General features: G+C 42.2%; 1 protein-coding gene across 1 annotated transcript; it reads left to right on the top strand.

Moving 5' to 3' along the window:
- Positions 1–12,227: 12,227 nt before the first annotated feature.
- Positions 12,228–41,922, top strand: LOC126263243 (luciferin sulfotransferase-like). Its single transcript, XM_049960328.1, has 7 exons — positions 12,228–12,268; positions 13,461–13,663; positions 13,773–13,872; positions 19,620–19,758; positions 23,033–23,153; positions 41,051–41,145; positions 41,644–41,922. The coding sequence occupies exons 2-7, from the start codon at positions 13,462–13,464 to the stop codon at positions 41,920–41,922; spliced, it is 936 nt and encodes a 311-aa protein (XP_049816285.1). The 5' UTR covers positions 12,228–12,268; position 13,461.
- Positions 41,923–72,089: the final 30,167 nt, after the last annotated feature.

Here is a 72,089-nt window from a genome sequence, read left to right as displayed (position 1 = left end):
GCAATCTAAATGGTGCAAAGTATGCTGATTTCCTACGTAATGTTCTACCTATGTAACTACAAGATGTTTTACTGCATGACAGAATGGCGATGTACTTCCAACATGATGGATGTCCGGCCCATAGGCTCGCTTGCGGTTGAAGCGATATTGAATAGCATATTTCATGACAGGTGGATTGGTCGTCGAAGCACCGTACCATGACCAGCACGTTCACTGGACCTGACGTCGTTGGATTTCTTTCTGTGGGTAAGTTGAAGGATATTTGCTATCGTAACCCACCGACAACGCCTGACATCATGCGTCAGGTTACCCCCTTGAAGCTAGACAAGTTTCGTTCTTTGTAGATTTTTCGTTTGACGCTTAATTCGTGAAATATTTGGCCCGGTCACCATCAGTGGACCACCCTGTATGTGCGAACATTACGGAAGGCGAACTACTCGCTGTTGAGAGGAATGTCATTACACGTATTGCCAAACGCATTGAGGTTGACGGACATCATTTTGATCATTTATTGCATTAATATAGTATTTGCATGTAATCACGCTGTAACAGTTTTCGTTCTCAGAAATGATAAGTTTACAGAGGTACATGTATCATATTGGAACAACGGAAATAAAATATTAAAACGTTCCTACGTTCTGTATTTTAATTTAAGAAACCTACCTGTTACCAACTGTTCGTCTAAAATTGTGAGCCATATATTTGTGACTATTATAGCGCCATCTGTCACAAAGCAAAAAAAGTGGTCCAACTAAAACATTCGTATTTCTGTACGTACTACACGAACATATAATAAAGAAATAGGGGTACCTATTTAAAAAACGCAGTTGATATCCGTTTGACCTACGGCAGCGCCATCTAGCGGGCCAACCATAGCGCCATCTGGCTCCCCCCCTTCAAGCTAGACAAGTTTCGTACTTTGTAGATTTTTCGTTTGACGCTTATTTCATGAAATATTTGCCCCGGTCACGATCAATGGACCACCCTGTATATAAGACACCGACAAGAGAAGGGACAAGTTGACAGACACTAGGGGATAATTTTCATGGTACTAGAGGGAAGTGTAGAAGGTGCAAACTGTAGAGAAAGGCTGACATTGGAACATTTGCAGCAAATAATTCAGGACATACGACTGTTGCATGGAAAGGCTGACACAGGAGAACATTCATGGCGGGCCGCGTCAAACCACTCAAAATACCGGTAACTAATAAAAAATAAATACATAGAAAATTTAAAGAAATAGACAGTTCAATTTACGTAATCTACATCCGGGGTTCAGATGGTGTAATTTTGGTTGCCTATCTTAAAGTGCACGAAATATTTTCTGGGTAAGTTTTATTGTGATCACTGTGTATGAAAAATTATCGGTTGTCTTGCCGCGTGAAATGTGAGTAAATGCTTGAGCTTTCGATGATTACCTGTATCGTACGAAGCAAATGACAGCGACGAGGGAGTTGGTATAATTATTCTCTAGTTTTTACTCGTATTCGACGCAAAGAAAACTGAGAGTATTTCATACGTTCTACGTCATTACTTGTGACAGTATCAAGTGAATCTATTTTTTTTTTTTGCCGTTAGCGTACAGAATCGGATGCTCAGCCATTTTGTTTTCTGCGATTCTGCTTGACAGTATTAAATATTGTTGTCTAATTATGTCTAGTTGGAATGAGAGTGCTTCAAATACACTCCTGGAAATTGAAATAAGAACACCGTGAATTCATGGTCCCAGGAAGGGGAAACTTTATTGACACATTCCTGGGGTCAGATACATCACATGATCACACTGACAGAACCACAGGCACATAGACACAGGCAACAGAGCATGCACAATGTCGGCACTAGTACAGTGTATATCCACCTTTCGCAGCAATGCAGGCTGCTATTCTCCCATGGAGACGATCGTAGAGATGCTGGATGTAGTCCTGTGGAACGGCTTGCCATGCCATTTCCACCTGGCGCCTCAGTTGGACCAGCGTTCGTGCTGGACGTGCAGACCGCGTGAGACGACGCTTCATCCAGTCCCAAACATGCTCAGTGGGGGACACATCCGGAGATCTTGCTGGCCAGGGTAGTTGACTTACACCTTCTAGAGCACGTTGGGTGGCACGGGATACATGCGGACGTGCATTGTCCTGTTGGAACAGCAAGTTCCCTTGCCGGTCTAGGAATGGTAGAACGATGGGTTCGATGACGGTTTGGATGTACCGTGCACTATTCAGTGTCCCCTCGACGATCACCAGTGGTGTACGGCCAGTGTAGGAGATCGCTCCCCACACCATGATGCCGGGTGTTGGCCCTGTGTGCCTCGGTCGTATGCAGTCCTGATTGTGGCGCTCACCTGCACGGCGCCAAACACGCATACGACCATCATTGGCACCAAGGCAGAAGCGACTCTCATCGCTGAAGACGACACGTCTCCATTCGTCCCTCCATTCACGCCTGTCGCGACACCACTGGAGGCGGGCTGCACGATGTTGGGGCGTGAGCGGAAGACGGCCTAACGGTGTGCGGGACCGTAGCCCAGCTTCATGGAGACGGTTGCGAATGGTCCTCGCCGATACCCCAGGAGCAACAGTGTCCCTAATTTGCTGGGAAATGGCGGTGCGGTCTCCTACGGCACTGCGTAGGATCCTACGGTCTTGGCGTGCATCCGTGCGTCGCTGCGGTCCGGTCCCAGGTCGACGGGCACGTGCACCTTCCGCCGACCACTGGCGACAACATCGATGTACTGTGGAGACCTCACGCCCCACGTGTTGAGCAATTCGGCGGTACGTCCACCCGGCCTCCCGCATGCCCACTATACGCCCTCGCTCAAAGTCCGTCAACTGCACATACGGTTCACGTCCACGCTGTCGCGGCATGCTACCAGTGTTAAAGACTGCGATGGAGCTCCGTATGCCACGGCAAACTGGCTGACACTGACGGCGGCGGTGCACAAATGCTGCGCAGCTAGCGCCATTCTACGGCCAACACCGCGGTTCCTGGTGTGTCCGCTGTGCCGTGCGTGTGATCATTGCTTGTACAGCCCTCTCGCAGTGTCCGGAGCAAGTATGGTGGGTCTGACACACCGGTGTCAATGTGTTCTTTTTTCCATTTCCAGGAGTGTATAATAAATTTGCTGATGAAGAACGTTTGTTACTGGTAGAAGAGATTCTGAGGCCACGAAGTTATACAAAGCACATTATATGATTTTATAAATCTTACAACAGTACAAGCGGAAAGAAAGAGGATATTGAACCCAGAAACGGAGGATCGCTGGAAGAAATTTTGTGAGGGCCTCAATGGTCATTCACCGGTTTCAATATTTTCAGGAAACGTAAGATGATTAGGTGACCAGAACCTCAACATTACTCTTTTTTTCTCTCTGTCCGTGAAGACCTCACCGAAGAGCTTTATGAACGAATTGCCACTGATTCAGCGGAGATACTAGGTTCTACATAGTAAGACACATTGTACGTAGATTTCAGAAAATGTTAAGTGGTATTCGGGCGATTATTTTCCTTAACTGTGGCGCAGAAGAGACTACATATGTGAACATATATAGAGCAGTGGTGGCGTACACACTTAGGTTATGTGTGCCTTTGGTTAGGGTCCTTGGCACATAAACTACTAGACGGACTGTGTCTGTACCAATATGAAGCTATTAGAATTTGAATTGGAGCTGTGGCATACACACCAACTAAAGCACTTCATGCTGAAACGAACCAATCTCCATTACATCCGAGATGGAAACACCTTAGTTAGACTAAGACTATTCCTTGTGATACCGCAGCGAATTTCCCACTCAAGTAGGTGGAAGATTTATACGAACTCGTACATGGGAACCTGACGGAATTAACACCCCACCATGTGCCATCTGTGGATCTCAACAAAAGCTCTATATGATGAATTTAACAACAACATGTTGTTCTTGGAATAAGACATGTCACTGCATTTGAGATGGTACCCCTCTGCAAGCTGTTAACCAAGGCCCGAGAAAGCGGAATAAGTTTCCAGATATGTGAGTGCCTCGAAAACTTCCTACGTAATAGAACCCAATTGGCTAAACTCAAAAAAGTGTTCATCAGAGAAAAGGATACCGTCAGGAATGCCACAGGGAATCATAATGGGACCGTTCTTGTTCTCTGCAGAAATTAAAGATCTGACGGATAGGGTGAGGAGTAAATTGCGACTGTTTTCTGATGAGGCTGTAGTGTGCGGGAATGTATCGTCATTGCTTGACTGTAGAAGGTCACAGACTGACTAGACAGATTTTCTCTTTGATCTGAGGAACAGCAGCTTGCCCTAAATTGAAGAAGGAGCAGATGCGTAAGAAAAATAATTCTGTAATGTTCGAGTATAGTAGTCGTCATGTGGTATTGACACAGACATATCGATTAAGTATGTAGTCATATGGTTGCAAAATTATATGAAATGGAACGAACACGTAAGGACGATAGTAGGGAAGACGAATGCTTGACTTTCGCTTATTGGGAGAATTTTAAAACTGTGTGGCTCAGTTATAAAGGAGATTGCGTACAGATCACTAGGGCGACCCATTGTCCATTACTACTAAAGTGTTTAGGTTCCCCACCAAGTCGGTTTAAAGGAATACGCTGAAACAATTCAGAGTTGTACTTATAGATTTATTATCGGTGGATGAGTTACATTTTCTTAAAATTCTTCCTATGAATTCTACTTTGCATCTGCTTTTGCTTCTACATGTTTGTGTAGTCTATCCACTTAAGGTCGCTATAGTGTTTCCAGCAATTTATCATCAACATTGCAGTTGTACTGCAGCTGGTATCATTTCATATGTACGCTCAATAAGCTTCATTTTTCTACGTTCATTGTCAACTGCCAGAGCCAGCATCATTCACTTATCCTCAGTAGGTCATCGATGTTGTCTACTGGTGTTGCTACTTTCTTATAGACAGCCGCACCATCTGCGAACAGTCTTAAAGAGCTTCCGACACTTTCTATTAGGTCGTTTATATACGATGTAAACAGCAACGATCCTATCACATTTCCTTGGGAACTCCGGATATTACGATTAGTATTGAATGAAAGAAAAAGTTTTGTGTTACAAGTCACTGTTTATTTATACCCACAACACATTTAAACAGTTTAAATCTGGGTGCTCAGGTTGATTCAGACCTGTTAATAAGACCTGTGTTATATATTACGACTTTGGGGTAACCTGTGGTCTCTCTAGAGGAGAATCGAACACTGATATGCGATCTGAAGTTTACCCGGCGTATTTCCAATTTGACCAGTTCTCGGGTATTCGACCGCGTAGCTTCGTAATTTCTCCCCAATTTTCGGCAGACGTACACGCTACCATCTTCAGGTGGTTCCTCACGAATGCTGTGCTGTTTCTCTCGGCGCCCTATGTATATTAGCCGTTACCCCCTCCACCGTTCCTCCCCCGTGTCTTTGGTGCGGCCGGCGCGGCGGCTACTGGTGGTGGTGGGGGAAGCGGCGCCTGGGTCTCAACTGGGGTCTGCAGTCTCCCTGCTGCCGCCGGCGGGGGCGGTCCTCGATCTCTGGGACCGCATCTTTCTCTCCAGGCTGAGTGCAGGGTTCCAAGCTTGACTAAGTTGAACGCTGCTGTCTGCGTTAACTAGATGGTCCTGTAGTCGGATTTCGATGGCCTTTTTAGCAACGCACTCCCAGAAGTAGGAGGATTGACAGAGTATTTTTGATTTTTCATGGTCCATAGTATGGCCAGTCTTTATACAATGGTCACCATGGCTGATTTAGTGGCCTGGCGTAAGTCAGTATGGCGCTTGTGTTCGCGGCACCTCTCTTCTACAGTGCGGACTGTCTCCCCGATGTATGTTTTTCCGCACAGACAGGGAATTGGATAAACGCCTGGTTTCGAAGGCCTAGGTCATCTTTCACTGAATGCAGTAGAGTCAAGGCTTTTGCAGGGGGTCGGAATGCACATTTGACATTGTGTTTCCCCAGGGTTCTGCCGAATTTTCTTGAGGTGTTTCCGACAAACGGAATGCACGCCAACGACTTGTGTTCTTCTCTTTCTTCTCCTTGTTCTCTTGGTGCAGTCTGTCTGAGTGCGTGGCTTATTTGTTTCTGGTTGTAACCATTTTTTCCGAAATGTTGTCTCTAGGTGCTGCAGTTTTGCTGGAAGGCTCTCCTGATCCCAGGTCGATCGTGCCCTGTGAACAAATGTGCGCAAAACGCCTTCACGCTGGGAGCTGTGGTGGCAACTGAAGGCATTAAGGGACAAATCGGTGTGTGTAGGTTTCCTGTATACACTGTTTCCCAGCTTGCTGTCAGGTTTCCGTTTCACCAGGACGTCAAGAAACGGTAGGGCACCATCCTGCTCCACCTCCATCGTGAACTGTATGTTGGGGTGCAGCGAGTTGAGGTGTTCGAGAAATTCATTTAAGCTGTCCCGTCCATGTGGCCAAACAGCGAACGTGTCATCCACGTAGCGGGAGAAACAAGTTGGTTTTTGTTTGTCTTGTTCTAATGCCTTCTCCTCGAAATTCTCCATAAAAAAGTTGGCTACAACAGGAGAAAGCTGGCATTCCATAGCGACGCCATCTGTCTGTTCATAACAATTTCCGTCGAACAGGAAGTATGTTGAGGTGAGCACGAACTCGAAGAGCCTTGTTAGGTTGTTGTCGAATTTCTTGCTTATCAGATCGACGGAGTCTTTCAGTGGTACCCTAGTGAAGAGGGACACTACGTCGAAGCTTACTAACAAGTCGCTATCCTGGAGCCGAAGTTCTTGTATACGTTGCTCAAAGTGGATGGAATTACGGATGTGGTGTTCGCATTTTCCCACAAATGGACTAAGGAGACCCGTCAGGTGTTGGGCCAGTTCATAGGTTGCTGCTCCTATGTTGATGACTATTGGACGCATGTGTCCCATCCTTGTGGACCTTTGGTAGCCCATACAGTCGTGGCGGTGCAGCCGCTCGCGGTCGAAGTTTCTTGACAGTTTTTCCATCAAAGGTCCTGCGAAGAAGTTCAACGGTTCTTCTTTGAACAGCATTCGTCAGGAACCACCTGAAGATGGCAGCGTGTACGTCTGCCGAAATATTGTGGAGAAATTACGACGCTACCCGGTCGGATACCCGAGAACTGTTGAAATTAGAAACAAACACTGTTTTCAGCTGGTTACTGGCATAATATCTGAAGCAGTGTGGATGCGTCAATAAAAGTACTTGATACATAGGCAGCTGCCTCGCTCTGAAGCTACTTGTTATTCTATTTTATCTCCACGTCCCACTTGTACTGCCCTGGCCCACTGCCACCTCACGTTGCACCACAGGGCACTATAGAATTTTAGTTTCCACCAGAGCCATATTGTATTCTGCAATACAATGCTAACTTTCTCTTCTTTTTAACTTACCTAGTACATTCCCATACCATGTCTTCTGAACATTTGTTCTTACTAGTTATTATTCTCAGTCTGTTTAAAGCAAAAAAGTTATGTCTAACCTCCTTCAATCCCAAAAAAGTACCAAGATATTTTAACAATTAACTACTAAATAGTAAATATAATAATATAGATGGCTGTATGGGTAGAGACTTAAAAGTCAATAAATAAAAAATGTCAAACATGTTCTTTTGATGGGCTTATAAAGACACAGATGGTGACAGTGTGGCAATACTATGAGGCTGATGATCATACAACTTCCTGCAAGTCAATATCAGTTCCCAACAAGTGCCGAAAAAGAGTGTGGATGGATGAAGAAGAATATGGGTTGATCACTAAGTTTGGGAACTAAGAGCATGATTCCGGGTGTGGAGGTGTCTTATGTAAGAGTAGGGTTTTAACAGAAAGTGGTGGCGATAGCGCTATGCAGGTCAGGAGAAGGTGTATGATATTATGGCCTTAAACTAAAAAAAAAGTATTTGAGGGCTAAGGCTGTAGCTAGAGTGACGGGAAAATTCCAGCAGGGAGTATAGGGTTCTGAAGATAGAGCCTGTTGTCTTTTCTTTGGATAGAATGTGAAGGATAGTTAAAGAGCCACCAACTGACAAACGTGTACTATCTGTATTAGGTTTTGGAATACAGTCGGCTTTTGATCTTCAGACGTGCAAGTGGAACATGATTTACAAAACTGTAACAGGGGTAGGGAATTGTATTAGCTGTTACAGGGTTACAGTTTGAGAGGGAAGGCTAAAGACGTTGTGAAATGTATTGATACGGTATACAAACTATGGTGGTGGTGGTGGTTAGTGTTTAACGTCCCGTCGACAACGAGGTCATTAGAGACGGAGCGGAAGCTCGGGTTAGGGAAGGGTTGGGAAGGAAATCGGCCGTGCCCTCTCAAAGGAACCATCCCGGCATTTGCCTGAAACGATTTAGGGAAATCACGGAAAACCTAAATCAGGATGGCTGGAGACGGGATTGAACCGTCGTCCTCCCGAATGCGAGTCCAGTGTGCTAACCACTGCGCCACCTCGCTCGGTTACAAACTATGAGAATTGTAAATACATCTGTCAGAATCAAAGAACTCATCCATTCACACAGGCAGCTACCAGACGTTACAGTCTAGGAGAACACGACAACGTTTCATGTAACTTTATATATGTACAACACGTAGAGCAATGTCTTGCAGCGTAGTTAACTCGCCATACGTGTTACAACGACCCCTCAGATCTCGACGCACTGACGTCAGCTCCATCTCCACTTCATCCTTGTCACTGTTGTTATTCATCAAGGGCAGAGAAATAGTGCAAGGCAGGTTAGCTTGCTGGAACAGCAAACGCAGTGTCACTGTACCGACTGGTGCAGCAGGGGACATCGCCAAGTCGCCGCTAGACGCGATCTGCCGCGAGGATGACCCTGCACAAGTTGCTCCGTCTGTCGCCGCACATTCCCACCGGCGTTACGGAGTGAAAAGCGTTCTCCTTGAATGGCAGCTAACGAGGCCGCACATCGGCTGCTAAATTGCTCCCGTCGAGAGATAAAAGCGTCAGAACTACAAAAACTGGGAGAGGGGAAGGGAAATCGCCGTATTTCCGCCCTCCGATGACCCTGACTGAAGGCTTAACACGAGTTTCCTACGGTTCCCTGAGGTCACCACACCCTCCAGAATGGCCAACATGGCAAGCCAAGGGTACAAAGCTAACGTGCTCGTGGATATATTTTATTCTCCTATACTTTACACCACACGACATGAACTCAGTTTATGGCTGCATCTCACGAGCTGCAAACGATGAGGATATATCGGAGAGGATACTGCTGGAATTTGTGCTTTCGCGTATGTTTTCCTGCACTTGTTAATCCACTGCGCACCGCAGTGACGAAGAACTGTGTAGCAGTGTTCAAATGGACCAGGTAGACGAGAGACATAGCTAAGAACGTTACCACAGTACTATGTGATAAAATTTTTCTTTCCTACATCGGTGTCAACGGCCTTGCCTCAGTGGTAACACCGGTTCCCGTCAGATCACCGAAGATAAGTGCTGTCAGGCTGGGAAAGCACTTGAGTGGGTCTGCTGAGCGCTGTTGGCCAGGGGGTTGCACTCAGCCCTTGTGAGGCAAGCTGAGGAACTACTTGATAGCGAAGTAGCGGCTCATGTCTCGTAAACTGACGTACGGCCGGGCGAGCGGTGTGCTGATGACATGGCCGTCCATATCCCCATCCAGTGGCGCCTGTGTTCTCAGGAAGACATGGCGGCCGGTCGGTACCGTTGGGCCTTCCAAGGCCTATTCGGACGGATAGTACCAATATCAAAGATAAGAAAATGAATAGCTGCGGCTGTAAATATGTGTTAAATTTGAGCAACTGTTCATTAATTTGTTACGTGATTTCATTGCTCGATTATACACTGAAGCGACAGAGAAACTGCTACAGGCATGCGTAATCGAGTACAGAGATAGGTAAACAGGCAAAACACGGCACTGCGGTGGGTAACGCCTGTATAACACAGCAAGCGTCTGCTGCAATTGTTAGATCGGCTACTGCCGCCACAATGGCAAATTGTCAAGATTTAAGTGAGTTTGAACGTGGCGTTACAGTCGGTGCACGAGCGATGGGACACAGCATCTCCGGGGTAGCGATGAAGTGAGTATTTTCCCGTACGACTATTTCATGTGTGTACCGTGAATATCACGAATCCGGTAAAACACGGTTTCCGACATCACTGCGGCCGAAAAACATCCTGAAAGTATTGGACCAGCGATGACTATAGAGAATCGTTTGACATGACAAAAGTGCAACGCTTCCGCAAAATGCTGCAGATTTCAGTGCTGGGCCATCAACAAGTGTCAGCTTGCGAACCATCGATGTGGACTTTCGGAGCCGAAGGTCCACTCGTGTGACCTTGATGACTGTACGAAACAAAGCTTTACACCTCGCTTGGGCCTGTCAAAATCGACATTGGACTGTTGATGACTGTAAACACGTTGCCTGGTTGGACGAGCTTAGTTTCGAGTAGTATCCAGTGGACGGACGTGTATGGGTGTGAAGACATCTCACAAATCCATAGATCTTGCATGTCAGAGGGGACTGTTAAAGCTGGTGGAGCTCAGTCTTAGTTTGAGGCGTGTGTAGTTGGAGTGAAATGGGACCCCTGACACGTCTAGATACGACTCTGACAGTTGACACGTACGTAACCATCGTGTCTGATCACCTACATCCATTCATGTCCATTGTGCATTCCGACTTACTTGGGCAATTCCAGCAGGACAATGCGACAACCCAAACGCCCAGATTTGCTACAGAGTGGCTCTATGAACACTCTTCTGAGTTAAAACACTTCCCCTGGCCACCAGACTCCCCCTACATTAACATTATTTTTTGAGGATATAATGGATGCCTCGCAACGAGCAGTTGAAAGAGATCTCCAACCCCTCGTCCTCTTACGGATTTATGGACCGCCCTGCAGGTTTCATGGTGTCAGTTCCCTCCAGCACTACTTCAGAGTAGTCGAGTCAGTGCCGTGTCGTGTTGCGGCGCTATTGCTTGCTCTCGGGGCCCCTACGCGATATTAGGCAGGTGTACCAATTTCTTTCATTCTTCAGCGTAGTTCAGTTGCCCTATTGTTATTGAAGATAGAAATTATCAATGTAGTTGTAGGAAATTTTTAAATTACTTTCCCATGTTTCAAGTGTACTTCCACCGAAAAAAATTTATTTGATCTCCATTCATTTTTTTAGTGAAGATGTGAGTAAATCGAATAATCGTCCACGGTAACTTTAAAATCCTAGACTATAGTTGTCTTTTCCTTCCTGGCCTTATCTCATGCCTCGACGTGGTCGGCATATTAATCTGGCTTTTTCTCACAATTTATGTACTTGGCTTTCTTTAAATATTTCCCGGACAACTTCCTCTTTCCTTATCTTATCAGTGAACACACGTTTCAGCACGTTCCTGTAACACGACATCTCACACGCTTCTGTTACCTTTTTATACGGTTTTCCCACTGTACGTGAGTTACTTCTGTACAATGCTGTTCTCAAGAAGTACCTTTTCAGAAATTTATTTCCCTAATTAAAACATGTGTTGATGATTTTTATACGGCATCCCCGAGAATTTTTTCGTTACACAAGACGTTAGCTACGATAACGGTGAAAGAACACGACCTAACTAAGAGAATTTCCACAATTAAATCAAGACGTTTGAGCCAAATGTCTGACCAGCAAAGGCCAATAGGTAGTAATCTTTCATTTTCTCGTCTTTCCACAGTGTGAAAAATTGCCGATCAGAGAAAGTGCAAGTAAATGCTTCTAGTTCTTAGACGTACAGCACAAATGAAAATGGTTTCAGTGACTTACACACTGGACTCGCATTCGGGAGGACGACGGTTCAATCCCGTCTCCGGCCATCCTGATTTAGGTTTTCCGTGATTTCCCTAAATCGTTTCAGGCAAATGCCGGGATGGTTCCTTTGAAAGGGCACGGCCGATTTCCTTCCCAATCCTTCCCTAACCCGAGCTTGCGCTCCGTCTCTAATGACCTCGTTGTCGACGGGACGTTAAACACTAACCACCACCACCACCATCAGTGACTTACTGTTCCGTGCGCTGTGACCGTATTCATGTAGTCCCGCATGGAACAGATTTTCTACGACTACATTGCGTAACTCCCCTGATTAGTAACCTGAACGCAGGCCTCGTGTAGGTCATAAAAGCGCTGCCTTCTTGCAGCAGCAAATACGTCTGCTATTGTCTGCTGCAGTGTTCAGGTCATGTGGTGTTCTTATCACCGGACGTTATATAACAACATGCTCTTGACATACAATTCGCATTATTTCGAGTGTGGGAGTGTAAGTTGGAGGAACTGCTGATAACATACGCCAAGGTAAGGTCTGAGGAACAAGACAATATCATTAACTTTCTTGTTTAAGTCGACATTTCAAATTTATATGTGCTGCTCAAGTTCTTCATTTGCATTAAATAGACTTTTGACTTTGCGTAGGATCCCAGCTAGTTCCTTTAACCAGACATGTTTCTCTCAATTTACAGATTCTTCCATGGGTTTTTATATTCTTTGTACTGAAAAAACAACAAATATGTTCATCACTACCCGGTTTGTTAAAAAAGGTTATCACAAATTTCCAACACAGACAAGTTTTAGTATATAGAATTGCCACCACGTTCTGTGTTTCTTGTGTTTTGAATTGCAGATATTTGCCTTACACAGTTAGTCATCTGCAGTCATGTAATAGATAGTATAGAACAGTTATTTACATCGAAAATTTGTACTGGGAGCGTTACGTTTCAGCCTAAAATTAATTAATTCTACCTGGAGTATTCTGTGTGTGTTTATGTTTAGGTCTGTGTACTCAAACTGTTGTACTTAGGTTTCTGGTTTCCCATTTTCTTCACTGTCATTATATACAAAACGACGAAAACAACAGTTAGTGTTTTCAAAACTACAAACACAAGATTGTGGACAGCTGAAAATTTGAATGTGATCTGGATGGGATTTTTAAATCTTTCCGATGTGTCTCAGACATTGCGTGTGTGTGTGTGTGTGTGTGTATGTGTGTTTGTGTGTGTGTGTGTGTGTGTGTGATTGTGTGAAGAAGACAAAAGTAATTAGCTATCCCAAGTCGCAATAAAAATTAATCTCACCAACCTTTACCATTATACTCCCCTTCCATTACAACAGAATCATACGTAATTTGTATAGAATGTTCGACAGCAGTGGTCTCAAGTGTTACATGCTGAAGTAATGGTATCCTTAACCTGTTTCGTTTTTAATACATATATTTAGTTAGATTGCACAGTATTTTCCCATAAACTATTCAAAGTAGTGTATTGATTCAGTAACCAGCAAAACAACGTTTTTTGTTACGTTAAATCTTGCTGTTCACTCTTGGAGTTCAGTAATATATAATCCCTGGGAAAAACATGCAATATTCGTTACAAATATTTCGTTTTATTGTAAGAATACTTACATAACTTATTCAATTAAAGGAATATCTCTTTTCTAGAATTTGACGCTTCAATATTAAAACCAAGTTAACATAGTTTTCCTTTGTCTGTAGGATGACTTTTCATTTCGAGACGGTGAAGGACGTCAGTTTTTATCACTTAATCGAAAACTGTGACTCTTGTTACGAAAAGGGTTCAGTTCGTGTTTATCCTTCTGGATGCATTCTACAGAAACATTTTAAACAATATGCAATGGAAATAAAAAAATTTAAAGTGTACCCGGATGATATATGGGTAATTTCTTATCCTAAATCAGGTCAGTCGCAAGAATAAGTTTTAAACATTACTTTAGAAGAATTACCATATTTATACCTCCCGAGAATTTATGTTTTTCACTGCACTTGTAAGGTCCACAAATGTTTCAGGAACGACGTGGACACAGGAGATGGTATGGCTCATAGAGAACAATTTGGATTTTGTGACAGCTAGGAGAACCTTGCAGCGCGACCGTTTCCCATTTTTTGAGTAAGTATTCTACGTTCTGAAGTGTGCTGCTGCTGAGCTTTCTGAATGTGAAAAAGTTACAGCTGTGCTTTTCGAAACTCTGGTTATGAAATTCTAAGCTTTACGCAGTTCTTATTGTTGGAACGCCCTTCATTTTGACTGATCATCTGAAAAGGTGGGGGTGTGGATTGTACTTCAGTTTAAAACTTTCATTGTAATTGAAACATGAAGCTACATCCATTTTTTATAAATCACAACATGCTTCTCTGATGACGCTTAATTGAGACACACAGCACCGCACCGGACTGGGAACAAATCGAGTGAGTATCCGAAATGGGAACTGTACGTGCATTGTGCGTTACAACACGCTTTCTCTTGTCATCTCTTATTCTGGTGTGAGGAGGAGAATGATGTACGCTGAGGAAATATATTTCACTTCTCATTTGTTCTGAGAACATGACAGAGCTTTAAATGTAGAAAGATGTAAGTTAATAAAGATGAGTAGCAAAAATAAACCCATGATGTTCGAAAACACTGATAGTAGCGTCCTGCTCGACAAAGTGACTTTGTTTTAAATATCAAGTATATCGCTACAAAGAGATATGAAACGGAACGATCTCATTAACAACTGTGGCAGGGGAGACGAGTGATCGATTCCTGTTTATTGGAAGATTTTTGGGGAAGTGTGGTTGATCTGAGAAGGAGACCGCAGATACGACGTTAGTGTCACCTATTCTTAAGTACTGACTGATTGACTGGGGTTGTCATAAGTTGGTCAAAAGGAAGATGTCGAAGCAATTCAGAGGTTTTCTGTTACATTTGTTACCGGCAGTTTCGAAAAACATTCAAGTATTACGGAGGTGCTTCGGGAACTTAAATGAGAGTCCCTAGACGAAAGGCGACATTCTTTTACGGGTACGCTGTTGACAGAATTTAGAGAATCGGTTTTTGAAGCTGACTGCAACACAGTTCTAAAACAGACGACATGGATTTTGTGCAAGGACCACGAAAATAAGGTACGAGAAATTAGGACTCCTACGGAGGCATGTAGCCATTCGTTTTCCCTCTCAGTATTTGCGAGTGGAACGGGAAAGGAAATGACTAGGAATAGTGCAGGTTTACCTCCACCACACACCATATAGTGGCTCGCAGAATAAGTGCGTGGATGTAGATGTAACTCTTGTTTCTTTTTTTCATTGGTGTTTCTTTGAAATCGTCCAGCCGAAGAATTCCCGAAAACTGAAAGGAAAGCTCTTTCACGACGACCTGTAGTCTAAGCAGTTCTACTGTTACTGTAGTGATATGCTACCGGGGGCGTAAATAATACTGACATGATTAACACGTGCGTTTATACGTATACGCAATAGTAATAAAGCAGTACAGAAGGTAATGAATCACTTGGCTTTTAAATTTCTGAGGAAGGGAAGTGAGCTTACGTATTATGCAGCAAGTTAATTATCTCGACGTGGCTATTCATTCGTTGTGCGTATATTGAGTTGCTGGAGCAATATTTTTGTTAAGCTCTTTAGAGTCTTTCCTGCATTTACCATATGAGGGCAGCGCCATACATAACCTGGACCCCTCGCCACTTCAACAGGCTGGCCCCTCTTCTCGCGCTCTGAGTGCTGAATTAAAAATGGCTCTTGATGAAGTTGTGGAAGTGGTTTACTTTATGAGATGATATTCTACCAACTCAAGACTTTTAATGCACTTGCGGAAACAAAAATAGACTTCACATTACTTTGCCCCTTCACAAGTAGGTCCGCTCTCTGGTTGTAGGCACCTATGGAAGATTAATAGTATTAGCCATCTAAAATTCATCCTAGCATGTTTCTTGCTGTACAGACTACAAACTAGTAAGCGAAGAAAGCTGCCACATCTTTTACACTCTTCGATATTTTTTAAAAAAATAAGTGGAATAACGCGTCTGGGAAGAGATTGTTTAGTGAACATTAAAATCAGAGCGTAAGAACAGTGTGTGTATTCCGAAGCATTGCAGGCAAAAGGTAGTGACTTTTCTTTTGAAAATCGGTTAAGTTTGATATAAACGCATAAATATGAAATAGCTTTTCTATTTGATTAATGTCAACTTTCTGTACCAACCGTTTGGTTGTAATTTCTCGCTTTCGTTGTATAAGGCAACCGGGTTCCACTACGCCACGCAGTCAGCTCCAGATTATATTAGGATAACTTGTGGTTCAGTGAGCTAACCAGTTAACGCAATAACGGCTGTAATGCGTGAACATGAACGCTAAGTGCGGTCGTAACCAGACGGTACAAATAAAGAAAATGTAGCACTGTAGGTATTAATATTAAGAGTTTCCTACGTTACTGAAATCGCGTTCTCCACAAATTTTCCATGATAAGTAATTCGAAATGCCATTCGATGTTTACCGTATTCTTTTACGGAGTTACAGTACTGATAATAGTAAGAATATGCCTAACGTTAACCCCAGTTACAGTACCGATAATAGTAAGAATATGCCTAACGTTGACCCCAGTCACTAGTTCATGGGTTCCGGAAATATAACAAAGTTTTAGAATACAGAGAAAACCGTCTTCCCTTATCACGTAGTCTACAAAAATATTATAGCGATGAAGAACATATAGACTGGCGTTCAGTCATAGTTTAATAGGTAGGTCTTTAGTTATTTAATAACATTATAATTAACAGTGTACACCAGAAAGAGCTAAACAGGACTCAGGACATCTGTATTTGACTTATCTATGACACTTATCACATCGAAATTCCAAAAGCCTTCCAAAATTTCAAGGTCCATATTGTAGGACTTACGATACGTTTACAAGATAGTGAAACAAGAATTAAATCTTGGGTACAACATTTTTGTTCTAATGCTAATGTTTCAAACGCATGCCTATAACGTGTTAACACTCTCATGAAACGAAGGTAACACCTATTTCTCTCGTAAATAAAACGAGTGGCAAACAAGCGAGAGATTAATGTATTTTGTAGATGTTGAAAGTTCTGCACTAAAAATGCAGTACTTCTTTGAACAAATGTGTATGGGAAATAAGAACTAGGTACATTGTAGCGATTAATAACAATTATTTAAACAAAATTAATTTTTAATGTAACACGTGTTTAAATCTGTCTAAAAGGTGTAAAACAATTTCTCCTAGCCCCGTACAGATTCCGACTCCGTTACAGGTAGTTCTGAAAATCTCTGATTGCAAAGCTTTAATACTTATGAAAATACCCATAATATTTATATCGAAAAACGTGGAGTGCATGCAATAGAAAATAATCGGGAAGTGAACTATTCTTGCATCAGCTATGAACTGAATAATCTACATTTATTATGTTGTAGGTCTTACAGGTATTTTCAGTTTTGTTAAAAATTTACTATCACAAATTTTCATAAATATCTCTGTTGGGTTAGGAATATGCATGGTTCTAGGACACTTCATTTAACAAAGTCTAATTTAGAAACGTCTTATATTAATAATTTATTTTTGTTTAAGTGATTATTTTCTGCGTTTTGCATTGTGTGTCTGACAGTTCTCAGTTGATTCTAAACATTATGATGGGATTCGAAGGGAGACATTGGTTAAAATTCAAGTTTATTTAAGTGTCTTTCCACTTGGGCATTTCCGAAATAATGATCCATCAATGAAAATTGAAAAACTTGTTTTGCTCGCATTATGTTTTAGGAAATTTAGAATGGCCTCTCTTGTGTGTGTGTGTGTGTGTGTGTGTGTGTGTGTGTGTGTGTGTTTGTGTGTGTATGTGTGTGTGTGTGTGTGTGTGTGTGTGTGTGTGTGTGTGTGTGTGTGTATGTGCCTTTGTGTATGTGTTTCTGTGTGCGTGTGTGATTTTGGGTAATTATATATATGTGTACATAAACACAAGAATCAGTAACAATCTTCATAATTTGATAGACAGATGTCTGGAACAGAATAATATGATTTTAAAGTCTACAATAACAACTCTCTCAATATCATGGGCGTACATATTACGGGAGACAACTCTCATACTTCTACATGGATACCCCTCATTCATGAAATATGTCATGTATGACGAGCACTTAAGTTTCGGTCAGGACTTGGCCGTATCATTGCATTTATACACACTTACTTACATCTGTAATCGGATGCTCGTAGCAGTTTTAAACTCACTGTTCATTGGCAGTCGCAATGTATTCTGAACTAATTGCCTGTGTAAGAACCATTGCATATATTTAGGCTTCGCACAGATCATTTAGAAACAGAGGGTTTTTGGTACCTGTAGGAAAGTAATATTGAGAATGCACCATATGTCTTTCAACAGATACAATTTAATTGGAGATTCAGGACGGATGTCAGTAAGAAAACTATATTAACTGAAATTCAGTTTTCGATGATCTTTCCAAATGCATTTGGATTGACAGAACTACCATGACATTCGGGAGCATTCTTCAAACATTAGTCTCGTGATAATTGAATGTGACCTCAGCGTCATGTGCATCTGAAATTACTAACTTAAGAAACAATAACAAACATTAGATAGAAAACACCACCTCAGAATTCTGTACCGTGGTTACTTCTTTTGCTACGTAAAATTGGTCACAGAAAGCCATCACATGAAAATGAGAACAAATGAGTACTTGGTGATTAACATTGGAATGGACATTAAGCCGAAATGCGTGTTGAAAAAGGCAGTAAGTAAAAGTAGTGGCTAATGAATTCCATACCATTATGTATTACAAATGAGGATGTATTGTATAAAATATTGAAAAGTTTCAAATTTAATCTAAAAGTCAAAATTCAAATAAGGGCCACGAGAAAGATATTTCTTGATTTCGAGGGATTCGCCCAATGTTTATCACAGGTAAGACGTGAAACTATGTGTGGCGGCTGTGATGTTTGCTCCGTACATGCTCGGTAGAATAAAAATTTTCAGTTGTAGTCATTTCTAGCCATTAGTCCAGAAAGAGGCAACTTGGCGAATTACTCTTCCAAACACTACCGATAGTGTAAACATATTTTAAACGTGTCACTGCGACACTTTTGGTGTGAAATTTGTAACATTTATAAAGAAGCTTTTGGAACACAACTGTTAAGCTTTTTGTGGCTTCCTGTATATGCATGAACGATTTTGCAGGATTTTATTGAATCAAAGCACTGACTGAAACGATTTTCACTATGTTCAACCTAAGACTTTCAGATTATGTTCTCTTTAGGTCCGTCAGTTTCACAAATAGTAGCATAACACTGCAAATAATATGCACTCTCCATACTTCGTTTAAAATGGGCAGCTCAGAACAAATAGAAAAAACATTGATAAAAAAAGAATCTCTGGTTGTGTCATGCTCGTGGGTGTAATGTGAGCTTTCTTTTTCTGCTAGCCCTTTCGATTTTGAGTTCTCTATGTGCCAATAGTAGCTGCTAGCCATGTCCTTCACAGCAACGTACAAGATAAACTTGTTATCAATCTATGTTCGAGTTTAGTTAGACTCAGTAACTAATGAATTAAATCAATGACTTTTTGCGATCTGAGGCCATTTTTTTTCTCTATAGCACAAACTAGGATTTCAAAATTGTTAAAGCTTTGTCTGCAGGTAATGAATTTTAACAGAACTGAACCACCAATGCATATCATTGGCTGAATTACATTCGTTTTTAAAATAAAGTATTTTACTGTATCTCTTTTGTTGCTGCTAAACGAATTTTGCATTGAATGTTTGGTTTAGGATAACTGTCCACTGATACCAACGTTTGTTTCACGGTCATGTGGATTTGAAAACAGGGAATGCCCTTCAAATGCACAGGGTTAAATGCGCCTTGCTGAGGGATCAGAAGACGTTACATCCTCTGCAAATGATCGACTGCCTGAAGCGACCACGGTTCATCAAGAGTCACCTGCCTGTGGATCTGCTGCCTGCTCAGCTGTGGACTGTGAAGCCGAAGGTAGAGCGTTTCTTCACGACGCTGGTCATCTGAAGGCCATATATTGCAGATTGCGAGCTGACATTCCAAATATGTTCGGGCTCACATGCGGTTCCTCTTCGTCGAAATTTCTTGGCTGAAACTCGTCTAAGGGTTGAACCGCACATGTCGCATTACACGCCATAATTAGACACTTGTAACCCTTTGGTTAAATTGTCTGGCTGACTGCAGGTTTGCGAAATACCAAGTTAATGTAACATATAATAACAGTAATAATAACGGGAACTAAATCAACGACTCATAAATGATGTAGGCCACACAGTTGCATTTTGATTAGAATAATGTTTATTCAGAAAGCGAACTAATAGCGAAAGTGGTCGTATTTAGAGTTACTGTTACAGATGAGCACATATCCATTTGACACTGTTCGATCATTCACAATCTAATCTCGAAATACAAGTTATCTACGTGTAAAGTTAGAGTTCACACCAGGCGGGCGCTGCTCACCACTCAGGGACTAAGTCCCGCGATGGAACACGACGTGAAATTTTCTAAGTAGTTTCACTTCCTAGCTACCTAAAGACCGACCGTCTGCTTTCGCATCTCCTTTGGTGTGTCCAGCCGAACTGTCCGATTTCGCGTCTCCTCCAGCACTGTCCCTCTGCCCGTTCCCGGCCGCATTTCCCGCGCGCCGAATATCCTCGCTCAACTGACTAGGGCAGTTCCCTTTCCTGAAGCCGTCCATCTGATTGGGTGCAGCTTATTCTACATCATTTTACATTTTAAAATATTTAAATAATCAAGGCTTGATTAATTTCACGTTCTAAATAAAGTAAAAACAATATGCATTATGTAATAAACGTTAAATTATTTTACATAAAACCAATACAACTTCTTTCTTAGCTTTGAATGCTACGGCCAGTAGCCCTGCACCAATGTGTTTTCTGATAAATAAATAAAGAATGAAAGTAACTATTATCCACTACACTTTACAACATATTCAATTGCCTAATTATTCAATAAGGTGTCATACTGTAATCGTGCAATGGGTTTTATGTGGAGGTAATGATGATCTGATGCTTAACTGAAAATACTGATAATTTAAATTTACCTTTTAGACAAATAAAGTTACAAAGTTGATATTTACAATATTTCTCATGTTAATGATGCGCTTCTATATGAAATGTCGATCGTTAAGATCGAACAAAGCGTTCAGATTGTAGCATTGTCATCTTCGTTACAAAACTTGTTAATTTCACCTTAACAGTAAATTTTAAATTATTATAGATATGGTCAATATTCGAGTTTTATTGGGATCACCATGAAAATTTATGAAGCGTGGTGCATTAAAATTACTGTGGCTTCATCCCCTGGATTACCACATACTTAAATAATTTCCATCAATGTTGCCCCTTATGGTCAATGTTAGGTACGCCATATTTACCACTGCTACGTCTCCTAGGCCACACACGGCTTCTACTGCGTTTCCCTATGATGAAAGTTTTCATCTGTCTTACTCGCACACTACACCGCGTAGGCATCAATAGGCAATAGACACCTGTGAGTTTCCCCATCTCGTGGTGAATCTGCGCCCTTTGTGGACGCTCTCCTGGACGACAGAATTCGTTTCACAGTTACTGTAGGCTGACTTTTTCGGTCATATACTTAAATGAGAGCGAAATGCTCGTTAACTCACAAGCTACACATTGAATTTAGGTACACATGAAAAAATTTTGTTAATAAGAGAACTACAAACTGGTTTTTATGTGATCGCTCTTGTCACAAGCATATTATATGGAGCGGTGAAGCACAGGAAGTACTGCTAACTAATCAACTGTGACTGCAGCACAGGAGCATTTCCAATTGAAATGACACATCGTAGAGAAATAAATAAGTATGATAAACGACTGTTGTATTCGAACCCCGTTTTCATTGAAGGATTACGACTCTCCAGTAGCTATGCACACATTTCAACGATGTTTTATAATGTCACAGTGTAATATTTCTCTAGAATGAGATCTAAAACTAAAAAAAAATGTTTCTCTGACAGCCATTTTATAGCTTATTATATCACTTGCGCAAACACACGGTCTAGTCACATAATGTGACTGCAGACTACATTTGAAGTCAAGGGGCCTTAACCACTAAGAAACAAAATGTCTGTGCAATATGTGGAGGGTCTATAAAGCGAGTCACGGGACATGGAAAAGAATGCAGTCTTTATGGTCAGGTGAAAATAGGGCAATTTATCTGACGTCCAAACCGGCATGATCTTCCTGGACGTTCGGGATAAGTGTGGAAGCATTTCCGAAACGGGTAAGTTTGAAAGCCGCTCACGTGCCGCCTTGGTTAAAGTATATCGTGCACAGCAAAATGTCGCTATCCAAAACTGGCGCCGAGGCAACTGTGGTGAGCCACGGTGAACCACGTGCCTTAGATGACAGGACTGAACGACGGCATTTCAGATATGTACAGGCGAATACACGAGCAACTATTGAGCACCAGACCGCCCATCTGAACCGACGGAATACCAACAGTGTCTCCTCAATGACAGTTCAGCGAACTTCGCTAGTTGTGGCTCTCTGTACAGGCGCCTGGTTCGTGCGCCAATGTTTAACTGCTGTTCATTGGCGCTGCTGGAAGTTACAGACAATAGAGCAACTGGAAGTCTACTGGGTGGCAACACGTGGCCTTTTGAGACGAATCACGTTTCTTGCTTCACCAGGCAGATGGCCATTGGCGTGTACGTTGTCAGACGTATTAAAGCAAACTTCCTGCAACCGGGAGGGAGTGTTATGGTCTGTGGAAATCTATGGGGACCCCATAATTCTGGAAGGCACGATGAATCAACACATCTATCCTTCGGCGCCAGGTCAACTTCTATAAGCATTTTGGTTTTACTTGGAAAGATGGCGCTACCAGGAGGACAATGAAACCGGTCAATGAGTGGTTCTTGGAGCACTGGGATGAGTTTATCGTACTCCATGGCCACGAGATTCCTTCGATTTAAAGACAAACGATAATCTATGGACCATGTCGTTAGGATTGTCAGAGGCATAGACCATCAAACGAGCAACCTAGAGCAGCTGGCTATGCTAACATAGTCGGCAGGCCTTCGCAACCCTGTCTGTACATTTCAGGACCTCACTGACTCTCTTTCTGCACGTCTCACGTTGCAAAAGGTGATCATTCTTTCCACTCACAGGTGGTCACGTTATTGTGACTGGACAGTGTGTATTTTTGTTGTGAGGTGTACCTTAACGGTGTAATCTAACATTTTTCCTCTTTCTTCCAGATAATTTACGTTGTCCGTAATCCAAAGGATGTAGCAATTTCTTACTACTATCATCATAGGCTGATGCACGGCTACAGAGGAAACATCAAAACCTTTGTTGAAATTTTTCTTTCAGGCAATGGTAAGTAATCAACATGTTGCCTAATACTCGTATCAGCTCTATAATGTAGATTTACATGTAATCATTTATTTTACTCATTCGGGCAACAGAGAGTCTTCCGACTCTCTATGCTCTAGTTTATCCTGTAGATCTATAATTTTATCTCGCAACAAATTATAGTAATCTGACTGAACAAAAAATGAGGCTTCTAGGAAACGAGATCGGATGTCAATGTAACTTCGTACATGTAAAGATCATCAGCGGGTATGAGAATGATTAGAGTTGTAATTCTCTCTGACAACTAGAATGGCCACAAGAATTCATTAGCATTCCTCTGTTTGGTATTATTATCAGGCCATTAAAATTGCTACATGAAGAAGAAATGCAGAAGATAAACGGGTATTCATTGGACAAATATATTATACTAGAACTGACATGTTATTATATTTTTACGCAATTTGGGTGCTAAAGATCCTGAGAAATCAGTACCCAGAACAACCACCTCTGGCCGTAATAAAGGCCTTGGTACGCCAGGGTATTGAGACAAAGAGAACTTGGATGGCGTGTACAGGTACAGCTGCCCATGCGGCTTCAACACGATACAACAGTTCATCAAGAGTAGCGACTGGCGTATTGTGACGAGCCAGTTACTCGGCCACCATTGACCAGAGGTTTTCTGTTGGTGAGAGATGTGGAGAATGTGCTGGCCAGGGCAGCAGTAGAACAATTTCTGTATCCAGAAAGTCCCGTACAGGACCTGCAACATGCGGTCGTGCATTATCCTGCTGAAATGTAGGGTTTCGCAGGGATCGAATTAAGGGTAGAACCACGGGTCGTAACACATCTGAAATGTAACGTCCACTGTTCAAAGTGCCGTTAATGCGAACAAGAGGTGACCGAGATGTGTAACGAATGGCACCCCATGTCATCACGCCGGGTGATACGCCAGTATGGCGATGACGAATACACGCTTCCAATGTGCGTTCACCACGATGTCGCCAAACACGGATGCGACCATCATGATGCTGTTAACAGAACCTGGATTCATCCGAAAAAATGACGTTTTGCCATTCGTGCACCCACGTTGGTCGTTGAATACACCATCGCAGGCGCTCCTGTGATGCAGCGTCATGGGTAACCGCAGCCATGATCTCCGTGTTGATAGTCCATGCTGCTGCAAACGTCGTCGAACTGTTGGTGCAGATGGTTGTTGTCTTGGAAACGGCCCCATATGTTGAGTCTGGGGTCGAGACGTGGCTGCACGATGCGTTACAGCCATGCGGATAAGATGCCTGTTATCTCGACTGCTAGTGATACGAGGCCGTTGGGATCCATCACGGCGTTCTGTATTACCCTCCTGAACCCACCGATTCCATATTCTGCTAACAATCATTGGATCTCGACGAACGCGAGCAGCAATGTCGCGATACGATAGACCGCAATCGCGATAGGCTACAATCCGACCTTTATCAAAGTCGGAAACGTGATTGTACGCATTTCTCCTCCTTACACGAGGCATCACGACAACGTTTCACCAGGCAACGCCGATCAACTGCTGTTTGTATATGAGAAATCGGTTGGTAACTTTCCTCATGTCAGCACATTGTAGGTGTCGCCACCGGCGCCAACCTTGTGTGAATGCTCTGAAAAGCTAATCATTTGCACATCAGAGCATTTTGTTCCTGCTGGTTAAATTTCGCGTCTGTAGCACGTCATCTTCGTTGTGTAGCAATTTTAATGGCCAGTAGTGCATAACGGCCGCTAACAGCAACAGATGCTGAGCAATCACTGTGCAATCACAGAGACGTACTCGTGCGGCAAAGCGTTATCAGCGGTTCACACAGGCTGGAAATGCTTGACTATGAGTCTCTATTTGGCCGACTGATCAAAGCATGCACTTTTTTGAGGAATTGGAATGTGACGTGGGTTCGGACTACGGGGGAACGTAATGGCAGGCCTTATTGCTGTATGAGCCTGACAAGGGAAGTTCGCCATATCGGGCGCCAATCACATCGTAAACCCTTACAGCTGGGCCTGCTATTTAAGAAGTAAGAACTTCTTGCTAATTCTGTGCCATCCTCTACCATTGGTCAGACACAGCCACCACCCGGACTAGGTGATTACCATCTCATGCGTAGTTTCCCGTTAACACAAAGCAAACGACTGCATTTCTGTTGGTGTCGTGAGAAGGAAGGATGAAATTCTGCTGAATGCCGTCGCATTGTGTTCAGTAATGCATGACGGTTTCGCACTGCCCCTGGAAACCATATCCAGCGAGTATGGTGGCAACCTGGGGAGAGGTCCCATTCTTTTAGTGTTTTGGAGAGTCACAGCAGTGTTACTCCAGTCGTCATGGATTGGGCTGCATCGGGTATGACGTCACGTCTCGACTGGTAGTGACTGAAGAACCCTGATGGCACAACGGTATGGCGCAGACAGCGTACTTCGTCATACGTTAACTAATTCGACAGTAACCTGAGGACGTTCTCCTACTGTACAATGTTCTACGACACAAGGCATGTGTCTCTGTGAATTTTTTGCATGATGTTGAGACATTGAGGTGCCTATCAAGATCTCCGACAGACCCTGTGTTACACCACCTCACATGTCACCTCGTTTCCAGTCCCAGTATCCAGGACTAGTTACAACATTTGTTCGACAGATTGTCTCAGGAGAGATTACAACAGATATATGCCAGAAGGGGTGCAACCTTGTACTGTTAAATAGCATCTTAGTTTCACTCTCTTTGTATATCCGACTAGATTTTTATTCACTGAAAGAGGATCACTTACACTCCCAAACAAGTAAGTGTCATTTCGTTTCTCCTCCCATTCTGCGTGCTTCACTTTTTTATCTGGTCCTGTACGGAATTGAGTCACGTGAGACGTAACACCACTTTTATTTACACATATTGAAACTAATTTCGGCTGTTTTTGATTGTTTGTTTGCTTAATACTCTTAGCACAGGTATTAACATAAATACTGAGGCAAGAAGGCTTTTTTTATTTTTTAAAGTGGAATCGTATACGTTTTATAGCTGCCTTCGAAAGCACCTGCGAAGAAAATTACATTGATATAGCGTTTGTTAATGATGAGAATGAAAGTTGTCTTAAAAAATTCGAGAAATGTCCCAGAGTGTGACAGATCTATGGTCGAAGTCGGAATCAGCGGTGCAAACACCGCCAGCAGTGCTCTAGTGCTACGCTGTGTCAGAAAGTCAACACATTTGTCTGCTTACTTGTCTGCATTGCAGGCCGCTCATTTGTGCTTCAACATTCGTTGCGTGCAGACATGTACGCCACTGAGTAGAGGTTGTATATACTACATTTAAATGGTGAATGTACAAGGAATGCTGTAAAAACAGTACAGCGGTGTAGTGCTGCATTCACGGATCGCCAGTGTCCGACCCGCCGTGCACACGCACGAATTATTAAGACTCTATTGCGACAGGCTACTTGGACTTCAAAAAGAGGACAAGAAAGAAGACTGCAACTGACAGAGAACGCAAAGAAGCTGTTCTGGCTACTACGCTAATGAATCCACACCGTGGTACGAAACATACTGCCTAGGAATTTGGAATCAGCTCCCTCTAGTTCCATGATTATCCTCTTATGTCTCAGTAGATACCTTACCTTCCTGTTTCTTGTCCCTGTTAGTGTCTTCCACATATTCCTTTCCTCTCTTATTTTCAGCAGTGCCTTCTCATTCCTCACCTTATCAGTCCACCTAATTTTCAACATTCATCTGTCGTACCACATCTCAAATGTTTCGATTCTCTTCTGCTCCGGTTTTCCCACAGTCCACGTTTCACTACCATAGAATGTTGTGTTCAGATAAACATTCTCAGAAATTTCTTTCTTAAATTAAGGCCTTTATTTAGTGCTTATAGACCTCTCTTGGCCAGGAATGTACTTTTTTCCAGTGCTAGTCTTGTTTTAATGTCCTCCTCACCCCGTTCGTCAATGGTAATTTTGCTGCCTAGATAGCACAATTCCTTCACTTCGTCTACTTCGTGACCATCAATGCTGATGTTAACTTTCCCGCAGTTCTCATTTCTGCTACTTCTCGCTGCTTTCATCTTTCTTCAATTTACTCTCAATCCATATTCTGTACTCATTAGACTGTTCATTCCGTTCAGCAGATTATGTAACTCCTCTTCACTTTCACTCACGATAGCAATGTTACCAGCGAATCGTATCATTAACATCCTTTCAACACGAATTTTATTCCCACTTCTAATCCTTTCATTCGTATCCATAATTGCTTCTTCGATGTAAAGATTGTACAGTTCGGTTGAAAGACTATGTCCCTGTGCTAAACCCTTTCATATTAAACCGCTTTTAATCCGAGCACTTAGGTCTAGTTCATCCACTCTTATTATTCTATATTGTACGCTCTCCCTAAAGCTTATCCCTAGCTTTCTTAGAATGTCGAACATACTACATTATTTTACAATGTCGAACGCTTTTTCCAGGTCGACAAATCCTATGAAAGTATCTTGATTTTTCTTTAGTCTTGGTTCCAATATCAGCGGCTACGTCACAACTGCCCATCTGGCGATTTACTTTTCATAAGGCGAAACTAATCATCATCTAAGACATCCTCAATTTTCTTTTTCATTCTTCTGTATAGTATTCTTGGAAGCTACTTGGATACATGATGTGTTAAATTTATTGCGCTATAATTCTCGCACTTGTCAGCTCTTGCCATCTTCGGAACTGTGTGGATTATATTTTTCTGACACTGAGATGTTAAGCCTCCAGTCTCATACATTCTACAAACCAGCGTGAATAGTCTTTTTGTTGCCACTTCCCGAATGAGTTTAGAAATTCTGATAGAGTGTTTTAGTTGATATTAAGTCCTCCAATCTTCATTTAAATTCTTTTTCCAATACTGGATCCCCTATCTCTTCTAAATCGACTCTTGTTCCTTTTTAAAGTACAGGTCACATGTCCTGTAGATATATGTGTCTTTAAAGCTTTGGTTTCCATTGCCTTCCTCCCCTTTGAGACCGTCAGTCTACTCCTTTTATTTGCCAACTCTCTCCTCTGTGTGTAACAGTGGAATTCACGTTGCATTTTTATTGTTACTATCCTTGCTTTTAATTTCACCGAAGATTGTAGTGAATTTCGTATGGTGAGTCAATCCTTCCGACAATCGTTTCTTTTTTGGTTTCTTCTTATTTTCATGCAGTCAACTCGTCTAAGCGTCCCTGCACTTCCTATTTATTTCATTCCTACGGCACTTGTGTTTCAGTATTCCCGAATTTCCCTTAAAATTTTTGTACTTCCTTCTTCCATCGATCAACTGAAGTATTTCTTCTGTTACCCATATTTTCTTGGCAGTTAGCTCCTCTGCACCTACGTTTTCTTTTACAAATTTTGTGATTGATTTTTTTAGAGATTTCCGTTCCTCGTGAACTTCTTTGTCTATTGAGCTATATCTTATTGCTGTGCCTATAGCCTTAGAGAACTTCAAGGTAACTATTCATTCCTTAGTAGTTCCGTATCCCACTTCTTCGCCTATTGGTACTTCCTGACTAATGTCTTAAACTTCAGCCTACTTCTTCATCACTACATTGTGATATGCTCCTGGGTGGACCTTACAATCTGTCATTTCAGAAGCTCTGTCTGACCACGAGGTAATCTAACTGAACTCTTCCTGTGTCACACTGCCTTTTCCAAGAATACCTCCTCCTCGTGTGAATCTTGAACAGAGTACTCGCTATTACATGCTGAAATTTATTACAGAACTGAATCAAACTCTCCCCTCTCATTCCTTGTACAAAGCTCATATTCTCCAGTCACTCTTCCTTCTGTTTCTTTCCTTATAACCTCATTCCAGTCCCCCCGTGACTATTAGATTTTCATCGCACTTTACGTTCTGTATTACACTTTCAGTATGCGCATATACTTGCTTCTCTTCATTGTCGGCTTGCGACGTCAGCATGTACACCTGAACATTCTTTGTCGGTGTTGGTTTGCCATTGATTGTGAAAAGAAGAACCCTATTACTGAACTCTTCACAGCAACACACTCTCAGCCCTATTTTTCTATTCGTGACGAATACTACGACCGTTATACCATTTTCTGCTGCTGCTGACATTTAATTTATAGCTTCCTTACCACGTTCAAGCTTGTGACTTTCCACGCCCCGTTTCTTAGAACGTTATCCTTTGGCTGTTATTGAATTTTTTTCCCAAGATTACCTCTCCCTTGGCAGTCGCCTCCCGTGGATGCGAATGGGGTACTATTTCGGAATCTTTTTCCCAATGGAGAGACCATCATGACCCTTTTTAAAGTACAGGTCACATGTCCTGTAGATACATATGTCTTTAAAGCTTTGGTTTCCATTGCCTTCCTCATCCTCATGCCGTTGACCACCCACATATACAGCAACCATTATTACAGTTTCGTTTTTGCAACGATGTAGGACATCCAGTGAAACCATACTAAGTGCTGTATCTGAAAACTAAATACATTAAATACAGTGTGACGCAGATAAAAGTTGCCTAGGAAAGTCTAAGAGAAATGCTGTGAAATTACAGAAACGAAGAGCGGAAATGGACTTCTAATTATTTACAATGAAAACTACAGTGAAAAATACCTTTATACAAAATGTTGAAAGTAACTCGGTATAATATCAATACGCCACTGGACACATATAAATATATTCATATACACCCAGCGTAAGGTTCGGAAAACGATGGAGGCAACTTCACGTTTCAAGTTGCCTTAACGTTTCCATATTATGTGTGAATCTGTTTCACAGACGTTGCTCTTCAAGTGTTCCTACAGTAAAAAAAGACTTCTTGTTAGATCCGGCAATCGTGGTAGCTATAAACATTTGCTGACAGTTCGTTCCACAGTGAATACATCATGGGCTCATCCCAGTGATAACTTAGAGGTGTAGCATATTGCACCATCTTGCTGGAAGAAGCAGCACTGTCTTTCTTATCCAATGTGTGTGAGCACAAAATGTATTAAAAATACCCCTACATGCAGCCACGTTTAGAACAGTGTCAAAAAATATCGGTCCATTGACGTGCGTTCCTGTTACATCGTACCAAGCGCCTACATTTTTCATCATGGAGAGGGTGCTGACACACAGTTTTGGGGTTCTCCATTACCCAGTACCTCGTGTTATTTCAATCCACATGAGCTGAACGGTGAAACCGTGCTTCATCGCTCATGATATAATGAAAAGGGTCTAACAAACCATCGTCAATATTCTTCAGAAACCACTTTCAGTAATCTGCACCTTTCTGATTGTCATAATCCAGTAAGTGCTTCACATCCGTCATATGATATGGCTTGAAATTAAGACTTTTCGATATCCACCGGGAACTCCCCCTACTTACATGCGCCTGCTCGGCCAATTTACGGGCAGTTTTTATCCAGACTCTGTATTGCTCTATATGCTGATATTCCTCCATCTGGACCCTTGACCTAAAAAATTTCGCTAATTTCCTTCATCGAACTTGTTTTCACATATCCTTCCACAACCTCAATTCTTTCCTCTATCGAGGCAGTCATTTTGCAGAGTTCAAAGAAAAACGTCTAACCTCACTGATGAAATAAATTGAAATGCTCACAGAAGAATGCTAACAATCGGTTATTGTATAAAAAAACTGTCCATTGCTGCAACTGTTTATTTCAGAAGTCTAAGTATTGAATTCGCATTCAGAGGGGAGGGGGCTAGTTCTAAATGCGCCAACCTGTAGTTGGAAAGTACACTCATGTCGAAGTGTATTTTATCTGATGGAAACATAAAAAACTGACCCCCCTCAGGGTGTTAATATTGGCGCTGGTGACAGTGACAATGACCAAAAAAGATTGTCGAAGAAAAAAGGACAACTAAAAGTATCAGAATTTACATATACAATAAACTACGCGTGCATACATCTTCAGTTGAGTCATATATGAAAGTGTAACTTCGGACTTTCAGCTCTGCACATGACCATGTAGAAAAACTGGGGTTCATGTTGAGGGAAACGTTTGTCGAAGTAAAGGGCATCATGTATCTAGTAGAAGTGTTCATGATGCGAAGTCCCTTCCATAGAATTCTGTAAAAAGGCCCGTTAGTGAAGCAATGAAGAGTTATCGCACCAAAAACTTAACGAAATATTTCTCGTGATGTCCAGATGGAAACATCAAAGGATGAGTCACACAAGACGTTTCATCCTCTTTGTTTCGTGAACGAGGTTTTCGGCAAATGACAGTAGGCAAAAGGGTACGTATTTTGGTACGTGCTAAGAAATCTTAACTCGTTATGAATCGAGAAGCAAGTATGATTTTATAAACAGAATGATATGCTTTTCTAACGGCATCCGAAAGCGCTTGAAAATTCGAGTACAATGATAAAAGGCTTGTTAATTTTGAAGATCAAGCTCTTGGCAAAAGAACTGAACAATCCCGAAAGAACAGACACCAAGCATTAATGTAACTGTAACTACCTGGGCAGTGGATCCACCTTCTTCAGTGCGGATGCTCAAATACGTCCGATCTTCTGTGAGAATCTCAGAGTAGCAAACATGGAGTCAATGTACAGAGACTGCGGACAGATAACATTCGGTGCGAATGTGCATAGGCTGTGAGGCGCGTCGAGACAGTCCGCGCAGCTAAGGTAAAGCTGTATTGCACACGGCACAGTGGTTAACGCATCTGCCTAGGAAGCAAGAGATCCCTGGCTCGAAACCAGGGCCGCTACCCATTTCCACTGGTCGTCGCTGATTCGCTTAATGTCCCACTGCAGCTGACAGCAGTAATCTCCATCAATTTACATATACTGTAGAACTAGCTAGAATTTCATCTATCACCATGTCATTTCTGCTTCAGCATTCCATTAATGAAAACATATTCACCAGTGAGGAGAAGTCGGAGATATTACTTTTATACTTCATCAAACAGAAGTTGCAGCGGCATACTGCCTGACGAAAACCTGGAAACGAATACAAATTTGTAACCGTGTTCTGATGTCCGAGTAGCTAGCGCATGTCGTAGTTCCGTATAAAAAACTCGTAACTAGCCCTGTATCTATTTCGTATAGGAAATTAGGTCTTACCGTACATGAGAATATCCCTATCGGACCCTCCTCACATTTAGCGGTAAGATGGCCCAGTGGCCCGTCAAAAACTGAACACATCTCAAGCATGCAAACAGGAAGAAGGTGTACTGAACTTTGAAAAAAGAACCGAAAAAGAAACAGTGTACTGGCCAAAGTCGAAAAGTGCCACATGGTGCTAATTTATGTAGCCATGGCGTCTCCGTGTTGGATTGAGCGGCGGGAGATACGTTTTCAAATCTCGCTCACCTCCTTTTTTTTACACATAATTGTGACGTTTCTGTGCGTTGTATTCAAATTTGTGCCTTTTTCGTGGTGTAACGTCCGTCTGCAACGGCGAGGTGTGAGAAAGGGACCACCAGACGTGTGTAACTCCTAGTTGTTCTGCACAAGTATCACATGTTGCGACTCTTGCGTTCCGTTTTGGAAGTTTTAAATTCCTTTGCTGTAACATAGTTCACACCCGTTTATTTGTTGTTTTCGCTTCTGTGACAGTCTATGCGGCACCTCACCTGCTCTGTGTTCAGCACATTACCACGTTTACTTGCGACGGTAATATATTCTTACTACACGACTCACATTCTGTAAGCAATGTATAGTGTGACACTTGAAACACTACAGAAGAAGAACAGACCCGTCAATGACCGGACGCTGAGTTCATAATTTCGTAATTAAGAAAATAAAGGGATTTTAGCAAGGATCTCCTACTTTGTAGTCCAACGCCATGACAACTACGACTCCGTGATATTTTTGCAATTTGCTTGATGTTGCACGTCTTGACCTTGGACCTTCCGCTGTTTCTGTTCTCCTTCCACCCCACAGTTCAGTACACCTTCTTCCTGTTTTTATGCTTGAGATTTGTTTAATTTTTGACAGGCTGTACACTGGGCTGTCGTACCATTAATTGTGAGGGGGATCCGATGAGGAGTTTCCCTTGTTAGCGGCGTAGACCTGTCTTCCTGTATCTAACGACGAGGCGTGGAATGTGAGCTCCACGTGGAGGAGCTTATATTGCAGTGGATGGCTCTGGTCGCATTGTTTTCCAATATCAGCGGATTTCCCAGATTCTTTCGCGAAAGGTTTCGACGCCAATACTTACGAGCGCAGTACCACTGTAAATGTTTTTGCAATAGCTGTTGAACGCTGTTACAAAAAATACACGCGTCCATTAAAAAACCCTACGTGTTCAATTGTCGGTACATACCAGAGTCGAGAACGTTATCCATAGAAAACAAGCATAGTTTCGATAAACGGAAAGGTTCAGCGAATAAGCAAATAAAAAGGGTGATACGTCTTACGTGAATCGTTCTGTATAGAGGTTGTCACGAACAACACAACACCGAAATTGTGATTACCAAAGCAAATGCTAAATTTCTGATTCCATTATCCAACATTTCATTACTCCTAGGTCACGTACTGCTCCTGTTTAATTCACACACGATGAGTGACATGGATATTTATTTGAGTGCCTTTCGGAAACTGTTGGTCTGGTTAAGCTCTAATATTGCCCTAGTGTCAGATGAAATTCCTGTCATGTTCTATAAATTATTTCCAATTTAGATAGCCACTCTTTTAACCATAATATACCTTTTTAATCTCTAGGACAAAAGCGACGTGTGCCCAGTGGTTGAAAGAAAGCACATTTCACACCCGTCGTCAAGGACAACTGAAGAGATTCACAACAGTACCATCCAGTATCGTTGACATCCAGCTGTTGTACAGCTTTAGAATATCATCTGAGCTCTAACATAACGTGGCATCTGAAGCAAAACTACTTTTATCACCTAACATCCTGAAAGTCATGGATTATGTCTGTCAAATGGATGCAGTAGTTCTTCCGGAAAGCATTTGACTGGGTACCACACCAATACTTATAAATTAAAATGCATCGTATACTGTTTCCGACGAAATGTGTAAATGGATTAGCAGTATTTTGATGGTGCGAACGTTAAATTTTATGTACATCTACATGTACTTCATACTCCTAATGGTGAGTGGTGGAGGGTGCTTTTGGTACCACTATTTGTTCCCTCCAACCATGTTCCACTCGCGAATAGTGCGTGGGTAGAACGATTGTCGGTAAGCCTCTGTATTGGCTCTAATTTCTAGACTTCCCTCCTCGTGGTCAATACGCGAGATGTAAGTGGGGAGAAGTAATATGTTGTCCGGCTCCTCCTGAAAAGTGTTGTCCCAAAATTTCAATAGTAAGTCTCTCCGTGATGCACAACGCCTCTCCTGTAACATCTCCCAGTGGAGTTTGTCTAGCATCTCCGTAACGTTCTCTCGTCAGCTAAACGATCCCGTGACGAAACGCACCGCTCTTCGTTGGATCTTCTCTATCTCCTCTATCAGTCGTACGCGATAGGGGTCGCAGATAGATGAACAATACTCAAGAATCAGGCGAACATGCGCCTTACAAGTCACTTCTTTCGTGGATGAGTTACAGTTCCTTAAGATTCTTCCGATGAATTTGTGTCTGGTGTCTGCTTTCTCCATTATCTATCTTATATGGTTATTCCACTTAAGGTCGCTCTGGATAGTTACGCCTAGATATTTTACGGCAGAAGCTGTGTCCAGCCGTTTGTTATAAATATTGTGTACCTGTAGAGTAGTGGATTTCTTTTCCTATAAATGTACCATATGATACATTTATTCACGTTCAGGGTCAACTGTCAGAGCCTGCACCATTCATTTATTCTCTGCAGGTCGTTCCGAAAATTCTTACTGTCTTTTGGCGTTGCTACTTTGGTATGCACAACTGCATCACTGCGAATTGCCTTGAAGTGTAGCCGACGCTTTCTACTATATCATTTATACACAAATTTAAACAGCAACGATTCTATCACACTTCTTTGTGATATTCCGGATATTACCTTTATAAATTGTCGATTAAGTTCCGTTAACAACGACTTTTTGGGTTCTGTCTGTAAGAAAGTCTTGAATCCAGTCACAGGTCTGCTTCGATACTCCGTAATCTCGTATTTTTTTCATGAAACGGCAATGCGGGACGGTGTCAAACGCCTTACTGTGATGAAGTAACACGCCATCAGACTCACCGCCGTTGTCCACAGAACTGTATATCTCATGGAGAAACAGAGCGAGCTTGTCCAAACTGTCATTTATACACTCCTGGAAATTGAAATAAGAACACCGTGAATTCATTGTCCCAGGAAGGGGAAACTTTATTGACACATTCCTGGGGTCAGATACATCACATGATCACACTGACAGAACCACAGGCACATAGACACAGGCAACAGAGCATGCACAATGTAGGCACTAGTACAGTGTATATCCACCTTTCGCAGCAATGCAGGCTGCTATTCTCCCATGGAGACGATCGTAGAGATGCTGGATGTAGTCCTGTGGAACGGCTTGCCATGCCATTTCCACCTGGCGCCTCAGTTGGACCAGCGTTCGTGCTGGACGTGCAGACCGCGTGAGACGACGCTTCATCCAGTCCCAAACATGCTCAATGGAGGACAGATCCAGAGATCTTGCTGGCCAGGGTAGTTGACTTACACCTTCTAGAGCACGTTGGGTGGCACGGGATACATGCGGACGTGCATTGTCCTGTTGGAACAGCAAGTTCCCTTGCCGGTCTAGGAATGGTAGAACGATGGGTTCGATGACGGTTTGGATGTACCGTGCACTATTCAGTGTCCCCTCGACGATCACCAGTGGTGTACGGCCAGTGTAGGAGATCGCTCCCCACACCATGATGCCGGGTGTTGGCCCTGTGTGCCTCGGTCGTATGCAGTCCTGATTGTGGCGCTCACCTGCACGGCGCCAAACACGCATACGACCATCATTGGCACCAAGGCAGAAGCGACTCTCATCGCTGAAGACGACACGTCTCCATTCGTCCCTCCATTCACGCCTGTCGCGACACCACTGGAGGCGGGCTGCACGATGTTGGGGCGTGAGCGGAAGACGGCCTAACGGTGTGCGGGACCGTAGCCCAGCTTCATGGAGACGGTTGCGAATGGTCCTCGCCGATACCCCAGGAGCAACAGTGTCCCTAATTTGCTGGGAAGCGGCGGTGCGGTCCCCTACGGCACTGCGTAGGATCCTACGGTCTTGGCGTGCATCCGTGTGTCGCTGCGGTCCGGTCCCAGGTCGACGGGCACGTGCACCTTCCGCCGACCACTGGCGACAACATCGATGTACTGTGGAGACCTCACGCCCCACGTGTTGAGCAATTCGGCGGTACGTCCACCCGGCCTCCCGCATGCCCACTATACGCCCTCGCTCAAAGTCCGTCAACTGCACATACGGTTCACGTCCACGCTGTCGCGGCATGCTCCCAGTGTTAAAGACTGCGATGGAGCTCCGTATGCCACGGCAAACTGGCTGACACTGACGGCGGCGGTGCACAAATGCTGCGCAGCTAGCGCCATTCGACGGCCAACACCGCGGTTCCTGGTGTGTCCGCTGTGCCGTGCCTGTGATCATTGCTTGTACAGACCTCTCGCAGTGTCCGGAGCAAGTATGGTGGGTCTGACACACCTGTGTCAATGTGTTCTTTTTTCCATTTCCAGGAGTGTATATGGTAGGTGTTCGGGTTACATTATCCATAAAAGACATAGCTTGGGTGGTGACATGCTGCTACGGACGAAATCAAGTGTTTATACGACTACCATTACACTGCCTTGAACGTTAAAAGTGTGTAATAGTTCGATCTTCAAGACTAACGCTCCGTTGAAACACGACAGGTTATTCATTTCGTAAGGGGGAAGAGTTCGCTTGTATATAAGGCAGAGCGTATGGTAATGCAAGAGAAGAAATGTGTAAAACACCTCATCGTACCTGAATATCTTCGTGCGACCGAGGCAAGATCGTTAGGACTGCAAACGATGGACTGAGATAGAGCTGACAATGTAATAGGCACCCTGCAGTGTATCAAAGTGTGTCGACGTATGAACCGAAGTATGTGACACCGCACAGTGCAGCATTGTCAATGCTACACAGGCAGTCATCTTATCCCTCTCTTCTTCAAAACGTGCAGGACATTTAGTGTGCTGGTCTACGAACAACAAGAACTGATGCATCCCGATATACGGCAGAGGAGAGAAATTGAAGTATTTTCATGGAAACGTAGGAGTGTATGGTGATGAGGAAAGGTTTGAATGCACTGAAGATGTTAAAGTTTTTTTTTAGTTCAACTGAGCATATAGGAATCTGAATACAAAAAGTCGAAAATATTAAATCTAAGTAAATATGAAGGTAGTCCAGCATGCAATAAATTTAATAAGTGGCACCGCTAAACCGAGCAAGTGTACAGATCCAGTATCAGAATAGTAACGTCCAGGAAGCACTTTACAGAAAGAGAAACAATGCTGTGGGTAACTGAACACTGAATACAATGATAGTCAATTGCTTCGTGTGAAATATATATTTTTAGGGGAAAAGAGCATGAGGTTGTTAAGAAAGGAGAACGAAAGCATACGACTTTGTTATTGGTTATGGAGGATATTGAAAAGGACAGGATGTACAGAAAGAGATTAGAATGTGGAATTAATAACAATGATATACACTCCCGGAAATTGAAATAAGAACACCGTGAATTCATTGTCCCAGAAAGGGGAAACTTTATTGACACATTCCTGGGGACAGATACATCACCTGATCACACTGACAGAACCACAGGCACATAGACACAGGCAACAGAGCATGCACAATGTCGGCTCTAGTACAGTGTATATCCACCTTTCGCAGCAATGCAGGCTGCTATTCTCCCATGGAGACGATCGTAGAGATGCTGGATGTAGTCCTGTGGAACGGCTTGCCATGCCATTTCCACCTGGCGCCTCAGTTGGACCAGCGTTCGTGCTGGACGTGCAGACCGCGTGAGACGACGCTTCATCCAGTCCCAAACATGCTCAATGGGGGACAGATCCGGAGATCTTGCTGGCCAGGGTAGTTGACTTACACCTTCTAGAGCACGTTGGGTGGCACGGGATACATGCGGACGTGCATTGTCCTGTTGGAACAGCAAGTTCCCTTGCCGGTCTAGGAATGGTAGAACGATGGGTTCGATGACGGTTTGGATGTACCGTGCACTATTCAGTGTCCCCTCGACGATCACCAGTGGTGTACGGCCAGTGTAGGAGATCGCTCCCCACACCATGATGCCGGGTGTTGGCCCTGTGTGCCTCGGTCGTATGCAGTCCTGATTGTGGCGCTCACCTGCACGGCGCCAAACACGCATACGACCATCATTGGCACCAAGGCAGAAGCGACTCTCATCGCTGAAGACGACACGTCTCCATTCGTCCCTCCATTCACGCCTGTCGCGACACCACTGGAGGCGGGCTGCACGATGTTGGGGCGTGAGCGGAAGACGGCCTAACGGTGTGCGGGACCGTAGCCCAGCTTCATGGAGACGGTTGCGAATGGTCCTCGCCGATACCCCAGGAGCAACAGTGTCCCTAATTTGCTGGGAAGTGGCGGTGCGGTCCCCTACGGCACTGCGTAGGATCCTACGGTCTTGGCGTGCATCCGTGCGTCGCTGCGGTCCGGTCCCAGGTCGACGGGCACGTGCACCTTCCGCCGACCACTGGCGACAACATCGATGTACTGTGGAGACCTCACGCCCCACGTGTTGAGCAATTCGGCGGTACGTCCACCCGGCCTCCCGCATGCCCACTATACGCCCTCGCTCAAAGTCCGTCAACTGCACATACGGTTCACGTCCACGCTGTCGCGGCATGCTCCCAGTGTTAAAGACTGCGATGGAGCTCCGTATGCCACGGCAAACTGGCTGACACTGACGGCGGCGGTGCACAAATGCTGCGCAGCTAGCGCCATTCGACGGCCAACACCGCGGTTCCTGGTGTGTCCGCTGTGCCGTGCGTGTGATCATTGCTTGTACAGCCCTCTCGCAGTGTCCGGAGCAAGTATGGTGGGTCTGACACACCAGTGTCAATGTGTTGTTTTTTCCATTTCCAGGAGTGTAGATAAACCACAGGATGTGAAAAGACAGTCTCAGCTTTGGTACAACAGCCGCAGTTCTCTCCCAGAGGCACAGCTAAGTTCTTGCCGGAAGTGGAAACCTGCCTGAAAGAATCTTGCCCTGACAGTAACCCAAGTATCAGATATTATTTCCTACTGCAAAGATGAAGCTAAAACCAACATGTTTTGATGTGATTAAATCTACTCTTAGAACTACGGGACAGGCTTTAAGCATACAACACAACTCAAATATGAGTTGTACTACATTGGGATAAAACTAATATGATGTTTTAGCTATATTCAAAGGAAGCACAAGGGGTTGAACACCTTAGTCAAAACAATGTGCAAATGTGTGTGAAATCTTATGGGACTTAACTGCTAATGTCATCAGTCCCCAAGCTTACACACTACTTAATCTAAATTATCCTAGGGACAAACAAACACACCCATGCCCGAGGGAGGACTCGAACGTCGGCCGGGACCAGCCGCACGGTCCGTGACTGCAGCGCCGCAGACCGCTCGGCTAATCCCGCGCGGCCACCTTAATCAAGTTAAATGGGTGGCATAGAGCGCTAACTTCATTTAACTTGTATACAAGAATAAATCGGGTAGATAATGGTAGGATATAAAGTCAGCAGTATATAAAAGCATTAAGTAATTAAGTGAGCGGATAAGTGATATCGTCAATTAATGACCTGAGCGGCAGAAAGGACGAGCTCAGGCTTCGGATGCTATCAGACATTCGATGTACCACCGTTTAATTGGTCAACGATTATCGTGATTCAACGAGTAGCTGCAGGATTGAAAATCCAGCTCCTTAGTACTACAGTCTTCCATATGCTTTTGAATTTTCAGCATTCAGGTAATACTAGCAAAATGGGACGTAAAGAGCTAATCCGTGTGGTGCGGTGGCTGTGCTGATGGTGAAAGCGCCTGTAGTCCAGCCAAATCGTAGTCACCAACAGAACGCATGAAATTTCAGTTTTGGTAGGTAGTAACAATAAAGCTTCCTAATTAATTTAGGGCTATAATTAGTCTTGATATTTAATTGTTAGTTCTTGATTTTACATTATGTATCGCCCCCACAGGAGCGTACTCCATCCTAGGAAATTAGTAAGAAGGAAACAAAATACAGCTATGAATTGTCTAAGAACAGACCGTATTAAAGACTAAATTCATAGAACTAGTAAATGGAATAATAAGAGGATAAATGGTAAGCTGTATGACTACAGGAAAGGTAAAAATTGCAGAATTGTTATATAGCAACACAAACGTACTAAATGTAGAGGATGGTGGAAAACGAATATAGTGCAAGGAGGACTAGAACGTACACAATTTATAAATATTTTCTCAAGATATGGGAGGGTTGAAAGGTTTGATAAGTTAATTAAAATATTGAGCAATGATAATTATCAGTCAGAAGTTGCGATGTTAGGAGGACAATATTAGTGGCAGACTGTACGTTCCACTACGTTAGAGAATGTTTACTTGACAATGAAAGTAGCTGATACCCTATAAAAGAAGACATTCGCCGTTTTTGCTTACTCACAGTTTTACTCAGACAGTGATCTCTCATTCTTTTTCTCTCTTCCTCCGTATTTTATTTATTTATTTGTTTTTGTTTTTTTGTATAAGTACTCTATATTTGAACATTTCACAAGCGTTTACTATACTACCAAAAACTCAAACTGGCATATAGTATCACAATCTTGGGTCGATATCTTCTGCAGTTCACGAAACATCAGAGGTAAACTGCTTAGGTAATGTCTTTAGCAAGCACAAAAATACACTGCTGAATTAGGACGTACGTTAGTCTATCATTTACTTTGAAACATCAGCTAAACGTATTTTAACTATTATAACCATCACAGGAGTTGTATATGTCTGTAATATTCTTTCAGTGGCTTATGGTCCATACTGGAGACACGTCCTAGACTTCTGGAAGCTAAGGGATGAGCCGAATGTGTTAATTAATTCCTTCGAAGATATGAAAAAGGTAATGTACAACTGAAACAAATTTTTCACTTATTCGAATGTTCATGTAAGGTATGAATATATCCTCCGGAGTTACAATTCTTGTGTCCAAACCACAGAAATAATGATCCCATAAAATTTCCTGTTCCAAATTTGATAAAAATTGATCAACATGTGGTACGCACTTAATGACACGGAAAAAACAGTTTTGTTTTTGCTTGAAATTCGTCAGTAACAAGAAACCTGTCTTGTAACACTATTGGTCACGTCATTCGATTGCCACTCATAAAGTCAATGTTTTAACTTCGTTTATTTCTCTAGCTTTCCATCCGCAAACTGCTATCTCGATGAGTAAACGAATGTTTACGCTCCTACGTTAAGGAGCTAAAGTTTCAATTACTTCTATTTCTAATAACTGACACTCTTCTCTCTATAATGTGAATGTAACTAGCGGACATTTCCATTATTGTTGTTGAATAATTTCAAATTATTATTTACTGAATTTGTTTTCAATTCACAGGATATCTGCTCTGTCATCAACAAAATGACATGCTTCCTCGGTCGGACACTGAACGAAGATCAGGTGACGGCTTTGGCACAGTATCTGTCCTTCGAGAGCATGAAGAAAAACAGTTCAGTTAACTTTCATAACACAGGGCCAGACAATGAAGTCATCGACTTTATCCGTAAAGGCGAAGTCGGCCAAGCGCACGATGAACTCGAGCCAGACCTTATCGAACGCTTCGACGCTTGGAGTAAACGGCATTTGCGGGACACTGACTACCATGGCTCTCTGTGATATACCTCGCCCACATGTTTTTGTAAAAACTTTTGTAGAAATATTGCTGAGAAACCTACTCCTTGTTCTTTTTTCCTCTACTTTTCATACTTCCACTAGACGCTATCTCCAGCCAATATGGAAGCAGTTAGTGGCGGCATCTATACCTCCAGCATAACCCGTTCACATTTTCTTGTTCTCTTTAAAGACGGGCGTCATGTAACCGTACTTATCTTAACAGCAGACCTTTATGAGAGTAATGGATCCATTACTTTTTGAACCACGATCTCCTTTGATCTTACGAAGAAAGCTCTTTTCACATGACAGATATATTTTTGCAAAATATCAAGAATTGGCTAATAATTACCTTATTTTCGTTAAAACTCCACATGTCTGTTAATAGTGGTATGATATGCTTAGTTAAACTACCCCACCTTTGTGCTGTATACTGCAAATAAAATTTCAGAGGATCCTATGGAACACCTCACGAAAAGCGTCCTCAACTGTAGAAATTTTATTCACATACTATCTGACCACAAAACGTTGCACATATACAGGGTGGTCCGTTGATCGTGACCGGGACAAATATCTCACGAAATAAATATTAAACGAAGAAACTACAAAGAACGAAACTTGTCTAGCTTGAAGGGGGAAACCAGATGGCGATATGGTTGGCCCGCTAGATGGCGCTGCCATAGGTCAAATGGATATCAATTGCGTTTTTTTAAATAGGAACCCTCATTTTTTTATTACATATTCGTGTAGTACGTAAAGAAATATGAATGTTTTAGTTGGACCACTTTTTTATCTTTGTGATAGATGGCGCTCTAATAGACACAAACATATGGCTCACAAGTTTACACGAACAGTTGGTAATAGGTAGGTTATTTTTAATTGAAATACAGAACGGAGGTACGTTTGAATATTTTATTTCGTTTGTTCCAATGTGATACATGTACCTTTGTGAACTTATCATTTCTCAGAACGCATGCTGTTACAGCGTGATTACCTGTAAATACCACATTAATGTAATAAATGCTCAATATGATGTCCATCAACCTGAATGCATTTGGCAATACGTGTAACGACATTCCTCTCAACAGCGAGTAGTTCGCCTTCCGTAATGTTCTCACATGCACTGACAATGCGGTGACTCATGTTGTCAGGCGTTGTCGGTGGATAACGATAGCAGACATCCTTCAACTTTCCCCACAGAAAGAAATCCTGGGAATTCAGATCCGGTGTGATGCTTCCACGACCAATCCACCTGTCATGAAATACGCTATTCAATACTGCTTCAACCGCACGCGAGCTATGTGCCGGACATCGACATGTTGGAAGTACATCGCCACTCTGTCATGCAGTGAAACATCTTGTAGTAACATAGATAGAACATTACGAAGTAAATCATCATACATCTAGATTTCCATCGATAAAATGGGGGCCAATTATCCTTCCTCCCATAATGCCGCACCATACATTAACCCGCCAAGGTCGCTGATGTTCCACTTGCCGCAGTCATCGTGGATTTTCCGTTGCCCAATAGCTTGTTGGCGAATGACGCTTCGTCGCTAAATTGAACGCGTGCAAAAAATCTGCCGCCGTCCCGTAATTTATATTGTGCCAAGCGGCAGAACTATACAGGACGTTCAAAGTCGTCGCCATGCAATTCAAGGTGCATAGAATTATGGCACGGGTGCAATCGATGTTGATGTAGCATTCTCAACACCGATGTTTTTGAGATTCCTGATTCTCGCGCAATTTGTCTGCTACTGATGTGCGGATTAGCCGCGGCAGCAGCTAAAACACCTACTTCGGCATCATCATTTGTTGCAGGTCGTAGTTGACGTTTCACATGTGACTGAACACTTCCTGTTTCCTTAAATAACGTAACTATCCGGCGAACGGTCCCGAAACTTGGATGATGTCGTCCAGGATACCGAGCAGCATACATAGCACACGCCCGTTGGGCATTTTGATCACAATAGCCATATATCAACACGATATCGACTTTTCCGCAATTGGTAAAGGGTAGATTTTAACACGGGTAATGTATCACGAAGCAAGTACCGTCCCCACTGGCGGAATGTTACGTGATACCACGTACTTATACGTTTGTATTACAGCGCCATCTATCACAAAGCGAAAAAAGTGGTCCAACTAAAACAATCATATGTCTTTACGTACCAGACGAATATGTAATAAAAATGGTAGTTCCTTTTTGAAAAAACGAAGTTGATATCCGTTTGACCTATGGCAGCGCCATCTAGCGGGCCAACAATAGCGCCATCTGGTTTACTACTTCAAGCTAGACGAGTTTCGTTCATTGTAGTTTTTTAGTTTGATACTTATTTCGTGAGATATTAGGCCGGGTCACTATCAATGGACCACCATATTTACACTCCTGGAAATGGAAAAAAGAACACATTGACACCAGTGTGTCAGACCCACCATACTTGCTCCGGACACTGCGAGAGGTCTGTACAAGCAATGATCACACGCACGGCACAGCAGAAACACCAGGAACCGCGGTGTTGGCCGTCGAATGGCGCTAGCTGCGCAGCATTTGTGCACCGCCGCCGTCAGTGTCAGCCAGTTTGCCGTGGCATACGGAGCTCCATCGCAGTCTTTAACACTGGTAGCATGCCGCGACAGCGTGGACGTGAACCGTATGTGCAGTTGACGGACTTTGAGCGAGGGCGTATAGTGGGCATGCGGGAGGCCGGGTGGACGTACCGCCGAATTGCTCAACACGTGGGGCGTGAGGTCTCCACAGTACATCGATGTTGTCGCCAGTGGTCGGCGGAAGGTGCACGTGCCCGTCGACCTGGGACCGGACCGCAGCGACGCACGGATGCACGCCAAGACCGTAGGATCCTACGCAGTGCCGTAGGGGACCGCACCGCCACTTCCCAGCAAATTAGGGACACTGTTGCTCCTGGGGTATCGGCGAGGACCATTCGCAACCGTCTCCATGAAGCTGGGCTACGGTCCCGCACACCGTTAGGCCGTCTTCCGCTCACGCCCCAACATCGTGCAGCCCGCCTCCAGTGGTGTCGCGACAGGCGTGAATGGAGGGACGAATGGAGACGTGTCGTCTTCAGCGATGAGAGTCGCTTCTGCCTTGGTGCCAATGATGGTCGTATGCGTGTTTGGCGCCGTGCAGGTGAGCGCCACAATCAGGACTGCATACGACCGAGGCACACAGGGCCAACACCCGGCATCATGGTGTGGGGAGCGATCTCCTACACTGGCCGTACACCACTGGTGATCGTCGAGGGGACACTGAATAGTGCCCGGTACATCCAAACCGTCATCGAACCCATCGTTCTACCATTCCTAGACCGGCAAGGGAACTTGCTGTTCCTACAGGACAATGCACGTCCGCATGTATCCCTTGCCACCCAACGTGCTCTAGAAGGTGTAAGTCAACTACCCTGGCCAGCAAGATCTCCGGATCTGTCCCCCATTGAGCATGTTTGGGACTGGATGAAGCGTCGTCTCACGCGGTCTGCACGTCCAGCACGAACGCTGGTCCAACTGAGGCGCCAGGTGGAAATGGCATGGCAAGCCGTTCCACAGGACTACATCCAGCATCTCTACGATCGTCTCCATGGGAGAATAGCAGCCTGCATTGCTGCGAAAGGTGGATATACACTGTACTAGTGCCGACATTGTGCATGCTCTGTTGCCTGTGTCTATGTGCCTGTGGTTCTGTCAGTGTGATCAGGTGATGTATCTGACCCCAGGAATGTGTCAATAAAGTTTCCCCTTCCTGGGACAATGACTTCACGGTGTTCTTATTTCAATTTCCAGGAGTGTACTTCCATCCCTATCCGATAGGACTCTTTTGATTAGTATTATACGAGGTGTGGCTAGAAAAAAACCGGACTAGTACTGGTGAAACAATAAAACGAATGCAATAAGGCTGAAAGTCGCGTGGCCTGTCACGTGACTCTCGCTCCGCCTACTGCTCGAGTTTCATCTGCCTCCTGCACTCAGTCTGCCTGTGGCGTCTGTTTTAAGTGGTTGACGTTTTGTCTGTGCGTCGGAAAATGTTGAGTGTACAGAAAGAACAGCGTGTTAACATCAAATTTTGTTTCAAACTAGGAAAATCTGCAAGTGAAACGTTTGTAATGTTACAACAAGTGTACGGCGATGATTGTTTATCGCAAACACAAGTGTTTGAGTGGTTTAAACGATTGAAAGATGGCCGCGAAGACACCAGTGATGACCCCTTGAAATAGCATGGCAAATATTTAATTAAGTATGCCGCCCCTGTTCCGACGCGGGACAGTGAAAAAAGAGAAAGAAGGAGAAATGAGTTTAGAGTGGAAGAATTTCGTTCTTTTCCTATCTTTTGCGTTTCGAGATGAATGCGACCTAGAACGGGAGTACTCTTTAAGGAAATAATACTGTCGTATAGAGTGGCCCCACGGTTTGAGGTGCCATGTTACAAAGAGTGCTGCCGTTCCAGCCTGAAGGTCGAGTCCTCCCTCGGGCATTGGTGTGTGTGTTGTTCTTAGCATAAGTTAGTTTAAGTGCTGTGTAAGTCTAGGGACCGATGACCTCAGGAGTTTGGTCTATTAGGAATTCACACACATTTGAAGATATTTTTGAATAATATGGACTGCATCTTCTTCTTAATCAAATGGTAGAAAAATAATTTGGCTTTAGTATGTGTAAATTGCTTTCTCAAGTATATCATCGTTGATCGTCATCATTGTAGCTGTCATTCTCTAGCAGAATCGATTATAGAAAGTACATTGGAGTGTCCATAAACCCTCTTCCTGTTGATGTAGTATACTTGATAGCCAGCCCACCAGTCAGAGGATGCTGTTCTACGTTACGTTCCCAGTATGTTCTCTGTGTGGTTTCTGTCGCCGACTTCTATTCGATGTTTCACTGATCTCACTCCTCGTAGCCTAAACATCTTTAATATAGTTTATGCAGTTGTTATACACTTACCCTAACAGCAAAAAATGGTTCAAATGGCTCTGAGCACTATGGGACTCAACTGCTGTGGTCATCAGTCCCCTAGAACTTAGAACTACTTAAACCTAACTAACATAAGGACATCACACACATCCATGCCCGAGGCAGGATTCGAACCTGCAACCGTAGCGGTCGCACGGTTCCAGACTGCGCGCCTAGAACCGCGAGACCACCGCGGCCGGCCCCTAACAGCACCTGATTGTTATACCACAATGTATAAATACCGTCTTTAGCGAAATTCGCACAGCTTGTGCATTTTGTATGACGGTTTCTAGTGGATGTTGTAAGAAATCAACGCCACTCTTCTCCCCCCGGCATTTAAACTTTAATGCAATCATGAAGTCTCTTTACATCTAGCGTTTAAAATTATTTCAACGATATTCGAGCATTTTTCTCTTTTCCTTTAGAATCTAAACTAGCACTCTGCGTATCTGTAATAAAAGCTTTATGTCCTCTACATGTACCAGATTGAACAATTTTGTCTACTGAAGACTTCCAAAATAACGACCATGTTCGATGATGAACTATTTTGACATACTGCAGGACAGCCAACACCTTTTGTCCCAGGGAGGTTTGAAATATCAGTGTCATCTTGCATTAGGATTCCACATTCATCCATCGCTCGACTACGTCACAAGAGATCGTTAGCATCGGTGGATATTATCTGTGGCGAAAGCAGAGTAATCAAAAGACGGAGAATTCTCATCAGTAAGCCGAGTCAAAGAGGCAACATGTAAACTACTTGTATTTCAGATGTAATGTTCTCTATTTTAAGCAAGCGCTCAACATGTAATTTGTAGTAATTTAGTATCTGGCAGTGGAGATGTGTTCGCTCAAATGACGTAATCTCATTTTTTCCTGACTAGCTTCTACACGTGGTTTTGGCAACGTACGCTTATGTCACACTTTACACACCTCTCCACCTAGCGCTAGTCTTCTACCTCTGCTCACCTCATCGTTCCTCTGCTCTCTGTCCATATCCTTCTCCCTCTGTCCACCCCCCCCCCCTCATTCTCTTTCTGTCCACATTCTCCTTATTGTTGTCATTGTTCATTATCTCTTCTCCCCTCTCTCTGCTCTGCCGTAGCCGTGTGACACTATAATACTTATGTGCTACCTAACATTTAAGCGCTTTGCGTTTATTGTAAATATGATGTACTTCTTTCATTCTGCAAATTTTTAGATACTGTGTTTTAATTAGTAATGTTAAATGTGCTGTTAACTACACTCATTCTCTAAATTAAGGATGATGCTGATACATGGTGAAACAACGCTCTGGTGGGCGGTGTGCGGGTTTAAATCACCTCGGGGCATGACCATGCGGTGCATTTAACCTGCGGTCGTCGCATGGTGGCGCTGGCAGCAGCCCACATACGCAGAGGTATCTTGGTGCATGTCACAGTACTGTGCAGCGAGTAAGGGTGCAGACGTTTTCATGCGTGCTAATGGTGACTGTGTGTTAAAAATGGCTCAAAGGACATATTCATGACGTTATGAGGGATAGAATACTAGGCCGACTGGAGGCTGGTCAGACATAGTAGGTCATAGCATGGGCCCTCCGTGTGCCACAAAGTGTGGTCTCGAGATTATGGCCACTCTTCCAGCAGACAGAAATGTGTCCAGGCGCTACAGTACGGGACGTCCACAGTGTACAACACCACAAGAAGACCGTTATCTTACCATCAGTGCCACAGACGGCCACGGAGTACTGCAGGTAGCCTTGCTCGAGACCTCCCCGCAGCCACTGCAACAGTTGTCTCCAGACACACAGTCTACTAACGACTGAACAGACAAGATTTATTCACCTTGAGACCTGCTAGGTGCATTCCACTGACCACTGGTCATGGGAGAGACCGTAAAGCCTGGTGTCATGAACACAGTACATGGTCATTGGAACAGTGGTCACAAGTTATGTTCACGTAAAGCTGCATGCCCTCGGGAAAAAATTACGGCTGTAGTTTCCCTTTGCTTTGAACCGTTCGCAGTACCAGCACAGCAAGGCTGTTTTGGTTAGTGTTACAAGGCCAGATCAGTCAATCATCCAGACTGTTGCCCCTGCAACTACTGAGAAGGCTGCTGCCCCTCTTCAGGAACCACGCGTTTGTCTGGTCTCTCAACAGATACCCCTCCGTTGTGGTTGCACCTACGATACGGCTATCTGTATCGCTTAGGTACGCAAGCCTCCTCACCAACGGCAAGGTCCATGGTTCATGGGGGGGGGAGGTTGGGTTATCCGACCGAAACCTAGGTAAATTACAGGCAAACGATGCAACAGAGGCTGTTAATTAAGAAAATTAAAATTAATATTAACACATTTGCTGACAGGGCCGCGAAATGTTGAAGATATTTAAACTCTCTTTTGCATCTCAAAAGAAAGACAAGACCTTAAGTGTATGAAGTTCTCTAAGAACTGCAAACAATGGATATTTTCTAACCCCAAAACGATGCCAACTAGCCAGTAATAGCAATAAAGGCTACATCTCATAACATCGCTGAAAAAAAGAAATTGACCACCTTGCTTTCATTCGCAGACTTGAATAATTGCAACCCTATCACCCAACGAAACACTCACTATTCAGGCTGTCACACAATTTAATCTACATTCATTCTCATAACCTATATCTTACGTAAAATCAAAAACTAGAGGAGTGTGCGTGAAGGAATAGTGCTTCTGATGACTTAAGAAACTGGTTTGGTACTACGCTTCATCCACACACAAAAGGTTATTCAAATATTTCTGCAATTATCAACGAGTATGAACGTACAACTCTTCAAGCATCACACATAGTACAACACATATTACATGTTCTTTAAATCTCTTTCGAATTATTTCCAGGTGTCAACTGGAAATTACATCAACACTGTACGTTACAATACAAACTAATTAATTGGAATAATTGGATCTACCTAGCTGTGGTGTTCTTAAAATCAGAGTAGCAGCACCAAATCTAAGGTTAGTACCTCATTAAACACTAACTAGACACGCAATCTTAACAAATGAGGTACACTTCTTCTCTTTCAACATTTATGTCTTGTGTTAAGTACTCATTGATGTTAACCACGAGAAAATGTGCCTAATGTCTAATGAGAAACATGTAGAGACATTCTAAATAAATTGTTCAGTGGAATCTTAAATTTGTCATTCAGTAGCCTTTTTTGTTTCCAGTCGTAAATCTTCATGTTATTAATTTTGATAGAAATTGTACGGCCTAATTAATCTATTAAATAATAGTTTGTTCATGTGTGGGTCAACCTAAGTGATTCAGTTTATAATTGTTAGTATACCGGGTGATTATAATTAAAGTTGAAATTTCAAAACGCTGCAGAATTAACACCACTGGTCAAATTGCAACGGAATATTATCGAAAAAGCGGGAAAACGTATGGCAGAAGAAAATATTAGTGTGAAAATTGATCAATAAATGGCACTGTATGTGTCAGAATACGTAAATGGAAACACCTGTCACTCGCACGACCCATAAGTTCGCATAAACACGCCGGGTATACGGCTTTTCCTCCTTTCGCGTCTGCGACGTTCACCATGACTGTCTCAATGCAGCATCGCACTCTGCTTTAAAGCTGTATTACAAGAATGATGACTCTACACACGTCGCTCTGCAGAAGTTCCGACCACTGAAGGGTTTCAAAAAGGCGTTAGTCCGATTAATGCCATGAGTCTGAAGAAAATGATTCGGAAATTCGAAGGACAGGTTCTTTCGGTGTGCAACCTTGTAGAGGGAGGAAACGAAGTGATTCGACGTCTATGGAAGCAGTGACCACAGCAATGCAGGAGGAGACGAATGGTGGTGTACTGACGTGTAGTGCACGGAGAATTGGCCGAACATTGGACATACCCGTGACCACGTTGCGTAAAATCCTATGAAAGATCCTTCTTTGCTATCCATTCAAACGTACCCATATGCACGAGTTGCTTCCTGTTGATCTGCCAGCAAGAGATACCTTTGCTTTAGAATTCCTTGCTCGTATGGAAGTGGACAATGATTGGCCGTGGAAGATTTAGTGGACAGGATATATCAATATACAAAATTGTCGAATATGGGAAACGGAAAATCCACACACAAATCAGTCAGAAGCACTTCATCCTGATAAGGTCACTATGTGGTACGGGTTTACGATATCATTTATCATATTTTGTCGAAGAGACAGGTGCTTCCACTTCTGTTACCTGCACCGTCACTGGTAAGCGCTATGAGTGTCTTTTGCGCGACCACATCATTGCTGCTCTCCGACAGCGTCGAAGTGCGGAAGGGATCTCTTTTATGTAAGATGGCGCGCCTCCGCACATTACAAATCCACTTAAGCAGTTCCTGAAGGGCCAATTGGGAAATGCTAGAATTATCAGCCGCTATTTCCCTATAGCCTGGCCGTCCATGAGACAGATGCCCTTGCTGTTTGGTCTCTTCCCCCAAACCAATCCAATCCAATCCTGGCCGTCCCGATCACCTGACCTTAACCCGTGGGACTTCTGGCTGTGGGGCAATCTGAAAGATGTTGTGTTCAGTGTTCCGATTGCAAACTTAGCTGCACTGAAGGCACGCACTGCGCAATACATTCTGAACGTGAGCACGGAAACACCTCGATCAGTTGTGGATCATGCTGTTTCTTGATTTCACCTTGTTGCAGAAAACGGTGGGCAGCATATTGAGCATGTTTTGCGCCTGTCACACGGAAATTAATAACACGATTTGATTTTGATGGATGCTTTTTATGCGGTTTTTGGCCTCAGGACAATTAAAAACCGATGTGGTTGATGCTTTTTATGCCTTTTTTGACCTCAGGACAAATAAAAACCGATTTTTCCCGTCCTGTGTGATACGATCTTCACGTGGTGGATGGGCTTACGCAACTAACAGTATCACTCCTGCACACACATGCACACTGAGTAGTACAGCTTCTTTAACGTCAGACGAACACTTACGCATTGTTGTATGATTCATTTGTCATTCGTAGTCGATCACTATTAAATTACGATGCTTACAGCGCTACCTACTACTACAATTTGTAACTTCATTTTTTTCCCCTTCTCCTATAATTTCCCGTTGCAATTTGACGTTATGCGGACCTATGGTGTTATTTCTACAGCGGTTTGAAAGTTTAACTTTAATTATAATCACCCTGTGTGTACATAAATCTTAATTTGTGACGGACGCACAGCTACGCCATACCGGTTCCTCTGACAAAAAGAAATCAGTACACCAGATTTTGAGATTTGGTACTGTAGAAATTTTTCTGTGGTTGAGGAGATTTAAAAGAAGTCTATGGCTCAAAAACAGCCCTATGGAGGTCACAGAACTGGACCCCATTGCATACATCGTGTGGTGGGTGTAAAAAGAGTTTTACCCCATACCTATTAACTATCTTACACATTCGGTTTTGAAAGTTTCTGTTAAATAGATATCTTGCTTTGAGGTACTCACAATGGTTGTTTGCATATTGATGCCCCTATTGCAGAATCAGAGCAGCATTAATATCAGCACCAATGGCTCGTGGCTTTAAAAAAAAAATTATAGGTTTCTGCGTTGTTTACACACCTCGTCTTCCTGACGAAGTCCGTGGCAGGTAGAGGGCAAAACGAGGACTTCTAACATCTTAATCTATATCTACGTGATTACTCTGCTATTCACAATAAAGTGCCTGGCAGAGGGTTCAATGCTCCACCTTCATGCTGTCTCTCTACCGATCCACTCTCGAACGGCACGCGGGAAAAACGAACACTTATTTTTTCCGTGCGAGCCCTGATTTCTCTTATTTTATCGTGATGATCATTTCTCCCTATGGAGGTGGGTGCCAACAGAATGTTTTCGCAATCGTAGGAGAAAACTGGTGATTGAAATTTCATGAGAAGATCCCGTTGCAACGAAATACACCTTTGTTTTAATGATTGCCACTCCAATTCAAGTATCATGCCTGTGACACTATCTCCCCTATTTCGCGAGAATAGAAAACGAGCTGCCCTTCTTTGTACTTTTTCGATGTCATTCGCCAGTCCCACCTGATGCGGATCCCACACCGCACAGCAGTACTCCAGAATAGGGCGGACAAGCGCAGTGTAAGCAGTCTCTTTGGTAGACCTGTTGCACCTTCTAAGTGTTCTGCCAGTGAATCGCAGTCTTTGGTTTGATCTACCCACAATATTATCTGTGTGATCGTTGCAACTTAGGTTCTTTGTAATTGTAATTCCTAAGGATTTAGTTGAATTTACAGCCCTCAGATTTGTGTGACTTACCGCGTAATCGAAATTTAGTCGATCTATTTTAGTATTCATGTGGATAACTTCACACTTTTCTTTATTCAGGGTCAATTGACACTTTTCGCACCATACAGATTTCTTATCTGAATCATTTTGCAAGTCGTTTTTATCATCTTATGACTTTACAAGACGGTAAATGACAGCATCATCTGCAAACAAACTAAGATGGCTACTCAGATTGTCTCCTATGTCGCTGATATTGATCAGGAACAATAGAGGGCCTATAACACTTCATTGGGGAACGCCAAATATTACTTGTGATTTACTCGATGACTTTCCGTCTATTACTAAGAACTGTGACCTTTCTGACAGGAAATCACGAATCCAGTCGCACAACTGAGGCGATACTCCTTAGGCATGCAGTTTGATTAGAAGACGCTTGTGAGGAACGGTGTCGAAAGCCTTCTGGAAATCTTAAAATATGGAATCAATTTGACATCCCCTTCGATAGCACTTAGTACTTCATTAGTATAACGAGCTAGTTGTGTTTCACAAGAACGATATTTCCTGAATCCGTGCTGACTATAAGTCAAAAAATCGTTTTCTTCGAGGTACTTCATAATGTTCGAATACAGTATATGTTCTAAAACCCTACTGCAAATCGACGTTAGTGATAAAGGTCTGTAATTCAGCGGATTACTCCTACTTCCCTTTTTGGTTATTAGTGTGACCTGAGCAATTTTCCAGTCTTTAGGTACGTATCTTTCTGTGAGCGAGTGGTCGTATATAATTGTTAATTATGGAACTATTTCATCAGCATACTCTGAGAGGAACCTGACTGATATACAATCTGGACCGAAAGCCTTGCCTTTATTAAGTGATTTAAGCTGCTTTGTTACCTCTATGTTACCTCTATATTTCTCATCTTGGCAGTTGTTCTTGACTGGAATTCAGGAATATTTACTTCGTCTTTTTTGGTGAAGGAGTTACGGAAAACCGTGTTTAATAACTCTGCTTTAGTGACACTGTCATCAGTGACTTCACCGTTCTTATCACGCAGTGAAGGTATTGATTGTGTCTTCCCACTGTTGTGCTTTAGGTGTGACCAGATTCTCTTTGGGTTTTCTGCCAGATTTCGAGACTGAATTTCGTTGTGGAAATTATTAAAAACATCTCGCATTGGAGTACGCGCCATATTTCGAACTTCTGTAAAAATTTGTCGATTTTGCGTTCTTTTAAATTTGGCATGCTTTTTTCATTGCTTCAGCAACAATGATCTGACCCGTTTTGTGTACCATGGAGGATCAGTACCAGCACTTATTAATTTATGTGTTATATATCTCTCAGTTGCTGTTGATACTATCTCTTTGAAAACATTCCACAACTTTTCTACACTTACATGATCAGATCAGATCAATCTTTTTAAGTTACCGACATGTCCTGATTTGTTTATGTCTGCCTGTGTGCGCCAGATCCACACACGTCTAACTGCCACGTGTGAGAACTCGTCACAGCATAAATTTGTGAATCTTAATATATCCACTTAAAACTTCACCTTCGTCTAATGATTAAACCAAACAAGAACAATTTTATTGTAAAATCTGGACAATATTACAGTCTAGGCTGTTATCTATGGAAGTAGAGTATGCACAGAATTTTATGTATGGCGGAGTTGCATTTTCTTTCGCAGCCACTTCTTCTTCAGTTGATGGCTAAATCGTCACCGAGATATGAATCAGTAATAAATGAGATAAAACATTCGGAGGCTTACTGTTTGTGATATCACCTACGTCAACCTGTTTACTGAGTTGTGCGACTGACTGCGATGCCTGTCGCAGGTCTTCCTGAGAGCTGTCATGTAGCAGTCACTGCAAAGAGAATCTAATGCTTCACCAACGTAGATGTCGCGCTGTTGCTGCTAAGGCCTGATACCTTGTACAGCAGTTGGAGGTGTGGAAGGCCGGGATTGTGCTGTGCGAAATGTGTGGCTACCCTCTGGGGCATTAATAGGGGAAGTTAGGTCACGGGCCGAGGTGTGGATCCGCCCATGCATTATTCACGCCTGTCCCTAATGTATTATTCTTCTTTCGGCACCTGCTCCGCGGACCGCCCCGTATACATGAAGCAGAATTGGTAACAGATGGCCATCGTGTTGCATGGTAGCAGGAATCTCTTATCTAACCGGACGATATTCCCCAAGGAGAGCACCGAAGTGGGATGTAGCGGTTGGGGGGTGGGTGGGTGCAGGGGAGAGGGTGGTGTGGTGGGATGTCAGGACGTTTCTCTCGCAGTGCGGGAACTAGAGGCGAAGACCAACTGGGACAAACTCTGCTGTTCGCTTCCGTACATGCTCACACAACAGTTTACAATGATAATGAGGAACGTTACACATGGCTATTTTGTCTCATTTATTACATTCGTGCAAACAACAAGGTACTTCAGCATACTTTATTCGTGATTCAAATTGTTTCTTAGACTTGTGGTAGTTTTAAGTAGTAAAATATCTGATCGTTGTCGATACTTTCACTATTAGCAGTGCGGGTGACTTCTAATGCTGAACTATACCCTTTAACAGAACTTACGTTTTCATCACAGAATTTGAGGATGAGTGCAGTACGAATCGATAACTGCTTCGTAGTGAAGACTGTGCATTTACATCTAAACCACTTTAATGTTCATAGCAAATGAGTAAGTAAGAAAATTCGTTACATATTCCATAGATTATCCGAATGATACCTGTTTCAAAATGATGAATAATGAGGCAGTTTACAGGCTATGTATACGTGATCAGAGTTAAAGTAAATTAACACATCATTTTTAGTTCTACTGTTGTAACAACACTTAAAACCGATTTCTCAAAGCTAACAGTTTGTAAACGAAAATTCATTCATGGAATAGAAAATATTTTCCAGGTGGTACTATTTAGAGTTAGATATAAAATTTGCTTCGTTACCTTCATGTTATTGGGAAAAAATTAAAATATTTTGTTCCTGGATATTGGATTTCTTTTTGAACCTCCAGCTTTAATAATGCTACATAAAGGTAATTCTCTCTACTAGTAATGTAGGTTTGGACATAACTATTCTCCACGAATTGTGATGGATAGCTTATGACGGAATTCATTGGAGAATAAATACATTGTGATGTTACCATTAAAAGCCTATCTCCTTCTAGAGGCATGTACATGTCAACTGTAAATTAACACTACACATTATTCTTATTGATTTCTTTTGTGCAGTCAGTATTTCCTTTCTGAGTAATGACTTAAGCCTGAAAAATAATTCCACAAGGCAGTACTAATTGGAAACATTTAAAATGTGCCAGGACACTTATTTGTTTGTTTCCAAGACTAACAATTACACAAAGAACAAAAGCAACTGATTGTAATTGTTTGAGAAGCTCGGTAATATGTTTCTTTCACTTCAAATTTTGAGCAGTATTTGTACCCAACAATTTGGCATTTTCTACCGTAATTACTGGCTCGCGTGAAGTGCTATACGAATTGTTGGTATGGCTCTATTTGTTCTACAGCAGTCTTTCCCAATTATTAGGGTAGTGTATTTTCAGACAACTACGGAATAATTCTTGGATAAGAAATATTAATAATCCCTTCTGTTTCTTTCGCTCTTGTAGGATTTATCGTAAAACTGGTATCGTCTGTAAAAAGTATAAATTCTGCTTGTTGAATGTTGAGGGGGCTTGTCTTTCACATGCATAAGAAATCGAAGTGGAGCCAAAACTGGACCCTGTGGGACCTCCTTTGTGATTTTATTCCCAACCACAAAAATTTTCTATCCTTACAGCAAGGAATTATTCAGCACACCTTTTGCATTCTCTTTGTTAAGTAGTCTATGTATCAAACCAGTTGTGTCCGAGGTAATCAATTTCATAAAAGTTAAGCCTTCAAAACAGTCTTTGTGTATCAATTAGCCAAACAACGTTTTAGAAAACGCTGTTTCCTAGCGTTCACATCAGTAACAAATCGGAAACTTTTTTCTTTAGCACCTTTAGTCATTCTGCATCCACCTCGCTACCTCACTCATCCGCCCACAGCCATCCGGTCGGAAACAAAGGTCATAAAGTGGAGGCGGCGGCTACACGAGCCGTTTCCACGGCAACGCCCTCGAGCCATAAAAATGAACGGTCCCATCGCCTACTTGGCGCCCTCCGCCGCTACCTCCGACCGCCGTCTCGTTGGTGGTCTGCCAAGCCCGGCACCTTCGGACGCGCTCTATTTATCGCGCTGTGAACTGGGACGGGTGGAACTCCCATAGCGGCAGTCAACGAGACTTCCAACAGTCTCCGCCTGCAAGGACTCAGACCTCCAGGGACGTGATTCAGCACTGCGGGCTGGTCCATATGTCATTCAGTTCGCGCTGCCCCCTCGGCGCAATGACTATCGTACTGTGTTTCATGCGCCCGTTTCTCCAAGCTTACAACATATTCTTCAGTCACTGTCATTGCTGTTTATATATGGTAACGAGAACAAGATATGAGAGACGACATTTTTGGTAACATGACGTTGCTCATATTATACTTAGAAATAGGATATTCCAGTACCTCTGTTGTTCCCAACTGCATTCATGCATGCATGCATGCCTTTCTGAAGGAACTGTGCACCGTAATTCGGAATAACACAGACACTGCAATTTCGTATTTATCTTCCGACAGAAGGCAGGTAACATTCAAATGAAATGTTTCCCCCTGTATGGGAACATTCATAATGAATGTACAAGTAAGGGGTTCGACACAAATGGTTGAGGAAATATGAAAGGCCGGGTCTGTTAGTGAGTCTAGTTCGGGTACCCCAACGGTAAGGCGACCGCTAGCGATGAGCGGAAAATCCGGTTTCAAGTCCCCAACCGGCACGAATTTTCGTTGTAGTCATCCCATTATACAGCTGATGGTAGTCCTTATTAGCAATTTCTAATACATTTCACATATTACACTTACTTTACTTTCCTTCATCAATCTTATCTTTTTAGATAAAGGATACAGGTACTGGGTATGTCATAGGTATATATTTAAATAAATCCCACTAATATAATCTAAGTAAAAGATATACTTCGGAAAAATATAACAAATGTATATCCTCCGTAATATTTTTTTTTTTTTTACATTTATTACATTTGCTATATGAATCTACTTATCTGATACTCATAGACCTGTTCATACAAGTTTTCCTCTGTTCCTTTATAAAAGAAAAGTCTTTCTCATTCAAGTAATAACAATATAATTATACCAAACGCTGCATTGTGATTTAGAATAATATTATATTTATCTCTGTAGAAGTTTCTTAGAAATTACATGGATTTTCAATGAGAAAATATGCTGCCGCCTTCATATGTAATGTAGTTCGGTGTCTTATAAGGCATTCTATAGTAAAGTTCTCTAGTGAAATCAGGCATTATCACATTGAACAGTCATAGATCAAGATCTAGCCACTCTATAAATTATGTTTACACATACATAGTACAACAATGTCTGTATGTTATAGTTATGCACCCCCTACCTTCAGGTTAACAAATGAGATGTACGGTGTCACTAGGTTTGTAACACGCCCCTTCCGACCGTGCGCTCTGCCCACACCACGTACCTGACAATCCCGCGGCGGTCGTATTATTCTACTCCACACCGCTGCTGTCCTACCTGGAATTATGAATCTACGTATGCAAGTGTGTTAAGGGGACATACATATTCTGAGACGATATGAAATCACAGATTGCACTGTTTACATTCTAAGTCATACGTTTTGATGGCAACTTCTAGATGATTATCTGTCCACAATATCACTTGGACGAATGTACGCGTAACCGAACACGGTGCTGATGATTGTTGATGATGTGGAAGCCGAATAATCGAACGAAAGTTCTTACGCTCGCCACGCATACACAGAATTCTTTTGGTACCAGTCCTCCTTGACACTAGTAATGGCTCTGAGCACTATGGGACTCAACATCTGTGGTCATCAGTCCCATAGAACTTAGAACTAATTAAACCTAACTAACCTAAGGACATCACACACATCCATGCCCGAGGCAGGATTCGAACCTGTGACCGTAGCAGTCGCGCGGTTCCGGACTGAGCACCTAGGACACTAATGATATAACACTGTTCATAAAGTTAATTTTTCCGCTCTCAATCTTACGACCGCGCGCGTAAATGTCGCGGCGCGGCTGATTTTTGATTATGCGGAAACAGTTCATTCTAGGAGACCGAACACGGCACGGATGACTGATGCTGCACGGTACGACACGCAACGAGCTAACGTTCCAACACTTTATCGGCGGCAATACCCATATTTCATTACTACTTTACGTACTTTTCTCTGAATCCACTTTCCATATCTCAGTACTTAACTGTAATAATACTTGCAGCAACACTTGAACTTCCATAATAACAATGCCTCTCACATGCAGAGCTACCCACAACACACCATAACGGTTTCGTGCCCCATGCTCGACTCTGCAGAATCGGGTGCCCGCAAAGATACTCCGCAACTAATCCAGCGATATGACAGTACGCTTACATTCCAGCACGAAAAAATTCTCGAATTGTGGAAGATAATATCGAAATCTAGATACTTCCCTACTGCAGGGCGTTAAAGAGATGGTGTAAGGGGAAGGGTGGGGGGGATTACTTCTCCATTCCACGGCATCTAGCGTTAAAAGGTTTTTTCTTTGGCTTTTCACATTTAACCAAATATAACATTGATGATAATAATTCATGGCAATGTTTGCCGACAAGATAAAGAATGCAACCTTTTAACACTAGATTGCGTACTCACGGCAGTTCCCCTTGGCCGTTTTTTGGTACGACTTGGAAAGAGAGAAAAATTAATGAATGGTCGACGATGCGTCGGTTCTCGATTGTGTTTAGGAGACGTACAGATTGATTGCGCGAAAATAGTTTCTCAAATGACCTCTTAACCCGGATTGCTTTCACGCAATCAGACTCTTCAATGAAATTACCTAAGGGATCTATTTGAATAATAAAAAAAATGCAAAACAGTGAAATTTTGTAAAAAAAGTTGTCAGATCGGAAATTGAACACATTAATGGTCTCCCAAATACAATCGAGACACCGCGATAAAGAGCGAACCTGTAACAAAGTTCATTTAAACATATACATTACTTGTGGTTAATTTAAAGAAAAGAATAAACATAGATTTTCTGTACAGTGAAACATCAATATATTCTCAAAGAACAAAGGCGTTAAACTATAAACATTAACAAATTTACAATGAATACAAAACTTACATTTTTATGTTTTTCTCATACATGGAGCAGTCCAACAATCGCTGCTTTTGTATGTGTGACATTTTGTAAAAAATTAAATGTCCTAGCGTGCGCGTAAGTATTTTTTATCGTCACAAAGTTTACAAAAGCGTTTTTGTTTTCTTGGTGATAACGTGGTTTTTCACACCAAAAGAAATATAACTTGTAGCGGTGCTACACAACACGTCTTAACAAGCCGGCGACCAAACATCAAAGGTAATGAAGTACATGTTAACATATCAGCGACCAGAAGTACAACTAACTATAAAGACTCTAGAATTTTCCTAACAGATGATAAATTGTTCTTTCTTCTGTTTCGCAGCTTCTCGCTATCAAGCGCTGGGGCAATGATTTTAAATATCTGCGCCCAGCGAGTCATAGTGTTTAAAAGTACCTTTTAACGCTGGCCGTGCGTCTTGGTATAGGGGCACGTTATAAACAGATTTCGTTTCTTTACTCTCGCGTTGTCATGCTTAGTATCATTACAAACTACAGCTCGACGGCTGCCCTTTTCTCATATGCAAAATGTCTGAAATCCAATAATATCACATTGCTTCCCGCGTGAGGAGCGATGACTCCGTCAGGTTCATCGCGACTCACGCGTAGTCGTGATATTATTGCTTTCGTGAAACAAGTTAGTATTACTTGCAAAAATTCTTTACAATAGATTTTACACACTACATCAGGCAAAGTGGTTAACATACAGAGTATCAGGTAAGTATATTCGTACGACTGAAATTGATAGTAATTTGTCCATAGGGTAACTACATGACAATTGAACTGTGCTCTTTCTAATGTATTGTACAAGGATAACAAATGTTCATTTCTCGGTAAAAGATAGTGAAATTAAGATAAAGATACACATACATAGATACATTATACATGGCATAATAAATATTAAAAAATAACAAAGAAATAAATTACTTGACTTCGTAGGAAGTCTGGGTGCTGTGTGCACTTGTGGAAAAAATATCTTACAAAAAATTGACATATTACAGGAATATTTTTGTCGTTGTTTCGTCGAAGATTTCTTGCAGTAAATACGTAGCACTTTACTTATTTGTGGCTTTCATGACCTGCAAAAAAAAAGTTTTGCTACACTTGGGTAGGTATGAGTTGCACTGGGAGTGGTAGAACTTCGGGTATAAATGATAGCACTGCACTTGAGTGGGGAAATTGATTACATTTTCACAGTGGAGGAAAAGTAGGGCATCACTTTCACTGTGGAAGTTGGAGTAGTTGTCGGGGTGTGATGTTGCGTTGGAAATACGTCGTGGGTCAGGAACTGGAAGACTGGTTCTGCAACATGTTGAGCCGTATGGTGGCGGTCTCTGTTTCACTTGACACATGTCCGTGCTTCCATTTATGTTTTCGTACATGAAAAATACAGAAAAAAAATCTGTATTAGAATGTGCTTACTTACTAATAACTTAGTCTAAAAGAAAATTGGATTAGGTAAGGATAACAATTGTTTATGTACATAGGGTCTCATTCTCTTAGGAATGCTTAATTCTCACATTTATCTATTTTTCTGGTTTTATTTGGTTCGACACGTTTTCGTCATTACTCGGCCTGGTCAGTAAATTCGGCAGCAATTGTCAAAATCGAGCTTAAGACTCTTCCGATTAGTGTCTTTATAATTTCACAAGGTACATGAGTGCTTAATTCATTGCTTTGTTATATTTTATTTTGAATGCATTTCATACACATTTGGCATCCGCGCTCGTTGTGCAAAGAAAAATTGATTGTTGAGCGCTCAGCGTACACAGTGTTACGTCCGTTGGTCACAATCACGTGTTAACTTGACAGTTCCACAACGCTAGCAGCAGTATTCTGCGAGGAGCAGAGCGTTTGGTGTCTACTAGCCGTGGTGTCAGTTTTTACACAGTTTTTCATCGACTCGGGATTACGGAAGCAGCCAGATGCGGCGACTCCCGCAGCTGTTTCGAAGAATGTGTCCGTGGAAAGGCGTACAGTACCGTTTGTGGTAAGTACAACACTTATTCACTTTCACTCTTCGGCTTTCTACATCGCGGTTTCGTGGTACAAGTACTTATAACTTTACTTCACACGTGTCCTTGGAGTTATCACTTTTTCAGTTCACACGTTATTATTAATTCGTGTTCACATTTATTTGGTCGTCATGTTAAGGTTCACACGCACCACTTTTATACGTGTCCATTAATTACTTGTCTATAGTCGGTTCACACGCAGCAGCATACACGTGTCCATTTATTACTGGCTGCATTATTACTACAAAGTACAGTTAACATTTAGTATACATATCGTGTCTAAACATTATTTACAAAGAAGTATTTAGTCTCTGTGACTACAAGGCCTGACGAAAAGCGTGTCTCTTGTTCGTAGTTTGTGCTTCCAAGGCACTTTAGGTTTACATTTTGTTCGAAATCTTGTTATTCTTTTCTTTTTACAATAGTTACTCTTTTCTGAAGTTCAGCTCTTTTATTTTCTCTCTATTACGTCGTTAGTTTGAAGACATAGTCAATGTGGCTTCGTTTACGTGATGAACAGTTCGTGTTCAAACTACCATTAGGGAAATTGGGAAGCTTGGTGTTCCCTGTCGTGCAATTGCACATAACAAATCTTAACTGAACTCGCAATTTGCGGAGAATAAGCATAGCCCGTCGACAACCAATGTGTCACGACTATCCATTCGTATAGCCTGTATGTATCAATCATGCAACCAGCTCGTAAAATTCACTTCTCTACTGGATAAGGTAGGATGGTAAGGATACTGGTTAGAGGAAAACACAAAAGACTTTTATGGAGTGAAGAGATTTGAAGACAGTGTTAATGACGTATGAGATGATGAGCTTAACATAAATTATTATCACCTTAGTTTTTCATGACAAATAGTATAATTAAATCAATACAGTAGTTTCAGTGTCGTCTGATCCAGCTCTCTAAACAATTTTCTATACATATCTAAAATTACTTAAACCATGCATTAGCAGTGAACTGTGTCTGTTAACTATCTTCTGTTCCATGTATCGTAAAATTGGTTTCCTAAAAAAAAAAATCGTCGTATCTCGAGGACCTGAAATGGATATTTCTAGTACTAAATTAGTTTATTTATAAATGATCTTTGTAGGTATTTCAGCTGCACTGTGCCGTAAAATTGTTATGAGCGTATACGGTTTTCTCCGTATTATAATAAAATATTTGAGTTGCGCACTTCTTTCCTGCTACCTGGATCATTATTGACTTACTTGATTCTTATATACTAAGCTGCTGCTTTTTGCCTGCTGCGTTTCATAGGTGGTCTCATAAAATTTGTTGTCACACACTCCTTATGCATAACAACATTTACCTCATTAGGGTAAGCGACCTTAATATTTTTTTTTTACCTACTAGCAATCATTCTGGTCTGAATGATCATTTTAATTTATTTCATTCAAGAGGAGAGAGCTTTGCTATACTTAAAACTAGTGGTAGCAGGTGGCACTTAGCACGTCCCTACTATAATATTTGTCAGCTCTTTCGGCTGCGGCCGTTCATGGCTCAATTAACTTAAAACTAACTTACATCTAAGGCAAATCTTGCTCTCCTACAATAAATGTGTTTTACTTAAGGTGCTCACATAAATTACTTATCTTGTTGTGGCAGGTCGACAGGGTGTTAGTCCTGTGCATTACTCTTACATACGTTGGTACTTCACACATAGTATGACAACTTATAGTGTGTGTATATTTTATTTTAGCAGCTTAACTTAACAGATAAATTCAATGGTTGACTCTGTATTTCTTCAAGTCTGCGTGATGAAACAATCCTTTTATTCGTCCAGATACAGGGTCAGCTAATAGATAGCAACCAATGTGCGGCTTTCTTAATATAATATATGGTCCTTCATACAAGTGCTGCCACTTGCGATTCTTATGATGAATCTAAGATGGTTTGAAGTGGGTCTTTAATAGCACTCGTTCATTTATACGATACGATAAGACTTTGCTAATGTGTTTGTCGTGCGCCTTTTTTCTAAGGTTGGCATGAGTGGTTAAAGATATGAGAGCTTGTCTTAACTTGTCGTCTAATGTTACTTCAGGCTGTTGTAATTTTGGGATAGGGTCTACCCATTCATTTCTTTCTAGTCGTTTAGAGACTAGTTCTGATGGTGTGAAACCAGTTGATGTGTGAGGTAAGTTATTAACAATCTCTTCAAAGGGTGTGACGAAATCAATCCACCGCGTCTGCTGGTTTGGAATATACGTTCGTATGAAACGATTGAACTCATTGAATACACTTTCGGTGGGATTACTTTGCGGTCGATACCGGGATATCAAAATTTGTCTGATGTCGTTGGTTGCAAGGAAATTTCTCCATCGTTTCCCCACGAAAGTTGATGCGTTATCAGATAACATGGCTTCAGGCTTGCCAAAGCGAGGAAAATAGTCTTTCTCAATACGTCTAATTAGAGGAAGTATATTAGATGACTTCATTGCATAGAGTCTCACGTGTTTGGTAAAAAGATCTAACAATACGACCAGATACTTCACACCTCCTCTTCCCTGAGGAAGTGGACCTGCATAATCCAAACTGACGATTTGGTTTGGTCTTTATGTACGTATCGGGTTTAAAGGTAAGGCATTTGACAAGTTGAAAGGTTTCGCCTTTTGGCAAATGGAACAATTTCTTAATAATTGGTGCACCTTCTTGTGAAGATTAGGTACATAGCAGTATGTTGAAATCTTGCGTTTGCATTTTTCTGGGCCATAGTGACCCCAGGAGAGGTGAGTGCACCAAATGAGATGTTCAACATAATCTTTAGGAATACAGACACACCACCTTCCTGTCAACAGAGAAGTTCGGTGAAACAAAACTCCATTGTGTACTTTATAAAATATTGACAACGAGTGATCAGGGTTGTTTTGAAGAAGCTGTTTAATTTCTAGCCAATTGCGATCTGTGTCTTGAAGAGTATTCATTTCACGGCAAAGACGCAGAAAGTAACTCCGATGTAGAGGATCTTTCATAAGAAGAATTTTGTGATTGGAAATCTGTTCTATTAATTCAGTAGGCTCCGGCAATCCTTCCGGCATACGTGACAATGCATCAGCAATAATGTTATTCTTGCCCTTTACGTAAATAATTTCAAAATCATACTCTTGTAGAAATAAACACCATCGAGTAAGCCGAGGATGATACAGTTTGCACGAGAGTAAGAAGCTTAGTGCTTGATGATCGGAGTATACTCGGATTTTGTGACCATAAATATAGTAATTAAAGCGGCGAAAAGCCCACACAACGGCTAATCCCTCTAATTCGGTTACCGAATATGATCTCTCACATTCGGTTAAGACCCGACTGGCAAAACTGATTATTTTGACTTCCTCCTGCCCATCAGTTTTGTCTATTTGAAATAAACATGCACCTAATCCTTGAAACGATGCATCGCAAGAAATGCAGAAATCTAAACTCATGTTTGGATGACTTAAAATGTTACTCTTTAGAAGAGCTTCTTTGATCTTGTCAAAGGCTTTTTGGCATTCAGAAGTCCACATCCAGTGGACGTTTTTCTTGAGCAAATTTAACAATGCGGGATTGTTCATTGATTGATTCGGAATGAAGCGACGGAAGAATGAAGCTAATCCAATGAAACCTTTTAGTTGCCTTTTAGTGCAAGGCACAGGGAAATTTTCTATTGCTGTTAACTTGCTGGGATCAGGTGAGATTCCTTCCGAAGAAATTATATGTCCTAAAAACTTGACTTCTTTCTTGGCAAATTTGGATTTTTGTAAATTTGCGGTAACACCAAAATCAGAGAATCTTTGAAAGATCTTTTGTAGGAGAGTTAAATGTTCTTCCCAGGAAGTCGTTGCGATCAGTAAATCATCAACATAGACGGTGACTTGGTCAAGTAACTCTGGTCCTAGCACATAATCAAGTGCTGCAATAAAAACACCAGAACTAATGTTGAGACCGAAAGGTACTACACGAAAATGATAGGATCTGCCGGCAAAGATAAAGGCTGTGTACTTCCTCGATGATGATGATAGTTTCACCTGCCAATAGCTACTTCGGAGGTCTATTGAGGATAAGAAACTCACACTATGGAATTTTTGTAGTTGTTCCTCCAGTGGTTCTGGTCTTGTGCATACTGGAATGATGATTTTATTAATATTCCTTGCGTCCAAGACAAGTCTGACGCTTCCATCGTTTTTGAAAACAGGTAACAACGGGCTACTGTAGGGAGAGTCGGACGGTTCTATGATTTTCCACTTAAGCATTTTACGTATTTCTTGTTTGACGGCTTCTTTACGGGACTGCGGAACTGAATAGGTTGTTTTGCAAAAAGTATCATGGGGTTTCACTCTCATGTTAAATTCATAGTCTGCTATGATACCTGGTTTTCTGGAAAAAATGTTCACAAATGTTGCTAATAGGTCGTGTAGTTCATACTTCTGTCTGTCGTCGAGTCCGTCTGTTTCCACAATTTTTATGCGTAACTCGTCGGCAGTTGGTAATAAGTCAGGGTCATTGTTGACGTCACTGAACTCGTCAACCGCACGGTGGTAATGTTGCCTGTCAGAAAGTCTACGTATTTTCACTTTACGTACCAGGTTGGTTATCCTGACTTTGGTTCTCATTAGATGAATGACCAGTGTCCTATCATCTAGTCTTAACGTGCACTTACCTTCAGCTAAATCAATGATGGCACGATTTCTTCGTAGAAAGTCTATTCCTAACAAGCATGGCACTGACAGGTTCTTTACTACTAAAAATGTGCACTGTATACAGTCGGATTTAAATTGTATTGTTGCTTGTACTTGCAAGCTAACCTTCTGTACGAGGGAGCCTACTGCTCCGGATACAGTACATCCTTGTACAGGAAGTGAAGGAATTTTTTTACAGAGCATACCTTTTTATATACACACATAGACATAGCATTAATATTTGCACCTGTGTCGATGATGGCAATGATTGGTATATCATAAATGTGAATCAGAGTTGACGCTTGTACTTGGTTTTCCCAAAGGTCGTTGTTTTCGTAGGTGTTCTTTTCGTCTAATAGTTCGTCCCGTAAGTCTCTGTCGTCCTCGTATCTAATTACGTTGATATGTCTTTTAATGAAGTTGCCCCCCATTGGTTCCGCAGCTTCCCCGTGGAGGCCTAAAGAAGCTGCTAATGGTTTTCCGACTGGGGTGGAGCTGAAATTTCAGTTATTTCTACTTGACTAGTATTTTGCGACCTACCAGGTCGAAAATTCGCGTTCGTATCCCATACGACTTGTGCATCTCTTGATTGCGTGTTATTTGACATCGCGTTTGGTGCTTGGTTCGCCTGTGTGTAGAAAATGGTCGGATTTCCTCGGCTATTACGACCGGCGGTGTCAGGAAAAGCATGCGACGAATTGTCCTGACTATTGTTCCTGAACTGTTGGTTGGGTTGGTGAGAAAATGTCGCATTTTTCGGCTGTGAAAAATTCATTTGGTGAGAGGGAGTGAAGTGACTCGGCTGACTGTACTGTTGTGGTCTGTTATAATTGTTCCATTTCTTTCCCTTGTGACGATTTCCATTATTCGTCTTGTTGTCCTGGTACTGGTAATTACCGTTGTGATTCATCGGTGAATTACCGTATTGCTGTTGTGTGTTTTGATAAATCGGATTGTATCTATTCTGGTGTGGATATTTGTTATATTGTTTTCCATTACGGCGGTTGAAACTGTTATGATTGCCGTAAGGCTGAGCGTTTGGTTGGCCCGTGTTATGTTGGTACGACATTCCATTGACGCAATTTGTTGTGTGCTGCTGCGGAGCGGGCGGTCCATTATTATAATTATTCCGCGCGCTCGCACGCACATCCTCATAGATCATATCCAAATTGTCAAGAACAGAAAGAAAGGCTTCTAGGTCTTCTTCACTCACATTAACTAGTTTTTTCTCTTATTGACACAGGAAGTTTTGACTTTAAGATCATGATTACATCTTAGGTTGAAATGGGCGTGTCCCAATACTGAATTTTACGTAGATATTTTTCAAAATAACGTCTCTAACCTCCTCCTTTGGTGTTGAAAGGTTCGGCGTTGTAAACCTCCTTTCGGAGTCTTTGTTGTATACCTGAACTCCAGAATTTATTCAAAAAATGCTTTCCAAAATCTGCATAGGTGTGACATTTGTCTATTATTTCTGTACCCCAAATTGATCCTTCACCGTGTACATAGCCTAAGATGAACTGTATCCGCTGCCTGTCGTTCCATGATTCTGGAAAAGCACCTGTGAATGATTTTAGAAATACCATGGGATGTATATCTCGTTTTTCAGGTATAAAAGGCTGAAAAACTCTGTGTTTTAGCACACTCTCGTCTCGCATTAGTTCAACGAGTGTTAGTTGATCGGCATGACTACGTGAAGTAGAAGTTTCGTCACGCGTATTATTTACTGTTGGTGAGAATTGTACCTGACACTCGGGATATTGACGATTATCGTGTTCTGGCGGTAGCGAATACTCACTTTGATTGTCACCTTGCAATTCCGTAACTTGTCGCTTCAGTTGATCTATATTATTGCTTAGCTGACGTTTCCATTCCGGAAGATCGTGGCTAAATGCTCGTCTGATTTCACCTAATTCACTGGTTAAAGTGTCACCAGAAGTACCGGGAGCGGTTAAGAATTCTGCTGTAGCAGATTTAACCGTACCCTTTAGTTCAGCGTGTACCTTGCTGACAATGTACTGTTCTTTGGATTGCATCCACTCTTCAAATTCCCTATTAAGTGTATTGCTTATACCGTAGTTGACATCTGCGATCTTTTTGTCAATATTGACATCGGATATTTGCTGAGCAAGGTCTTCGACTCGCTCGCCAACGTGGTTAACACTTTCTGTCAATTGGCTTACTCTCTTTGAAACATCACTGTAATGTTTCAAAGAGTCACTCGCAGTTGATTTACACACATCTATTTGGGCCTGCATATCTATGAACTTGCTACCAATATTGGTCTCGGCGGAATCCACCATCGAAAGAACACTATCAATTTTTGCGTGTACGCTTGCGTTTGGCTCGCTTGCGTAAGCAGTGGTAATGGCTTTAATTTTTTCCTCCATGGTGTCATTCGAATTTTTGATTTGTGCTTGGATGTCCTCTATCCTTGATTCTAAACTGCTGAACCTGCTGTCACTTTGATTTGCTAACTGACTGATTTGCGTTCCAAGATTGTCACTTTGGTTTGTTAACTGACTGATTTGCGTTTCAAGATTGTCACTTTGGTTTGTTAACTGTGCCATTCGAGTGTCAAGATTACCCATGTGAGCTTCAATGTTATCCCTCTTGTTTGTAAGCTGTGCCATGTTTGCTTCAAAACTGGTTTTCATATCAGCAAACAATTTTAGTATATCTGACAGCGAGCATTCACGTGACTGCGACGCGGTCTGTGGCGCCGACAGCTCACGTGTCGCTTCGTCGTCTGTTGTTCCCTCACTACGAGATTCAGGTTTGTTTACACCTGCGCGCGGTCTAAGTTGCCTTGGTTGCTCATCAGCCATCGTAAATTTAAAGTAGTTACACTGCACGAGCTAAAAAGATAATTTTTTTTTATTATGATTTTAACTTGTCAGGTGCGTCAAGGATTTCGCGTCCTGATTTCTCAGATATTGCTTGCGAGTTATAAACATTTGAAACTCTGACACACGAAAATGCCAATATGGCAACGGGAGTGATAAAATAAATGAAAAACCCTTACAGAGCACTGAAACTGGCACAGATAGCGGCCATTGTGATTCACTAAAATACACAACAATGGAAATTCTTGCTAACTATTTCTAACTATTATAAGCGAAATGATGTGATAGAGGCGGATCTAATAGCAAAAGGAAACAGAAATTTGGAAATTAAATTGCTTGAGGAAAAGGAAAAAAAGCGTAGAGAGTGAATGTCACGAGCCGACTGAATGCTCGGTACGCAAAGCTTCAAACGTAATGAAAAATCGTACTCACATTAGTTGTCTTGCGCGCTGCTATTTATTGCTGTTGTGGATTCTTACTGCGATTTTCTGCATATGCGTCCTTTTTGTATCACTGGTTTTCGCTTCAAATTTTCTCCAGATGGTAGCATGAAAATAAAAGGAACAAATTAGTCTTTTAGTTAGGTCCCTGTTCGGGCGCCACATCTAGCGTTAAAAGGTTTTTTCTTTGGCTTTTCACATTTAACCAAATATAACATTGATGATGATAATTCATGGCAATGTTTGCCGACAAGATAAAGAATGCAACCTTTTAACACTAGATTGCGTACTCACGGCAGTTCCCCTTGGCCGTTTTTTGGTACGACTTGGAAAGAGAGAAAAATTAATGAATGGTCGACGATGCGTCGGTTCTCGATTGTGTTTAGGAGACGTACAGATTGATTGCGCGAAAATAGTTTCTCAAATGACCTCTTAACCCGGATTGCTTTCACGCAATCAGACTCTTCAATGAAATTACCTAAGGGACCTATTTGAATAATAAAAAAAATGCAAAACAGTGAAATTTTGTAAAAAAAGTTGTCAGATCGGAAATTGAACACATTAATGGTCTCCCAAATACAATCGAGACACCGCGATAAAGAGCGAACCTGTAACAAAGTTCATTTAAACATAAACATTATTTGTGGTTAATTTAAAGAAAAGAATAAACATAGATTTTCTGTACAGTGAAACATCAATATATTCTCAAAGAACAAAGGCGTTAAACTATAAACATTAACAAATTTACAATGAATACAAAACTTACATTTTTATATTTTCTCATACATGGAGCAGTCCAACAATCGCTGCTTTTGTATGTGTGATATTTTGTAAAAAATTAAATGTCCTAGCGTGCGCGTAAGTATTTTTTATCGTCACAAAGTTTACAAAAGCATTTTTGTTTTCTAGGTGATAACGTGGTTTTTCACACCAAAAGAAATATAACTTGTAGCGGTGCTACACAACACGTCTTAACAAGTCGGCGACCAAACATCAAAGGTAATGAAGTACATGTTAACATATCAGCGACCAGAAGTACAACTAACTATAAAGACTCTAGAATTTTCCTAACAAATGATAAATTGTTCTTTCTTCTGTTTCGCAGCTTCTTGCTATCAAGCGCTGGGGCAATGATTTTAAATATCTGCGCCCAGCGAGTCATAGTGTTTAAAAGTACCTTTTAACGCTGGCCGTGCGTCTTGGTATAGGGGCACGTTATAAACAGATTTCGTTTCTTTACTCTCGCGTTGTCATGCTTAGTATCATTACAAACTACAGCTCGACGGCTGCCCTTTTCTCATATGCAAAATGTCTGAAATCCAATAATATCACAACGGGTATAGACCCATTGCCACATTGTGGACCAGACGTGAGTTAATCACAATCATGGAAACATACAGAACAGTTGTCAAATACGCAACATTTTGCATAATAAAAGAACCCTACCTACAGTGCAACATGTACGGCAAAACACAGTCAGAATATAGTGGATAAGCAAAGATCTAATACATTAAGACACAATAATTTTGTCCTTCTAATAGAAAAGTTTACAATTACAAATACAATAGGTTAGGCAAGTGCCTGGAAGAAAGAGATAAAAAAAATTAAAAAAAGTGGAAAAACACACGCGTCCACTGATACTCCAGGTAGACAGTAACACTGATGGCACTATTGGGCAAAAATTATAGAACCTCCATCAGCTCTAGGCTGTCAAAATCTAGCAAAAATATATATATTTCACTACTCAAA

The sequence above is a fragment of the Schistocerca nitens genome, chromosome 6 (genome assembly GCF_023898315.1).
Source record: "Schistocerca nitens isolate TAMUIC-IGC-003100 chromosome 6, iqSchNite1.1, whole genome shotgun sequence".
NCBI lineage: Eukaryota > Metazoa > Arthropoda > Insecta > Orthoptera > Acrididae > Schistocerca > Schistocerca nitens.
The sequence above is the reverse complement of the archived record's forward strand: the minus strand, read 5'-3'. Positions and strand labels throughout refer to the sequence as shown.

What these genes read in the sequence shown, in the direction of transcription:
- LOC126263243 (XM_049960328.1), top strand. Translation starts at nt 13,462, where the DNA reads ATGACTTTTCATTTCGAGACGGTGAAGGACGTCAGTTTTTATCACTTA. An exon ending in AATTTTTCTTTCAGGCAATG is followed by an intron (nt 23,154 to 41,050) that starts GTAAGTAATCAA and finishes ATATTCTTTCAG; the next exon opens with TGGCTTATGGTCCATACTGG. An exon ending in CCTTCGAAGATATGAAAAAG is followed by an intron (nt 41,146 to 41,643) that starts GTAATGTACAAC and finishes TTCAATTCACAG; the next exon opens with GATATCTGCTCTGTCATCAA.